The sequence below is a fragment of the Eleutherodactylus coqui genome, chromosome 7, assembly GCF_035609145.1.
Source record: "Eleutherodactylus coqui strain aEleCoq1 chromosome 7, aEleCoq1.hap1, whole genome shotgun sequence".
Taxonomy (NCBI): Eukaryota; Metazoa; Chordata; class Amphibia; order Anura; family Eleutherodactylidae; genus Eleutherodactylus; species Eleutherodactylus coqui.
Window position 1 is genome coordinate 51,463,255 of NC_089843.1, and position 60,948 is coordinate 51,524,202.

The window sequence follows — 60,948 nt, forward strand, 5'->3', positions numbered from 1 at the left end:
TTTGCAGAATGCAGTCCTCCTCGCTATCAGATATCACAATTTGCATCTTTCTGATGCCAGCACCGACGTCAAGTTGTTGTGCGTTTTGGCACCAGAACAGGAGAGATTTGTGCCGTTGTATTCAGCTTACTGATGATTATCTCTAGACTGGATAACAATTATAGCAAGCCTATAAGTATTATGTGTGCACGTTTCAGCCAATTGATGTAACCAAAAGTGTTGTCATTCACTGACAGCCAACGGAGATCTTGAAAATGGTGAAAAACAAAATATATTACGGAGCTAAAAAAACTTTTGATTAAATGATAATGATTATACTTTAGTTACATAAAAACTAGAGATGAGCGAGCACCAAAATGCTCGGGTGCTAGTTACTCGAGTCGAACTTTCCGCGATGCTCGAGAGTTCGTTTCGAGTAGCGAACCCCATTGAAGTCAATGGGCGACCCGAGCATTTTTGTATATGACCGATGCTCGCTAAGGTTTTCATTTGTGAAAATCTGGGCAATTCAAGAAAGTGATGGGAACGACACAGCAACGAATAGGGCACGCGAGGGGCTACATGTTGGGCTGCATCTCAAGTTCCCAGGTCCCACTATTAAGCCACAATAGCGGCAAGAGTGCCTCCCCCCCTCCCAACAACTTTTACTTCTGAAAAGCCCTCATTAGCAATGCATACCTTAGCTAAGCACCACACTACCTCCAACAAAGCACAATCACTGCCTGCATGACACTCCACTGCCACTTTTCCTGGGTTACATGCTGCCCAACCCCCCCCCCCCCCCCTGCACGACCCAGTGTCCACAGCGCACACCAAATTGTCCCTGCGCAGCCTTCAGCTGCCCTCATGCCACACCACCCTCATGTCTATTTATAAGTGCGTCTGCCATGAGGAGGAACCGCAGGCACACACTGCAGAGGGTTGGCACGGCTAGGCAGCGACCCTCTTTAAAAGGGGCGGGGCGATAGCCCACGATGCTGTACAGAAGCAATGAGAAATATAATCCTGTGCCACCGCCATCAGGAGCTGCACACGTGGGCATAGCAATGGGGAATCTATGTGCCACACACTATTAATTCTGTCAAGGTGTCTGCATGCCCCAGTCAGACCGTGGTTTTTTATAAATAGTCACAGGCAGGTACAAATCCGCAATGGGAATTCCGTGTGCACCCACAGCATGGGTGGCTCCCTGGAACCCACCGGCTGTACATAAATGTATCCCATTGCAGTGCCCTGGACAGCAGAGCTAACGTCAGATTAAATGCAGGTGGGCTTCGGCCCACACTGCATGCCCCAACCTGACCGGGGTTTTTAATTCATAGATACAGGCAGGTACAACTCCCTATTGTGAAGTCCCTGAGGACCCACACCATGGGTGGCTCCCTGGAACCCACCGGCGGTACATAAATATATCCCATTGCAGTGCCCAGCACAGCTGAGGTAACGTCAGCTTTAATGCAGGTGGGCTTCGGCCCACACTGCATGCCCCAGTCAGACTGTGGTTCTTTAGAAGTGGACACATGCAGTTACAACTCTGTGTGGACCGACAGCATGGGTGGCTCCCTGGAACCCACCGGCGGTACATAAATATATCCCATTGCATTGCCCATCACAGCTGAGGTAATGTCATGTTTAATGCAGGTGGGCTTCGGCCCACACTGCATGCCCAGTCAGACTGGGGTTCTTTAGAAGTGGACACATGCAGTTACAACTCTGTGTGGACCCACAGCATTGGTGGGTGCCAGGAAGCCACCGGCGGTACATAAATATATCCCATTGCAGTGCCCAGCACAGCTGATGTAACGTCAGCTTTAATGCAGGTGGGCAAAAAATTACTAGGATTACACTGTAGGCGAGGGCCCCAAAAAATTGGTGTACCAACAGTACTAATGTACCTCAGAAAAATTGCCCATGCCCAACCAAGAGGGCAGGTGAAACCCATTAATCGCTTTGGTTAATGTGGCTTAATTTGTAACTAGGCCTGGAGGCAGCCCAGTTAAAATAAAAATTGGTTCAGGTGCAAGTTTCAACGCTTTAATGAACATTGAAACGTATAAAAATTGTTTACAAAAATTATATGACTGAGCCTTGTGGGCCTAAGAAAAATTGCCCGTTCGGCGTGATTACGTGAGGTTTCAGGAGGAGGAGCAGGAGGAGGAGGATGAATATAATACACAGATTGATGAAGCTAAAAGGTCCCCGTTTTTTATGGTAATAGAGAACGATTCTTCCATCTGCGGGTGTAGCCTACGTATTGCTTAGGTACCGCTGCTGTCCACTGGTGGAGAAGAGAAGTCTGGGGAAATCCAGGCTTTGTTCATCTTGATGAGTGTAAGCCTGTCGGCATTGTCGGTTGACAGGCGGGTACGCTTATCCGTGATGATTCCCCCAGCCGCACTAAACACACTCTCTGACAAGACGCTAGCCGCAGGACAAGCAAGCACCTCCAGGGCATACAGCGCGAGTTCAGGCCACGTGTCCAGCTTCGACACCCAGTAGTTGTAGGGGGCAGAGGCGTCACGGAGGACGGTCGTGCGATCGGCTACGTACTCCCTCACCATCCTTTTACAGTGCTCCCGCCGACTCAGCCTTAACTGGGGAGCGGTGATACAGTCTTGCTGGGGAGCCAGAAAGCTGTCAAAGGCCTTAGAGAGTGTTCCCTTGCCTGTGCTGTACATGCTGCCTGATCTCCGCGCCTCCCCTGCTACCTGGCCCTCAGAACTGCGCCTTCTGCCACTAGCGCTGTCGGATGGGAAGTTTACCATCAACTTGTCCGCCAGGGTCCTGTTGTATAGCATCACTCTCGAACCCCTTTCCTCTTTGGGTATGAGAGTGGAAAGGTTCTCCTTATACCGTGGGTCGAGCAGTGTGTACACCCAGTAATCCGTAGTGGCCAGAATGCGTGTAACGCGAGGGTCACGAGAAAGGCATCCTAACATGAAGTCAGCCATGTGTGCTAGGGTACCTGTACGCAACACATGGCTGTCCTCACTAGAAAGATCACTTTCAGGATCCTCATCCTCCTCCTCCTCAGGCCATACACGCTGAAAGGATGACAGGCAAGCAGCATGGGTACCCTCAGCAGTGGGCCAAGCTGTCTCTTCCCCCTCCTCCTCATGCTCCTTAACCTCCTCCTCCTCCTCCTCAACGCGCTGAGATATAGACAGGAGGGTGCTCTGACTATCCAGCGACATACTGTCTTCCCCCACCTCCGTTTCCGAGCGCAAAGCGTCTGCCTTTATGCTTTGCAGGGAACTTCTCAAGAGGCATAGCAGAGGAATGGTGACGCTAATGATTGCAGCATCGCCGCTCACCATCTGGGTAGACTCCTCAAAGTTTCCGAGGACCTGGCAGATGTCTGCCAACCAGGCCCACTCTTCTGTAAAGAATTGAGGAGGCTGACTCCCACTACGCCGCCCATGTTGGAGTTGGTATTCCAGTATAGCTCTACGCTGCTCATAGAGCCTGGCCAACATGTGGAGCGTAGAGTTCCACCGTGTGGGCACGTCGCACAGCAGTCGGTGCACTGGCAAATTAAACCGATGTTGCAGGGTGTGCAGGGTGGCAGCGTCTGTGTGGGACTTGCGGAAATGTGCGCTGAGCCGGCGCACCTTTCCGAGCAGGTCTGACAAGCGTGGGTAGCTTTTCAGAAAGCGCTGAACCACCAAATTAAAGACGTGGGCCAGGCATGGCACGTGCGTGAGGCTGCCGAGCTGCAGAGCCGCCACCAGGTTACTGCCGTTGTCACACATGACCATGCCGGTTGGAGGCTCAGCGGCACAAGCCAGCGGTCGGTCTGCTCTGTCAGACCCTGCAGCAGTTCGTGGGCCGTGTGCCTCTTCTCTCCTCAGCTGAGTGGTTTCAGCACGGCCTGCTGACGCTTGCCCACCGCTGTGCTGCCACGCCGCGCGACACCGACTGCTGGCGACGTGCTGCTGCTGACACATCTTGATTGCGAGACAGAGGTTGCGTAGGAGGAGGAGGGGGAGGAGGAGGAGGGTGGTTTAGTGGAGGAAGCATACACCGCCGCAGATACCACCACCGAGCTGGGGCCCGCAATTCTGGGGTGGGTAGGACGTGAGCGGTCCCAGGCTCTGACTCGGTCCCAGCCTCCACTAAATTCACCCAATGTGCCGTCAGGGAGATATAGTGGCTCTGCCCGCCTGTGCTTGTCCACGTGTCCGTTGTTAAATGGACCTTGGCAGTAACCGCGTTGGTGAGGGCGCGTACAATGTTGCGGGAGACGTGGTCGTGCAGGGCTGGGACGGCACATCGGCAAAAGTAGTGGCGACTGGGAACCGAGTAGCGCGGGGCCGCTGCCGCCATCATGCTTTTGAAAGCCTCCGTTTCCACAAGCCTATACGGCAGCATCTCCAGACTGATCAATTTGGCTATGTGCACGTTTAACGCTTGAGCGTGCGGGTGCATGGCGGCGTATTGCGCTTGCGCTCAAACACTTGCGCTAGCGACGGCTGGACGGTGCGCTGAGAGACATTGCTGGATGGGGCCGAGGACAGCGGAGGTGAGGGTGTGGGTGCAGGCCAGGAGACGGTAGTGCCTGTGTCCTGAGAGGGGTGTTGGATCTCAGTGGCAGGTTGGGGCACAGGGGGAGAGGCAGTGGTGCAAACCGGAGGCGCTGAACGGCCTTCGTCCCACCTTGTGGGGTGCTTGGCCATCATATGTCTGCGCATGCTGGTGGTGGTGAGGCTGGTGGTGGTGGCTCCCCGGCTGATCTTGGCGCAACAAAGGTTGCACACCACTGTTCGTCGGTCGTCTGCACTCTCAGTGAAAAACTGCCAGACCTTTGAGCACCTCGGCCTCTGCAGGGTGGCATGGCGCGAGGGGGCGCTTTGGGAAACAGTTGGTGAATTATTCGGTCTGGCCCTGCCTCTACCCCTGGCCACCGCACTGCCTCTTCCAACCTGCCCTGCTGCTGCACTTGCCTCCCCCTCTGAAGACCTGTCCTCAGTAGGCTTAGCAAACCAGGTGGGGTCAGTCACCTAATCGTCCTGCTGCTCTTCCTCCGAATCCTCTGTGCGCTCCACCCTCGGACTTACTCCAATTACTACTACCTGAGTGATAGACAACTGTATCTCATCGTCATCGTCCTCCTCACCTACTGAAAGCTCTTGAGACAGTTGCCGGAAGTCCCCAGCCTCATCCCCCGGACCCCGGGAACTTTCCAAAGGTTGGGCATCGGTCACGACAAACTCCTCCGGTGGGATAGGAACCATTGCTGCCCTTTCTGGACAGGGGCCCGAGAACAGTTCCTGGGAGTCTGCCTGCTCCTCAGAATGTGTCATTGTAATGGAGTGAGGAGGCTGGGAGGAAGGAGGAGCAGCAGCCAGAGGATTCAGAGTTGCAGCAGTGGACGGCGCAGAACTCTGGGTGGTCGATAGATTGCTGGATGCACTTTCTGCCATCCACGACAGGACCTGCTCACACTGCTCATTTTCTAATAAAGGTCTACCACGTGGACCCATTAATTCTGAGATTAATCTTGGGACGCCAGAAACGTGCCTCTCTCCTAATCCCGCAGCAGTCGGCTGCGATACACCTGGATCAGGAGCTCGGCCTGTGCCCACACCCTGACTTGGGCCTCCGCGTCCTCGCCTGCGTCCACGTCCTCTAGGCCTACCCCTACCCCTCAGCATGGTGTATTACCAGTAGTGCAGAAACAACAGAACGCTGTAATTAAATGTGCCGCTTATTGGCCTGTGGTTGGAGGCTGACTTCGCTTACGGAACGCACAGCAGAGCCAGGAAAGAATTTTGGGCAAGCCTGCTGTAACACTTAGCTGCGTATTAATTAGGACTACTACCCCCAGCAGAGACGCAGTACACTGAGGACGGTCACAGGCAGCCCAAATAGATTTTTTTTTCCCAAATTTTTTTGGAAAAGCCCACTGCCTATATAGACAGTATATCTCTTTCACCTTTCCCACTGTCCCTGCCTCACCACTACTGGCCCTATACTATGTAAAATTACTGCAGACTGTTTCCCTCTGGACAGGATGACGGCGGTGATGTAACGGGCAACGCAGAGCCAGGAAACACTTTTGCGCAAGCCTGCTGTAACACTTAGCTGCATATTAATTAGGACTACTACCCCCAGCAGAGATGCAGTACACTGAGGACGGTCACAGGCAGCCCAAATAGATTTTTTTTTCCCAAATTTTTTTGAAAAAGCCCACTGCCTATATAGACAGTATATCTCTTTCACCTTTCCCACTGTCCCTGCCTCACCACTACTGGCCCTATACTATGTAAAATTACTGCAGACTGAGGACGCAATGCTCTGCACAGCCGATATACAAAAAAACCAAAAAAAAGTGCAACACTGCTCACAGCAGCCTCAACAGTACTGCACACGGTCAGATGTGGCCCTAAGAAGGACCGTTGGGGTTCTTGAAGCCTAAAATAACTCCTAACACTCTCCCTATAGCAGCTCCAGCATCAGCAGCACTTTCCCTGATCTCTGTCAGAATGCATCTGTGGCGAGCCGCGGGAGGGGCCGATTTAAATACTCGGGTTACACCTGATCTCGCCAGCCACTCACTGCAGGGGGGTGGTATAGGGCTTGAACGTCGCAGGGGGAAGTTGTAATGCCTTCCCTGTCTTTCTATTGGCCAGAAAAGCGCACTAACGTCTCAGAGATGAAAGTGAAAGTAACTCTAACATCGCGTGGTGCTCGCCTCGAGTAACGAGCATCTCGAACACACTAATAGTCGAACGAGTATCAAGCTCGGACGAGTACATTCGCTCATTTCTAATAAAAACTCTTTGTACAAGAGTATGTAAAATTACATAAAAACTCTTTAAAAGTGAAGACGGAGCTCGGTCATCATTTGTCTCTAGCAGGAGAGAATGTGCTGGTTTTATGGGAATAAGGAAGATGGAATAATACCTCCACAGTGCCACCTGTTGGAAGGCAGCATTCCTTCAAGCCAAAGTTAGACTCTTTATACAAGCCTTGTTACAATGACTGGGAATTAAAAGCAAAGCCAGACTCCTTGCACAGACAGCTGTTTCAGGGCATTTGCCCTTCATCAGTGTTATGGGAGGCACAGCTCAGCATCCTTCCAGACATCTTCTGTTCCCTTGTGGAATCAATACCATGTCAAGTTGCTGCAGTTCACTGGGCTACAGGAGCTCTTACATGATAGCAGTTCCTGTCCCGTGACTTTTTAGCATGTCAGTGTAATTAATCTATATATATAAAGACGAAAGCCCTCACTGACTCATTCACTGACTCATTCACTGACTGACTCGCCACTAATTCTCCAACTTCCCGATGTCGTAGAATCATGAAATTTGGCATAAGCATAGATTATGTCCAAAATAGGAAAAGTAATTGGGTCCCAACTCAATTATTCAATTCCAGCGCAAAAAATAAGCGCCACATTTTATGTACTTAATCTAATTCTCCAACTTCCCGATGTCGTAGAAACTTGAAATTTAGCAAGAGCATTGATTATGTCATAAATAGGAAAACCTAATGGGTCCCAACTTGATTATTCAATTCTAAGCGCAAAAGAATTAGCAGCCAAATTTTAAGTATGGAATCAAATTCTCTCCCTTCCCGATGTCATATAAACTTGAAATTTGGCATGAGCATTGATTATGCCATAAATAGGAAAAGTTAATGCGTCCCAACTCGATTATTCAATTCTAAGCGCAAAAGACTTAGCGTCCAAATTTTACGTACGTAATCTAATTCTCTCACTTCCTGATGTCATAAAAACTTGAAATTTGGCATGAGCTTTGATTATTATGTCAACAATAGGAAAAGTTAATGGGTCCTAACTTGATTATTCAATTTTAAGTGCAAAAAAATTAGCGTCCAAATTTTACGTACGTAATCTAATTCTCTCACTTCCTGATGTCATAGAAACTTGAAATTTGGCACAGGCATTGATTATGTCATATATAGGAAAAGCTAATGCGTCCCAACTTGATTATTCAATTTTAAGCGCAAAAGACTTAGCGTCCAAATTTTACGTACGTAATCTAATTCTCTCACTTCCTGATGTCATTTTATACAGGGTGGAGCGCGGTAATTTGCTAATTTGGGAGTGAAATAACAAAATAATGAACTTGTAAAAACTTTATTTTATATTTTATTTACATTGAACAGTAGTGGAATTTACAAATTATTTGGTTTTAAATATTGTATCTGGCAAATGTTGACCTTCGCTACGAACATCGAACGAGTTAGAGCAGCAGTATTGCAATCTCCGAAACGCTCTGCTCAGAAGCAAGCACTTGCTCTTGGCATTTCAAGACGTTCTCTCCACCGGATTCTTCATAGTGAACTGAATTTTCACCCGTATAAAATGTGCGTGGTCCAACAATTGTCAGCACGGGATTATGTTACACGACGAACATCTGTATTGCAACCGTCCCAACACCCTGGAAGACCTAAGGAACAATATTGACGCTGAGATTGCCAGAATACCAGTCGACATGCTTGAAAGAGTGCATGAGAACTTCAGAAAACGTATGCAGCAGTGTGTGGATAGCGAAGGTCAACATTTGCCAGATACAAGATTTAAAACCAAATAATTTGTAAATTCCACTACTGTTCAATGTAAATAAAATATAAAATAAAGTTTTTACAAGTTCATTATTTTTTTATTTCACTCCCAAATTAGCAAATTACCGCGCTCCACCCTGTATAAAGGAAACGTCGCATGGTTACCTCCACGTGGTGTTTCCTGGGTAACGCAAAGAACAATGCAAAATTGTGAACATATTTTTTTCCTCTGTATCTCTAAAGTAACCACGACTTCATAAGATTTTCCATGTGAACACCAGATAAACACCAGTACCAAATTAACTCGGGCGAAGCCGGGTATATCAGCTAGTTTATTATATAATCAATGTGTTTATAAATAGAAATACTTGTAATGAAATGCGCTTTGTGCACCTATGAAAAGCTACAAATCGGTTGAGCATAATGTCAAATGCTGGTATATTTTTCTTTATAGACAGCTCGACTCAGTTTCATTTCTCCAGCCAGCCTAATAAATAATGGAGGAAAGAGTCCCTCCAGCAAAGCCCAGAGTGCGAATAATACGAACTAGCGAGGAGAAAATCTAACACATTCCATTCTTTCACCTTTGTCTTGCACAAGATATGTTTCCTTTGTATATAGTTACCCCGATTTAATAGTCTGGGGTCAGCTCAGCCAGCTTCACAGTGAATAAACATGTTGTAGAGTTTTCCTAAATGAAAGAAAGAGACCCGAAACGCGTCTCTCTCTCCCCCCGGAGAGAAAAAAGTTCCAGTTAGTTTATTTTGTCATAGAAGAAATAGTGCTCTGTGAATGATACGTGTCGTTAGAGCAGGAGTTTAATAATGTTTAACACAAGGCGGCTCTCAGAACAGGAAACATGGCACCTAACACATGGCCAAATAGGAGCCACTGACTGAAAATTGGTCCCCTGTGCCAGTTTTTTTGAGAAAGAACACTCTGTTACGTCTCCACCCTTGCGTGCCTTTGACCCGGACTACAGATATTTGACATGAAGTCTACATTACTGCTCGCCCGTAGATTGTTAATAAGGAGACAAAATAGCCAAAAATGACAAATAAAGAAATGTTATTGTGCCCAAACAAATAAAAGTAGCGGTCACGGCGAATCTGAACTTCACAGAAGTTCTATAATGCAGACCAGGTGGAACATTTGTCTCCCTCCGATCACATGTAGTTCCCCTGACCGGTCGGTTGCGAGTGAATTATGGAGTCTGACAGCAGTCACGGATGAATTTAGAAATAGTACTTGAAATGTTTTGGGGTTATTGCCTGGGGATTTAGGTTTCAAAGGTTGTCATGAATAGCGAGGGTCTTGGATTAAAGAGAAGGTCTAATATTATTATTAGACCTTCTAAGGTCTAATATGTAATATTATTACATATATTCATAGATGTGTATTCTTAGAAAACTTGCACTGGAGTGGCTGCTGTTATCTCAGGTGGCACCCTAGTTGGTTGATTGGGATATGTGAAGAGGAGCATGTCTGGTGATATCTTTAGGAAGGGGTCTTCTCCGTGAGGCAGAAATGTTTGGTCAGTGCCGCTATGAGTTTAGATGGCCCCCTGTGCAGAATTTATTTTGGCTCTCAAATCCCCGTCATAAGAAAAACATGATATATATAATGCACTGACAGATAGTCTGCTTGTGCATAAAGCAGAAAGATAGCATTATGTCCACAATATGGCAGCTCACTGAATAAATACAACAGCAGAACCAAGCTTATAACATAAATAATGTCCCAGAACTAAGCTCAGTGCATAAATACAGCACCAGTACAGCTCAGTGAATAAATACTGTGCCAGAACCAAGCTTATAGAATCAATCAACACCAGAACCAAGCTTATAACATAAATAATGTCCCAGAACTAAGCTCAGTGAACAAATACTGTGCCAGAACCAAGCTTATAGAATCAATCAACACCAGAACCAAGCTTGTAACATAAATATTGCACAAACCAGCCACATTATATAAATACAGCACCAGAAGCAAACTCATAACATAAATACAGTACCAGAACTAAGCTTGTAATATAAATACAGTACTACAAGCAAGCTCAAAACATAGAAACTGCAGCAACCCAAGCTCAGAACACAAGTACAGCACAAGAACCAAGCTTAATAATAACTATCACCTTTATTTACATAGCGCATATGTATTATGCAATACGTTGCATCACTTGATATTATGGGTCCTGTCCCCATTTGGCCTCACAATGTTTAGACTAACCTATCAGTATGTTTTTGGAGTACATAGATACAGCACCAGCAGGTATGGAGGCTCTAATACCATGTAGGGCTGCTAATAGTTTGGATACTAGATGTGATACAGGTAGAAATGGAGGCTCTAGTACCCTGATGGGCTTTCTCTAGCTTGGATACAAAATGTGACACAGGCAGGCATGAAGGCTCCAGTACCCTGTAGGGCCGCATCTGGCTTTGATGTAAGAAGTGATATGGGCAGGCATGGAGGCTCTAGTACCCTGTTGTACCGCCTCTAGCTTGGATACAAGATGAGATACGAATGGGCATAGAGGTTCTAGTACCCTGTTGTACCGCCTCTAGCTTGGATACAAGATGTCATACGGGCAGGCATGAAGGTTTTAGTACACTGTTGTACCTGCCTCTAGCTTGGATACAAGATGTGATACGGACAGGCATGAAGGTTTTAGTACCCTGTTGTACCCGCCTCTAGCTTGGATTTTAGATGTGATACAGGCAGGCATGGAGGCTCTAGTACCCTGTTGGGTTGCCTCTAGCTTGGATACAAGATGTCATACGGGCAGGCATGAAGGTTTTAGTACACTGTTGTACCTGCCTCTAGCTTGGATACAAGATGTGATACGGACAGGCATGAAGGTTTTAGTACCCTGTTGTACCCGCCTCTAGCTTGGATTTTAGATGTGATACAGGCAGATATGGAGGCTCTAGTACCCTGTTGGGTTGCCTCTAGCTTGGATTGATACAGGCGATCACAGAGGCTCTAGCACTCTGTTGGGCTGCCTCTAGTTTGCATCATGAAATTGATGGAGAAGTTTGTAAATTTGTAATTGTTTAAATCTCTAAAAAACCATTTCAAATTTTCATCTATAAGTCCTGATTTTCCAGAGTTTTAGACTACTTGGACTGACCCGTAAAAATCTCAGAAAGGTTGCAATATCAGAGCACGGCCTCTTTAAACTGGTTGGAAACACCAGTCTGCTTTCTAATCTGCGACTCCTGGTGACAATGATACGCTGTTAGTGGACGGAAGGCTGCAGACTTGTATAAATACATTCCCCACATTTCCAAACACTGAGGCTTTTCGACTTTTAATAGGTTGTGAAAAACACGAAGAAAGGAGACCTGGAGCTTTTAATAAAGTCAGCTCCTTGTAATAAGTCTGGGCATGTAGACGACAATGGATGAAATATTCTAGGTCGTCCCGACTGGTGACAACATGTCAGCTGCACCATGGTGTCAGGGCTTGGATAATGCTCTGCTGTAACTGAGAAGATGATCTTTCATATATCACGGTTACATTATTACATTACATCATTGCACTGACATTCACTATTATCTTTCCTTCCTCCGTTGCAGACATTCTAGGCCCAGGAGAGGTTGCAGTGTCCTTCAGTGGGATTAGCGGATAGACAATACTCTGGGCAGGTATCTTTACCATAACAGGCAAATATTACATAGTTGCCATCCTGATTTGCTCCTGAAAGGTCTTAAAAATAGTTTCATACAGATGTAGTGCAATCTGATTAAACTCATGGCTCTGTATCGAGATGTATTGATCTGAGGATATTGCCCATCACCTTACTAGTCTCAGTTCCTTACCAAGTCTGCATGGTCATCACCTTACTAGTCTCAGTTCCTTACCAAGTCTGCATGGCCTAAAGGTGACCTTACACCTTCAATAGCTTTCTACTGAATGCTTGTTTGGCCATCAGCTATACCTCCTAACTTCCTAATATGCATGTACATATGGTTCTCAATGGAGAGAGAGGAATAGGCTGCTGACAGGCAATTCTGGTAACGGCTTATCTCTTGGAAGAACAAAGTCATTGGGTACGTTGTCTTACTTGCTGAATGCTTCTTTCCCACAACAGCTTTGGACACTCCGAAACATATTAGCTGGTTGGCCGATGTTTGTGTAATGAGTATGGCCACCTTAAGGGTTCATGCATACAACAGGGCTATGTACAAGAATCTTGTAGGGGGACACATTAAGTGCCTAGTGGGAACTGTAGGCCAGAGAAATGCACAAACTTTCATTTACCTGTTGTAAAAGTTCACTTTGCTGCTCTCACCCCATATACTGAAATACGAATACCGTGGATAATGCAGAGTCTTGTTGGTGTCCCCTTGGCACCCAGCACCTGGGACACATGTTCTGGTAATACCCTCACTAGCTATGTCCCTGCTGTAGGCACTTCATGTGCTTCCATATAGTGACACTGTGCTCTTCCTATTGCACCTTATTAAGGAGATTTTGAAGCAATTCCACAGGATGTCTTTGCATTACTGCTGTGGCATAAGGCCAGAGTACATCGGGACTCACACTCAGGGGCAGAAAAACTGGTGGCATAATTGACTAGACGTTCAGGACCTACAGTGGGTTCAGTACCTGCTGGAAAGTATGGCGGTCTACCAGCTATTTTAGTCCCAATGTCAACGCCTGGCTGACTTTGGTAAAACACTCTTCAATTCCTCCTTGATGCACTGAAGTTCTCGGACCTCACCTCTAACAACAGGCTCTGCACCAGTGAAGGTTGAACAGTTTGGTGTAACTAGAGGGGATGTAGGGGATGTAGTTGCACCCGGGCCCAGGAGTGTTAGGGGCACCATAAGGCCTCTTTTCTTCAAATAGGGAGCCCAGTACTATTAATAAAGCATTAGAATTGGGGGCCCTGTTACAGGTTTTGCATTTGGGCCCAGGAGCTTCAAGTTACGCCTCTGGATCAGTCCATAACACAACATCTGATGGAGCATACTCCACTTTTTCAATTAGATTCCATAATGGATGCAAAAAAAAAAACAACTTTATATGACTTCATATGAAACTGGACAAATATGGATGTACAGTAGGGACTCCATGTACTTGCAAACTCCATGGGAAAACCAATGCAGATATTTTTGTTTGCCTGATTGTCTCCTAGAAAAAGCAGAAATTATACTTAAGATTTCCAGGCAGCTCCAGACTTGCAAAAAGAAACATATATATATGCCATGAGCAATAACACGTTAGTTTACAATATGCCACAATTGGTTGTGATACATGCAGTGATATGCAGCATAGGATATAGAGCCAGCTAAAATACCATCTGTCAATCAGACAAAGGTAGATTCGCCTTGTCAAATACCAGTTTGTCTTTGGACTATCTGAGGTGGCAGCACTTGGGAAATCCTGTTTTTCATGGTAAAGCCCTCCAACCAGGATACTGACTTTGCTGTGGGGTCCCCAAGCCATTACACGCACAGTCCTGATGCTGTGTGGCTGCAGTGTGCCGAGGTACAGTACCTGCAGGTCTGAACAGGTACATAGTGGAGAGACAGGCGTGAGTCTGGGCAGGCAGGACAGGTGTGGAAATGAGGTCCAAGGTGTGTGTCCTTTAAGAAAGGTGAAGCTAACGCATGCATGTGTCCTATAGGTAGAGGCCTGCAAACGAGAAAAGGAATGTTGTGCTCTACGGTGGCGTCCAATCTCAAGCCTGGGAGCAGGTGAGCCATGATGACGGGCCTTGACACCTATTCAGTTGATACAAAACCATAATTATGAATTATGAAAGCACATTACCAATTCATATGATCCAGACAACACAAAACTAGTGTTAAATTCCTAGGAAGAAATAAAAAAATTATGTTATCTACAGTTATGGGGCAAATATGGAGGGAAAAAAGGGGGGAGGAAGAAGAGAGCAGGAAATAGTCTTTATGTGCAAGTGGGTGATTGGGTGACTAAAAGATACAACTCTATAGCCATGAAAATGGCCGGCTAAGAAAAAGATGAGCATCCACGAACCCCCAACACTTGGGGCACATGCCCCACCTGCACAGCATACCTATGCCCCTACCAAACAGATGGAGCAACCAGCATAGGGCCGCCTCACTCCTCACATAAAGCTTCATTGTACCAAGAGGAGAATCATCTAAAGCCATAACCTCGTCACCTATTCATAAAATTCAAAAATAACACAAGCTGAATGAGATTATTCCTGATGCCAAGCATTATGTATGAATAATTCCCACGTATAGAAGGTTAAGATCTGATCCAATTTTCTATTCCTCCTTATTTACAGAGTTGGCATTTGGAAAATGAACCAAATAGAGCCGGAGCTTGTGTGCCAGGACCCTTAAAACAACTCTTGTGCGTTGCCAATAAAATAAGACTTTCTTTTCAGCCTGAATACATTTACATATGGATGCTGCGCTTAATGAAGTCAAACATTCCAGGCAAACTGTGTGCAACAAACTGTTTAAAAGGCAAATTTCAGGAGTTGCCAATGTTCTAAAATAGTTCCCCCCGGCCTCTGAAGGAAATGGACTGCTCAGTGATTCTCATTAGAATTTACATTTTGCAGTTACAAATACATAGAAATGATTAAAGGGACATTGCAGGGTTCTTCATTTCCTATTATTGCTTATAGGGGGCAGTATCACAATAGCATATGTGACATATTCAGCTTAGTTGTTCAGACCAGTGGCTTAAAAATGTGACACCTAAAGACCAGAGAAATATGTGCTGGACATTGTGACTTCCCTTCCTCTGCTCAGAACTAGCATAATCAGAGTGGCTCATGAGATTATTTATTTGGTGTGTTTTAGTTTGCGCTAATATCTTTTAGCTGGCAATACCAGTCACCCCTTAGCAGCACAAAAAGAACAACCCCGAAGCACAAATTCTCTCCACCTTCGTAGCCATATAGCAGTTTTAGGCCTGCCTCTGATTGGTCACAATGCTCAGCCAATCAGAGGCAGTGCTTCCAGGAGGCGGGGTTTTTTAAATCCCTAGCCAGAAGAAAATGCTGAAGAGCAGTGCTGGGGAGCCAGAGAGAAGAAGGGTGGGGCCCCGACAGTGTTGCCAGGTGATGTATTATTTATTTATTTTTCAGCTAGGGATTATTTTTAGGGAAGGGCTTGTATTTCCCCGAAAATCACTACGGGGGTTGCCTGCATCCCATTGCCATTAAAGCAATGGAAGAACATCGCGATCCTCTGCCATAGCTGTCACAGCTGTGTCAGGGGATTCTTTCGTCCCCGCTGCAGTGCCCTCATCACTGAACACTGAGACAGTGCTTTCACAGTGTGCAGGGATGAGGGGACTCCCTGTACCATCACACGATGTTATAAGCAGCACGGACCTGTCTGTCCATGAGTGAGTGTGTTATATGCTCCGCCCCTGATCACATGATGGTGATGTCATCAAAGGTCCTTCATCCCGAGTCAGTGAGTTACATGCTCCACCCCTGATCACATGACAGTGAGGTCATCAAAGGTCCTATTCCATAACAACTGAGGCCGCGGGGAGTGCATATATTGTATTTCAGCCGCACTTAAGCACCGCTGGCGATTACAGCCACCTCATTGGTTGTTCTGCACCACGTGGATAGACATCGTGCACATGGATACACTTACACAGCAGTGCATGAGAATATCTTCTGTATATAATTATATATGTACAGCTGGTATAAGTTACACATCTCCTGTGTATAGTGATCTGTACCATGCTGGTATAACCTGTGTATCTCCTGTACATTATTATATATGTACAGCTGGTATAAATTATAAATCTCCTGTATATAGTGATATACCAGGGTATACCAGCATGGTTCATATCACTATATACAGGAGATGTACATCCCCTGTATATAATATGTAGTGATATGGTGCATGCTTGTATCCCAGCCATAGATGTCTCCTAGATTGCCTCAGCCAAAGATATCTCATAGAATGCCACAGCAATAGATGTCCCATGAAGTGCTTTAGCTGTACATGTCTCCTACAGTGCCTCAGCCATAGATGTCTCCTAGAGTGCCTCAGTCATAAATGTCTCCTAAAGTACCTCAGTCAAAGATGTCTCCTAGATTGCTTCAGGCATAGATGTCTCCTAAATTTCCTCAGCTGTGGATGTCTTCTAGATTGCTTCTGCCATAGATGTCTCCTAAATAGCTTCTGCCATAGATGTCTCCTAGATTGCTTCTGCCATAGATGTCTTCTAGATTGCTTCTGCCATAGATGTCTCCTAGATTGCCTTAGCCGTGGATGTCACCTAGACTGCCTCAGCCGTAGACATCTCCTAGATTGTCTCAGCTGGTAATGTCCTATAGAGTGCCTCAGCCATAGATGTCTCCTAGATTGCCTCAGATGTGGATGTCCATAAAGTGCTTCAGCCGTAGATGTTACCTAGAGTGCCTCAGTCATAGATGTCACCTTGATTGCTTCCTTCATAGATGTCTCCTAGATTGCCTCAGCTGTGGATGTCCCATAGGGTGCCTTAGCCGTAGATGTCTCCTAGATTGCCTCCACCGTAGATGTCTCCTAGATTGCCTCCATTGTGGATGTCACATAGAGTGCCTCAGCCATAGATGTCTCTTAGATTGCCTCAGCCGTGGATGTCACTTAGAGTGCTTCAGCCATAGATGTCTCCTAGAATGCCTCAACCATGGATGTTCCATAGAGTGCTTCAGCTGTAGATGTCTCCTAGAGTGCCTTGGCTGTAAATGTCTACTAGAGTGCCTCCGCCATAGATGTCTCCTAGATTGCCTCAGATGTGGATGTCCCATAAAGTGCTTCAGCCGTAGATGTTACCTAGAGTGCCTCAGTCATAGATGTGACCTTGATTGCTTCCTTCATAGATGTCTCCTAGATTGCCTCAGCTGTGGATGTCCCATAGAGTGCCTTAGCCGTAGATGTCTCCTAGATTGCCTCCACCGTAGATGTCTCCTAGATTGCCTCCACTGCGGATGTCACATAGAGTGCCTCAGCCATAGATGTCTCCTAGATTGCCTCAGCCGTGGATGTCACTTAGAGTGCTTCAGCCATAAATGTCTCCTAGAATGCCTCAACCATAGATGTCCCATCGAGTGCTTCAGCTGTAGATGTCTCCTAGAGTGCCTTGGCTGTAGATGTCTCCTAGAGTGCCTCCGCCGTAGATGTCTCCTAGATTGCCTCCGCCGTGGATGTCACATAGAGTGCTTCAGTCATAGATGTCCCCTAGATTGCCTCATCCGTGAATGTTACATAGAGTGCTTAAGCCATTGATGTCTCCTAGAATGCCTCAACCATAGATGTCCCATAGAGTGCTTCAGCTGTAGATGTCTCCTAGAGTGCCTCGACTGTAGATGTCTCCTAGAGTGCCTCGGCTGTAGAGGTCTCCTCAGCCTCTAAAGAACCCAGTTTGCACTAACCTCTTACCCATTAATGTTAGGCTCTCAGTTACAATCTCTGGACTAGTCATCAGTGCTCCCCTGGATTTTCCTCAACTTGGCTAATCAATTCAAAAAGTGATGCCAGGATATTTGGAAGTATCGATCAAAGATATTTGGTAGCATACCACCGAAATCACTGCACTTAGAGGGCATGAAGTGGATATTTAATAATTCTGCCAACAGCTGACTACAATTTTCAAATAATCCTCAATTGACTTCAAAGAAGCCCTTGGCACTGCTGTCTTCCCATAAATCCATCCCACAGGCTTCAATAAGAGGAGTTATTATCTGACGATTGGTGATCGGCTGCTTCAGACTACAAAAATGTCCCTCCCGTTCTCCTTACATGGAGACTTTGCTGCCTGCGAGCCGGCAGGTCACATTCTTATAATGCAAGAAACAAATAGCAGCTTTAATTATAAATACAGCCGCTTTGTAGTCTGTCCAAGGAGTCATTTCTGGAAGTGAGAAGGGGACAGCGGCGGTCAGATCCTTAGAAGATGCTTCATCTCTGTTCAGGAAGCCGGGGCGGCTATTAAACAAAGCTCTTTATAAATGGAGCTCAGGCGTGGCTAAAAATACATTGTAAAGAGGTCTAAGAGCACTAGATGTGCAGACGTATAAACATGAGCGGTTCTCCTGGTGGCATAAAGGAGACGACACAAGGCAGCAAAAGTAAGCAGAGCAGAAGAACGCTATGTGCAGCATAAACACCAACTCTGTCAGGAGTTGGAGAACAGTTACTCAAGTAAACGGGACTCACTGCCCACAGAAATGGGGCTCACACACATGATGGTATGACTAAAAAAGGTCAGCCATATTAGCCTATATTCTAAATCCAATGGGACAGTCACAGATTTACAGGAACTGTATCCCCTTCTCTTCTTGAATAGTGCCAATGGCTGAGATGAACTTGAGGGCTCACAAAGTTGGCAGCATGACCAGCCTTAGCTATGTGTAGTCAAACTGGGCGCCACCCACCAGCTTGTTGGGGGACACCAGTTCAATGTAAGCTGGTGGCGATCACCTCCCTTAGGTCTGCCTGGCAGATGATCTTCTTCCTTTGTGTGTCAGCATGTTAAGGAGCTACATGAATCCTCCTCCTTGTGGCTCTATTGACACCCCTCTGATGTTCCAAGGCACCGTTGTCATCCCATCAGCACCCCTAAAACACATTTGCTTAGTTCTGCTGTAGTATTTATGTTAGGAGCTTGGTTCTTGGGCTGTATCTATGCACTGAGGTTGGTTCCTGCTGTATTTATGTTAGTAGTGTGAGTCTGGTGCCAGGGGCAGAACTATAGGGGATGTGGTTGCACCTGGGCCCAGGAGCCTTAGGCGGCCCATAAGGCCTCTCTTCTCCATATAGGGAGCCCAGTACTGTGAATAAAGCATTATAGTTGGGGGCCCTGTTACAGATTTTGCCTGGGGGCCCAGAAGTTTTCACCTCTGTCTGGTGCAGTATGTATGTGCTGAACTTGGTTCTAGAGTTGTATGTATGTACTGGACTTAGTTCTGGTGCAGAATTTATTCACTGAGCTGTTCTGGAGTGGGGAGGACACAAAAAAATAATCAGGGTGCCATCTAACCTAAGGCCAGCACTACTTGGCAACAGTGCAGTGTCCGAGGAGCAGGCCCACAGCCGAGGAGATAGCGGGGCAGATAAGGCCTCATCACGTGGCTCTACCATCTCCTCCCCTGGCGGTAGTGTTGTGGCCCAGTACATGCTTTCCTGGCCCCCTCCATAATGTCATACATGTATGTCTTATGTAGATGCTCTGTGCAAAACTGTCTTGTCATTCTGTTATGTGTATTGCACAGCTGCAGCAAATGATGAGTTAATGTCTGCAAAGTGTGAGCTCACTGTCCGTATATGTATCAATTCATGTCCTGTCATGTGGTATGAGTGAGGCTATAAATGTGAGTGCTTGAGATCGGGAAAGGAGTTCCATCTTGGCTTCCATCCTGAGTTCCATCATGGAGGGTAAAGCACAGAGGCACATGGGGGCACCTTTAGACCTCAAGTGTTGAAGATGGAAGTGGAGGAGAGATTTCCTGCAAGGATCAGCATGATCAATGAGTGAGCCCCTAGAGAAAGAGCGTGAGCCAGTCCTTAGGCTTTCCTACACAAGGCCCAGTGCAGAGGTACTCTTCTTCTCTAAATTGTTCACACCCTAGTGTACTGAAGTCTGGGACTGCTGGGTGAAGGTATGGGTCTTCAATTGTCACACACACATGCATCCTGAAGTCTGGGATCGCTGTGTGTAGGTACTCATCTTCAAGTCTCTCTTTATATATCTATAATGCTACCTGCACTTGGAACACTGTCTAATTTTGCCTTGCATTGTTCGAGTATTTATTCAAGTAAAGTTATTCCAAGCCCTGACCGTTCCCGGGGTCCTGAGGTACTCTATGATTGTTTGTGGCTCAATTATTTCCCTGCTGGAGTTTATTCTGGTGTGTACCGGAATGGTGGCATCACCCGTGATAAACTCTTTCCCTGTTCTACTATCTATTGGGCATCCCTATCCTAGGGGTGTCCGGAAGAGGCCCAGTGCTGCCCTGGCCTTGGCCGCATGTGTCACTCCGGGATGAGCGTGGTAAGTGCCACCGTGACAAGCCAGCATCTTGCCATCCCAGCTCCTCAGGTTATGCCATGTGTGCGGGGTCACCAAAGATGTGGTTTACCTTTAGTCCTTGTTGTCACTCGTGACCCCACCATTCCATCCTCTGTGGTGAATTCTGACATTGCAAATAAAGAGTCTACACACGGGGGTAACGTTTTCTGAGCAGAACCGGGAATGGTCAGTTAAGCCCATTTACTTGTGTTAACATTCAACAGTCCAAACAACTTGATATACACATGTCATCAGGACACTAGTGCAAACACATTAGTGGTGTGACAGGGAGGAATCACAGGATGACAAACAAATCCACAGGCCAACTTATCTTTGTGGTTCTGTTCCAGGCCACTCTTCTTCTCTAACTCTCCAGCTCTCTACTGGTCAACATTCACGTTTAAAGAAGGGCACTCAGCGCTGCATGGTGGCTCCTCTCACTCTCTCAGTCCTCCAGGTCAATAGCAGGAAGGCCTGGGTGAATTGGGCCCAGGGCATACACAGGGCAATCGCTCAGCCTCTTCCATCACCACGCACAGACCGATCAGTGTCTGTGGGGTTCAATCAGCAGAACTTCTCTCTTCCTTGCACTTAGAAGTACTTGATAGACTAACTTGCATTCCACCTTGCAAACACATATATAAAACAAGGTCACATGACACACAACAAGATACATTTTCCAAACATAAACCAGACAGTAACCCATTCAGTGCTGCAGAGGTGCAATACACATCAAATTTATGCACATAGAAGACACTGACAACACATAGGCACAAGACAAATGCATTCATACTTATGGAGGGGCCCCATTAACTCTGGGCCACTGCAATAGTGCTTGAGCACTGGGCATTATTTGGCACAATGTGGACACTATATGACATTCTTTGGACCTTGCCTGGTTCTGTTCAGGCAGAGTATGGCTCTATGTCAGTACTGTTTGGCTTATAGTCAGCAGTGTATGACATAGCATGCCTGAGAAAAATATGGCTCTCTGGGAAATGTAATATGTACAATAAACTTGTGCAACGGTGTATGAAGTAAATATGGTAGGTTCTGAATGCCATTGTCTGAGCACCATATGTGCACAAGTTACGTATCACAGTGGTGGAGCCCCCTTTATGAGACAGAATTGAGGTCCACTGAAAAAGTGTGCCCAGCATTGCAGGACTTGGCACAACCATGGCAGACTATTAATTTGAATGGGCACCAGTAATGAAAATGTCCTATAGGATAAATAAGTGACCTTCCATAATAGGGACCCATGTGCAAAGGGACATCTATATCTTCACCTTGTATTTCAATAACTTACTCCAGGAGACTTGTTATATTAGCTGATTGGCAAACACCAATCTGTACTGGACTGAAGGACCATATCAGCACAGATTAGGGACTGATGGGCTTATCTAATACCTCAGAATTGTCTTAAGACTCCTTCTCCTCCAAATAGCATTTTGGAGAACATTGTCTTGCTTGTGGAGAGGATCTACTTGCACACTTCTTAAAGTAAAAAGTGCATCTGATAGAATTAAATAACCTAAGATAGTGTGGCTCACCTCTAGGGGGAGCTCTACATGTATACAAAAACTAAAAGGGACGATCTTGTTCAAATTCTTTTTTTTTTCTTCAAAATTCGGACAACCCTTTTTAACCGTTAATAACAGCTGGCCGTGCGGCGCTTCCAGTCTGTACTAACAGCAGAGGTCAGGTGACCTGGCCACTGTCTGCCAATCTAAGGTGCAGTATCACCTCCTGGCATTATGGTGCCTAGGGTGTGATTTCCGATGCCAGGAGAATGGCCTCTGATTGGCTTCAGTGGTCACCTGGCTTTTGCTGTCAGTACAGACCGGGAGTCATTTTGTTGTTTCCTGAGTGAGTATGGATTCTTTTGTCATTTTATGGCATGGCCAGACATTCCATTATTTCTCTTTATGTGCAACAACCCCTTTAAAGGCAAGGCCTAATTTGGGCCCTAAGGGCACAGGGTTTTCCTATTTTAGTTTTTTCATCACTGCATTTCTAAACTTTTTTTTAATTTTTCCATCAACATAGTAGCCTAAAGGCTTCTTTTTTTTGGTGGTGGTGGGGGGTGTGTGGCTTAATGGTGTCTAACGGGTGCAATAAACGATATATAAACTTTATTATGAGGGTCGTCATGATTACAGTGATACCCTGTAACTTTTTTATCATTTACTACTTTTGCATAATAAAAATGTATTCCGAGAGTCCTAACTTTTTGAATTCCCCATCCTTGGAGATGCGCGGAAGCTTGTTTTCTTTTTGTGGGACGAGTTATAGTTGTCATTGGAAGTATTTTGCTGTACATAGGTGCTGTGGATTAAAGGGGTTAACAATTAATAACTTATCTTCAAGATAGGTCATCAATAGTTGATCGTGGGGGACGCCGCACAGGACTCTGCCAGTCAACTGAACTAAGTAACAGCAGCACTGGGTGAGGGCTGTGGATCCTCCACTGTATACTAGACGCACATTGTATAGCAGCTGTGCCCATATAGCAACCTAAATCCATTCATTTGAATGGGACTGATCTGCTCTCAGGCCATATGACCGCTGAATGTGATGTCACATGCCTAAGAAGAGACCGCAGCACTCACTAGGGCACCCCGTACTCTTCACATAGTGGGGGTCCTGAGCGGCATACCCCCGTGGATCAACTATTGATCACCTTTCTGAGGATAACTCATCAGCAGTTTTGGTCCAGAAAACCCTGTTAACTTTCTCTCCTTTGCTTGGAATGGGAAAAATACAAAATGAAATTGTGCTTTTTTATGGCATCCACCAGTAACATAACATTCTATGTCCATGCAGTTAAGCCGGTTACTCCCACAATGTTGAGCCAGATGAAGGCAAAAAAGGCCCAATGAGGTAGAAGCCAATTTTCCTCATTTAAGGGGAAAAAATTCTTTTCCAACTCCAATCCTGTAATGAAAATAATCCCCGGATCACCGACCCTTCTGAAGTAATCAGTGACTATAACATGTAATGTTGTAACCCTCAAGAATGACATCCATGCCCCTCTTAAACTCTTTTAGTGAGTTCACCATCACCACGTACTCCGGCAGAGAGTTCCATAGTTTCGCTGCTCTTACCGTAAAGAACCCCTTTCTATGTCGGTGTAGAAACCCATTTTCCACTAGATGTAGAGGGCGACCCCTTGTTACATCACAGTCCTGGGTATAAATAGATGAGGTAGAGATCTCTGTATTGTCCCTTGATATATTTTACATAATTATTAGGTTGCCCCTCAGCCATTTTTTTTAAATAAATGAATAACCCCAATTTTGCTAACCTCTCTGGGTATTGTAGTTCATCCATTCCGTTTATTATTTTAGTTGCCTGCCTTTGCACCCACTCAAGAGCTTATATGGTGCGCAAAACTACACTATATTCCATGTGTGGTCTGACCAGTGACTGATAAAGAGAAAGAACATTTTGTGTTTTTTCTTTGTGTTTTTTCTTATATTAATTATTGAAGATTTTCTGTCACCTTTCTTTTTTCAGTTCTACTAGTTGACTTCGCTCTACAATCTGTATACTTGTGTCTAGAGCTCGCCAGCCTCCTATTAAGGCCCATGTAGACACGATTATCGCTCAAAATTCGCTCATCTTCCATCGATAATTGTGTGCACTACACGGCAAGATGATCACTCAAAATTCACTCAAACGGCAGTATGAGTGACAGTTTTGAGCATTAACTTTGCATAAGCTGTTGAGTAGCTAATTAGCTACTTAACAGCTTATTAGTGTGTAAATGAAGGTCACGCTGTATGCAGAAGACAAGCGGGGCTTGTTAAACAGCTGAGCACTCCGAGTGGGGTTCACAGAAGACAAGCGGGGCCGCTTGTCTTCTGTATGCAACTGTTTTCTTCTCGGAGCGCACAGCTGGTATGCAGCTGAGCGCTCCAAGCTGCGGGGTATGCAGAAGACAAGCGGGACCGCTTGTCTTCTGTATACAGCTGTTTTCTTCTTGGAGCACACAGCTGAGCACTCCGACCTGTGGGGTATGCAGAAGACAAGCGGGACCGCTTGTCTTCTGTATACAACTGTTTTCTTCTTGAAGCACACAGCTGGTATGCAGCTTAGCACACTGAGCTGCGGGTTATGGAGAAGAAAAGCTGGACTGCTTGTCTTCTGTATACAGCTGTTTTCTTCTCGGAGCGCACAGCTGGTATACAGCTGAGCGCTCCGAGTGGGGTATGCAGAAGAGAAGCTGGACCACTAGTCTTTTGCTTACCTGTGATTTGTTCTCCAAGTGGGATACCAGCTGAAACAATAATATCAGCGGTATCCCGCTGAGAACTCAGTGCTCGGCCCTGATAAGGCTGATCGTTGCTTTTTAGCAAGCTAAAAGTCAGCGACCAGCGAAAAGTGCACGAAAATTTCACGACACAATTATCGCTCAAAAGATGGAAGATGAGCGCATTTTGAGCGATAATCATTGTGTCTAAATGGGCCTTAGTCCCTGCCAGAGCCATAAACAAATGGAACACCATTGGCACCTCCTAATTACATCTCTGTGACTGCAGATGGGGTGACAGGAGCAGCGCCCCTTCTATCCAACCACTTAGATGCCACTACTGACCTCCACACCTGGGAGGTTAAGCTTTCACCATTCCCACACTGTATATGTACAACGCAGAGCACTAACTACATAGCGCCAGTGCTGTAAATGTATGGTAGATGTCAGGGGTAAGATATAAACAGAGTATTGTTATATGTTAGTATTACAGCCGGTTGTAAATTGCATTGCATTAGATTGTAGTGGGATTGGGGTGTATTTCCTTCCACAGAAAATCCGCACCAAAATCTGTGTTAAAAACTGCATCAACATCCACATCAAATGGGGCAAATTGTGACACAGATGCGGAGCAAACTTCACCTATTGAATTGAAGAAGTGAAATCAGCTGAAAATTTGGGTATGAAAAGTGTCAAAATCCACATCAAATGGTGCAGACTTCGATGCAGATCAGCACAAGAATTCGCAGTGCAAGATATGTTACGGGTTTTGGTGTGAATGTGCACCAACATCCACTACGTGTGAAGGTACTCTTATGTTGATTCGGATCTGTTTCACACGGGCCACACAATATCGTTGCAACAAAATCGCAGTGATAGCGCATCAGCTGTTCTGTGCGATATCAATGTGGTTTCTCGCGGCAATGCCGTAATTTTGTGGCACTACAAAGGTCACAGGTGGTGCTACAAAGTCGCACCACTTTGTAGCACCATATGCGAGGATTTCTGGGCGAGGGGAGAGCTTAAAATATAAGCCCTACCCCAAAAATAAGCCCTGGCTGCTGAAAAAAAAAAGAATACATCACCTAGAAGTGCTGTCATCTCCACTGCATCTTCTCCCAATCCCAATTTTCCAATCCCCGCCTCCAGGAAGCGCTGCCTCTGATTGGCTGAGCGCTGTGACGCTCAGTCAATCAGAGCCAGCGCTCCATGAACCAATCACAGCCATTCATTGGTTTTTGACTTGCAATGTCGCATGCTACAAAACATCACAAATGTGAAGGAACCCATAGGAAAGCATGGGCTTCACATACATGCGATTTGTCGTATGGCGAGAAAATCGCACAACTTTGTCGCCTGTGTGAAACATGCCTATAACTGAGCATGCTACGTCTCTTGGCCTCTCCACAGATAATGTAGAAGACAGCAAGAAAAGGATTCGGCATCCATACAATCACAGCTTTTTTGAGGCATATTAAAGAGCTGCTGTGACGGCTTGAAACGCGTAAGATACTCACATTATTGCATGTCCTTCCTGTTTAGATTTTAACATGTCTGAATAAAGCCGTGATTTTATGAATGCTGGATCCTTTTCTTGCTGTCTTCTGCTACTGATTCCAGTCCGTTCCTTCTCCCGGTGAGCTGGGTCACTTTCTCTACACAGATAATGTAGTCCAATCATAAGCATCCATCATCCAGCTGCCATACACCTCAATTCCCGTAGGTGCATCTTTGATAATACCGGTTCTGACCACCAGATGGCAACAAAGACCAGCAAAAATGGTACAAAAAATCTAAAACCTCCCCGAAAACAAAAGCATTGACACATTGTGTTACATCAATTATTATTATACAATTATACATTGTGTTTCATAAATTATTGCATCTTTAATAAGGGGTTAACTACATATTATCAGTAACTGTATCATGCGTTATAGCATCATTATAACACACAGTATATTATAGCCGTGTCGGCATTCTGTGTAGTATTACAATCATTTTTCATTTTCTTATTTATTTATTATATTGACACTCAGAGAAAAATGTAAAAAGGGATAAAAATAAAGAATTTCGAGTTTTCAGACGCCAGCGTGCATACATTGACACATTCGTTGACCTTCATAATCCTCATAATAAGTGAAACTCCATATGGGAAAAAAATAATTTCTGATATATTGGAAAAATGGGATCTCGAAGGATTTCAGATCTTAGATTCCACACAGTGTTATTTGTATGGCGTTATTATATGTAAACTGGGCATATAACGCGGGGTGTAATGTGACAGTTACCTTTATTAGAGGTTCTTACGCATTATACGGCCAGGAAGGCCTTGTGTTTGCTTTATTGTGTTCTGCATGATAAACCTCTATAAAGCGGTTATACTGTATATTATTAATAATGGAAGATTTACTATTGGCTTGTGGAACTTTGGTGCCATCTGCTGCATCGTTATGCAAACTACAGTCTAGGCAGCGGCAAGATTGATTATTTAGTACTAGTAGAATTATCCGACTTCGCACGGGTCTGTTTTGTACGACTGTTTGCCCTTTGTGTGTGCGGTTAAAAACTTTGCTTGCTACTGATATGAAGCCAACATAATAAACATAATAAAGTACAATCTGATCACGCTGAGTGAAGAAAAATGGCTGGGGTGTTATGCGCAAAAATGTGATGTCTCACCGAGGTTTTGAATATAGGGGTTATCTAGTTACTGGATGACCCAGTTTAAATAGGACCCCATGTATTAAAATAATATAGTGAACTATACTTGTCCACCTGGGATCCAGCACTACAGCCCCGCTGTGGTCCCAGTGATTGCTGTGACAGAAAATATCAAAGGAAATCAGGTGACGCTGCAGCCAATGAGAAGTTGTATTGTCACATTCCTGAACTCCTGGCATCAGTGCTCATATCCTGAATGTCATGAGGCCAGAAGTTCAGGAATGTGACAATATAGTCTTTTATTGGCCATAGGCTGCAGTGTCACCTGATGACATCATCTGTCACAACAATCACCGGGACCGCAGCACGGTCGCAGCACAAGATCCCGGCAATGCGAAGGGATACATAGAGTTCACTTTATTATTTTAATACAGGGCGTCCTATTGAAGCGGAGTTATTCAGTAACTAGATAACTCTTCAGTATTCGCATTTGTATCCCAGTTTTTTGTGAATATGTCAAGAACAGTAGGTGCTAGAGAGCTGAAACTCAGCCTAAAACCTTCGAAAGCGCTTGATTTACCTATGTGCCCAATTTGGTGCATATTGGTCCAGTCGTCTGGAGGTGCATAAAGAGCAGACAAAAGAAATGTATTTTCACATATTAAGAGATGTCGCACTAAAACCCCCAGCAGTAATGTGACTGCATGCTGGCCTCAGTTGTGATGGGTATAGATAGTACAATATTAGGCAGAACCCGTTTATGGAAGTCCCTGGACCTCAATAATGCATGGATTAGGTGTCAGCTTTAGTGCAGGCACCCTCTTATGTGGCATGTGGACCGTTGGGCACGTTAAGGCCCCGGTGTGACTCTGTAGCCCCTCCACCTGTAATAGTCACTCCTCTGACTTCACTTTTTGTTAATAGTGTTTATACATGAGATGCATCATATAATGAAATTAGGCCACTAGGAAGCGGACATTAATGTGGAAGATAATTCAGATCCACGCATTATTCCAATGACTGATAATGCTAGTGCAGCGGGGCAAAGACTTTTTATGAGCAAACCAGGGCTAACATATTATATACATGGGGGTGGGGGGTCTTTAGCAGGGGTGCCCCAAGTCTTTATCGTGCCTGAGGTGAAGTGTGAAGTGGTGCTTTCAGTAGTGGCCCCAATAATCATATTTTTCCCCTTAATTGTGCCAGTCGTTATAGTGACCCTGTTAGTGGTAGCAGTAGTCACAGTTCCCTCGTTAGTGGCTCAGTAGTAATAGTGACCCCCATAGTAGCTCTAGTAGTAATAGTGACCCCTTTAGTGGTCCCAGTAGTAATAGTGACTCCTATAGTGGTCGCAGTAGTAATAGTGACTCCTGCAGTGGCTCCAGTAGCAATAGTGACTCCCTTAGTAGCCCCAGTAGTACTAGTTAGTACTACTGTTAGTAGTCCCAGTAGTAAAAATGACTCCTATAGTGGTCGCAGTAGTAATAGTGACTCCTGCAGTGGCTCCAGTAGCAATAGTGACTCCCTTAGTAGCCCCAGTAGTACTAGTTAGTACTACTGTTAGTAGTCCCAGTAGTAAAAATGACTCCTATAGTGGTCGCAGTAGTAATAATGACCCCCATAGTGGCCCCAGTAGTACTAGTGATCCTGTTAGTAGTCCCAGTAGTAAAAGTGACTCCTATAGTGGTCGCAGTAGTAATAATGACTCCTGCAGTGGCTCCAGTAGCAATAGTGACTCCCTTAGTAGCCCCAGTAATAATAGTGACTCCTATAGTGGTCCCAGTAGTAATAGCGATTCCTGCAGTGGCTCCAGTATTAATAGCGACTCCCTTAGTAGCCCCAGTAGTAATAGTCACCCTGTTAGTGGTCCCATTAGTAATAGTGACCCCATAGTAGCCCGAGTAGTAATAGTGGCCCTCATAGTGGACCTCTGGCGAGGAAGCAACCACACAAGCAATTAAAGGAGATGTCCCGCGCCGAAACGGGTTTTTTTTTTTTTAACCCCCCCCCCCGTTCGGCGCGAGACAACCCCGATGCAGGGGTTAAAAAAACCACCCGCACAGCGCTTACCTGAATCCCGGCGGTCCGGTGACTTCAATACTTACCGCTGAAGATGGCCGCCGGGATCTTCTACCTTCGTGGACCGCAGCTCTTCTGTGCGGTCCACTGCCGATTCCAGCCTCCTGATTGGCTGGAATCGGCACGTGACGGGGCGGAGCTACACGGAGCCCCTCTCTGGCACGAGCGGCTCCATAGAAGAAAGCTGAAGACCCGGACTGCGCAAGCGCGGCTAATTTGGCCATCGGAGGCCAAAAATTAGTCGGCTCCATGGAGACGAGGACGCTAGCAACGGAGCAGGTAAGTATAAAACTTTTTATAACTTCTGTATGGCTCATAATTAATGCACAATGTACATTACAAAGTGCATTATTATGGCCATACAGAAGTGTATAGACCCACTTGCTGCCTCGGGACATCTCCTTTAACACACTTAGTTTGCAGCTTCGGTCAGACGTCTCTGCCTGGCGTCTGCGTGCAATGAGAATGAAGATGCTGTGGCACATGGGAGCATATAAATGACTCATGGCGCACAGTGGGGCCTATAAATGACCCAGGGTTCAACAGTTGGACCTATGAATGACTCAGGGGACACAGTGAGGTCTTTAAATGACTCAAGGGGTACAGCAGGGCTTATAAGTGACTCAAAAGGCACATTGGGGCCTCTAAAAACAACTCAAGGGGCACAGTAGGACGAATATGTGACATAGGGGACTCAGCAAGTCTAGAAATGTCTCAGGAGGCATAATGAGGCCTATAAATGACTAAAGGGGTTCTGCAGAACCTATAAATGACTAAGGCGCACTGTGGGGACAATAAATAAGGGGTCCTACTGTGACTGTCACCCTAGGGCCCACATGAATCTTGAACCAGCCCTAGACCTAAAGGCCCCTCCGCCACATACAAAAGCACTAGTAGTATAAAAGGCTCATGGTACATGGGTACCTTTTACAAGTTACACCATGGATGGGAATGGGGTCATAACCATATGTAGCATAAGCAGAAAGCAGGGGTCAGGCTTTACTTTGTACCCTGTGACATCTATGGGAATTACAGCTTGCTTATTAGAGCAGTGGGGAATTTCTGACAGCAGCCCAGAAGCTCAGTGTGAAAACCTACTGCCCACCATACAAGCATCACAGTGGTCCTAAAGGAGGCAAGAGGACCAACAGATGAGTTTCTTTTATGCGTCATGGGTCTGTACTGTTGTTTTATACACAAATAAGGGAGATGGAATAAATCCTCCACAGTGCCACCTACTGAAAGGCAGCATTCCTTCGAGTCAAATGCATGCTGATGTGGTAGAGCTGAGTTTGTCATTCGGCACAAAAGATCCAGATATCATATGTTGTCTAATGTATTCACAGAACTGCAGCTAAACCCAGCGACTGCCCTTCAGAGTTTGCCCACAGTTGTGCATCTATCCACCAATTTCCGGACTGAAGAATGAAAGTGGCACCGATCTTATTGGCATCAGTTTTTATTAATGCCTCTTATCGCATCCTACTGTATGTAGCACTCATCCTCAGACTTTCATAGATTACAACCCAGCTGTGTGTACTGGGCATATTTCTGCAGGAAGCAGACAGCTCGGCTCTCACTGTAGTGGCCAGGCTTGGTATTGCAGGCCAAGCTCCCATTAAAATGAATTGAACTTTTGCATGTAATACCAAGCCTGGCCACTGCAGTGAGAACAGAGCTGCCTGCTTCCTGCAAGAATTTGCTAAGTACACAAACACATCAACCCAGAGAATAGCTGATCAGTGGGGGTCCTGGGCAATGGGCTCCCTCCTAAGGATAGGCCATCAGCTGATCACTGTGGGACGCAATAGCAGGACACTTTCTGATTAGTTTTGTCAAGGAAACCTCCTAAGAAGTAGGGATTGTCTAATGCTGAAAACCCCTTTAAATGACACAGGCTGGATTGGTCATGTGACCTGAGAATTTTATTGGTCATGGTTTTGATAAATCTTACACAACTTTCTTGGCTATAAGGAAATCTTTAAAGTGTTTGATTTGCCAGATGCCCACAGTGGTGAGGATGACGGTCTGTACGATGGCCCACCACAAGACATTGCTGTTCATGTCTTCACTCTTCTGTCTGTAGTACTCCTCACGGTCCTGTGCCGGAAAGAAGAGAAGATTACTGTGATGTGTTACTTCTCAGCAGAACTCCATATGGAAATATTGTGTTACTCATAGAAGAAACAGATTGCTTCTACTACCAGCTCATAGGAAGAGTCGGCCCGAAATGGGAAATTACTTTAACCCCTTAAAGGGGTTGTCCCGCGCCGAAACGGGTTTTTTTTTTTTCAATAGCCCCCCCGTTCGGCGCGAGACAAACCCGATGCATGTTATAAAAAAAAAAAACGTCCAGTACTTACCCGAATCCCCACGCTCCGGCGACTTCTTACTTACCTTAGTAAGATGGCCGCCGGGATCTTCACCCATGATGCACCGCGGGTCTTCTCCCATGGTGCACCGTGGGCTCCGTGCGCTCCATTGCCGATTCCAGCCTCCTGATTGGCTGGAATCGGCACACGTGACGGGGCGGAGCTGCAAGGAGCAGCTCTCCGGCACGAGCGGCCCCATTCGGAAGGGAGAAGACCGGACTGCGCAAGCGCGTCTAATCGGGCGATTAGACGCTGAAAATTAGACGGCACCATGGAGACGAGGACGCCAGCAACGGAACAGGTAAGTGAATAACTTCTGTATGGCTCATATTCAATGCACGATGTATATTACAAAGTGCATTAATATGGCCATACAGAAGTGTATAACCCCACTTGCTTTCGCGGGACAACCCCTTTAAGGACCAGGCTGTTTTGTTCCTAAAGGCCCTGACGCGTTTTAGGAATATTACCCATATGGTGGTTTTTACTACCCTATTTTTTTTTCTTCAGCTACCAAAATTACTCTTGCAGCAATTTTTTCCATGATATATAGGGCTATTTTTATATACATTTTTTCACTACTTTTTGTTTTCTACTTTTTAGCTGTATTAGGGGTAAAAGGCTTAAAAAATATATATTTTTTAAAATTTATCATTTATTTTTAAAATTACTATATTTATTCTAAAATAAAGTACAGGAACGGGTTCCTCATTTTGTTTTGAATGTTTTGATATATAATTTGAATAGTCTGGGATTACAGGGCGCATACGGCAACGGTTTTGATTGGTGTCGGCGATGAGTCATTTTGTCTTTATGTATATTTTAATTTTAGGGCTCGGTCACAGGGGCGCATCGGCACCCGTACACCGGCGTCGATGCGCCCGTGTGACTGCAGCCAGCAGACGGACGTACCTGAAGACGGACGTCTCTCTGCAGCGCCGGGAGGAAGAACATGTGACCGGCTTCATTGCCGGTCATGTGTTCTATGATCAGCGCTGGAGAGAGACGGCCATCTTCAGGTACGGCCATCTTCTAACTGTCAGTCACACGGGCGCATCGACGCCGGTGTACGGGTGCCGATGCGCCCATGTGACTGAGCCCTTATTCTGTAATTTTTTTAAACTTATTTTTGTAACTTTTTTCAACATCTATGTCCCTTGTGATGTCATATAAGACCTCTGGGGGTCATTCACATTGTCTTTTATTTAATTTCACAGTTTTCCACTGTAGCTGGGTCAACCATAGGAGCAGCATCCATAGGAGCCCCAGTTAGAGGGAAAAACATCCCCCTGTAGTGACAATAGTCATTAACAGAGCAGATCAGGGACTGCTAGGACCCTGCAGCTCTGCCATGGCAGGGCACACCCTGTGATCACATGATTGCCTGGTTGAATAGCAGAACTGGCACTTCCACTTACTCTCTTCACTACATAACACTCATTGAGCGCTTTGTAGTCTGCAAGAGAGAGGGCAGAGGCAGTTAAAAGCTGCTTCTGCCTTCTTCTCCGATTCCTTGGCTGTGTCTGACAGTCAAGAACCTGACCTGCGCCTGCTAGATTGCAGGAGCAGGACCTTTAATCCCGTGCCATATTTTTACCCCTTCCACATCACCTGACCAGAGGAGTTCCAGGCAGCAGCGACAGTGCAAATACTTCACCGTTGAGGGGAGCAGTGTATCTTCTGAAATCAGATGCAGATATGTGCGTTTGTGCAGATTCTGACTGTTCTGGATGCAGAAATAATGTGTAATTTGGCGCAGAATTTTCTGCTGCAAAATTCCACAGCATTTCCGCTACGTGTAAACGTACTCTAAGTATTCACCCCCTGGAAGGCCATATGTTGTGGAGCAATTACAGATGTAAGTCTCTTGGGTCATGCGTCTATTAGCTCAGCACATCTAGGCACTGAGATTTTTGCCTATTCTTCCAAGGAAAACCGCTCCAACATCTTCAAGTCAAGACTGGCTTACACGAGCATATGCGTAAAATGCTGCGTGTATAATACAGCGTTTTACCACTGTGTGATTGTATCGCCACGTCGCGCAGCCATTTTGCACTGTGCATGACAGCGTACCTGTCTGACTTGTTTCTTTTTTTCTACACTCGTGTGAGCCTGCACTTACATGGTTGTATTGGTGCATGGCAGTCTTCAAGTCATTTCACAGATTCTCATTTAGGTCTTCTTCACACGGGCAACACGGCATTGCTGCGAGAAAATCACAGCGATATCGCATTGCTGGTCCATGAAGAAGAGAAACATTGCCGGGACTCGGGGAGAAGCTGCAGCGGCATCGGAGAGCGCTTCTAAGGTGATGTATGTGGTTTCTTTTAGTTTTTTCTGCAGCTAGGGCTTAGATTCGGCTTTGACAGTGCTCTATGAATGGCTGTGATTGGCTAAATGTCAGCCAATCACAGCCAGCGCTTCCAGGAGGCGGGGATTTTTCCATCCCCGGCCGGAAGATGAAGAAGAGAAAGCGTGCCGGGACCCGGGGACAAGCTGCAGCGGAAAGCGTTTTTAAGGTAATATATGCTAGGGCTTAGATTTGGCTTTGACAGTAGGATTTCAGTAGTTGCATCGCACCACACGAAAATCGCGTTTTTGTGCAATGCGATGCAACACAGAGGAAGGCTCCATAGGGAAACATGGGCTACAAAACCTCACGAGTTGTGGGCATATCGCAGGACCCGCGAGGTTTATGTGATGAGTTGTTGCATGCTACAAAACATTGCATGTGTGAAGGAACCCATAGGAAAGCATGGGCTTCACATACATGTGATTTGTAGCAACGCGACAAAATCGCACGACTTTGTCACCCATGTGAAGGAGGCCTTAGATTGAGGTCTGGGCTTGGATTAGACTATTCCAAGACTCCCACAGACCTCTCCAGTGTAGCTTTAGTACTATGTTTAGGGTTATTGTTCTCCTGGAAGGTGATTCTCCGTCCCGGTCTCACATCTCTGGTAGACTGACACAGGTTTTCCTTAAGAATTGCTCTGTATTTACTGCCATCCATCTTTCCTTCAATCCTGACCGATTTTCCCATTCCTGCAGTTTAAAAGCCTCCCCACATCATGATGCTGCCACCATACTTCACTGTGGGAATAGTGTTCTTGGAAACCACATAAATTTAAGTAGTTCTATATTGTTGATGTTGCTTGACAAATGCTTGAGAAAGGGAGTCGTGGGTACTCCAAAACATCTGATGGATCTCACCTTGTAATAAAGCTTTTAGGGTGGAGTCTTATCACTGTGTGATGGACCAGACTTTGTGATGGTAGATGCTTGGAGCTCCTGATAGCTGATAATTCCTTATAGTTTAAGTGAAGGGGGTATTGATGGTGCTACCCCCTCAGGGAAACAAGTCATTCGTAAGTTGCCTCTTCGATTTTGTTTTTTAATACTCCCCTTCTGTCCCCTGAATGCCATTTTTGTCTGGGTTTTCGTATGAAGCCCGAAAAGTTCAGTTTTAGTTTTGTCTGACCAAAGAACCTTCTTCCATGTGTCGGGGAGTTGGCCACATGTTGTTTTGTGAATAACAAATGTGTTTTCTTGTGTTTTTCTTTAAGCAATGTTTTTTTTCTGTCTGCTGTTCCATAAATCCCCATTCTGTAAAGTGTATGGCTTAGGGTGTTCTATGAGCAGATACTTCCATCTCTGCTGTGGATCTTTGGAGCTTCTTCAAGGCCCTCATTGCTTGGTCTGTGAGTTTTGGTAGGCTCGTTCTCCTTTCAGGTTTGTACTTATGCCATATTCTTGCCATTGTGTTATAATGGATGTAATGGCGCTCTGTGGGATATTCAAAGTCTAGGATATTATTTAGAACCCAATGTGATCTATAATTCTCTACCACTTTGTCTCTGATCTGTTTGGAGAAGTGCTTGGCCTTTATGTTGCTTGCTTAGTAGTGTTTCAGACTCAGGGGCTGTTCGGCACTGGTGCACTGCTATCATGTGACCAAACATGCGACACTTTGATTACACACAGGGGGACCATATTCAACAAATTATGTGACGTCTGAGATTAATTGGATTGGACCGAACGTTATTTCAGGATTTCTTAGCAAACAGGATGTAGGCAAATCTGTGCCTACAAGTAAAGAAGTATTACCTACCCTTTGATATTCTTGCTCTTTAATGATATGATCAACTTCTCCTCGAAGATGTTCAAGACCGTATGACACGTCCTTCACTTTGTCCTTTGGATCCACTCCAGCATAATCCAAGGGATGCTCCCCAACCTGAACATCCAGGTGTACCCTCTGAAGAGAGAGATCGGTGGTTAGTGTTTTGTTAGGCTCAATTGCTTCATAGGCATTGCAGCTATTCAACATGAACATTTGTTATCCACCACATTGGAGCTTTCCTTGAGAAATGGTGATGAGACAGGTTATTGCCGATAGAAGTAGGGAAGCCATGGAAAAAAATAATTTTTGGGGGGGGAACTCGAGCTCTAATGGCTGTTTGGCAAAGAAGAAAATGGTAGCTTGAGAGAGGCCAAACTAAAATCCCTTATTTCAGCCTACTATAGTTAAAGGGGTATTCTGACCTTTTACTATTGGTCATGAGTAGTGGATTGACAGGGTCCAACTCTCGGGATCCTCGCTGATCAGCTAATCGTCTGGCCCACTGTCAGTACAGCGGGGTTGGACGTAGTCATTGGTGGTCAGGGCCAGAAGTGTAACAGACAACTTCACACCCATTGAAATCAATAGAAGCGCTGCCTCCTATTACACTTTCAGTCCTGACCGTAATAAGAAGCTCGGGAGTCTAATAGAAGGCATCACTCCCATTGATTTCAATGGGAGTTAAGCGATCTATTACACTTCCGGCCATAACCACCGATGATGACATCTGACCCTGCCGCACTAACAGTGGACCAGAGGATCTGCTGATCAGCAGACATCCTGAGCGTCGGAACTCTGCTGATCAACTATTGATGACCTATCCTGAGGATAGATCATCAATAAATTGGCGCTATACAAATAAAGATTATTATTATTAGAGATGAGCGAGCACCAAAATGCTCGGGTGCTCGTTACTCGGGACGAAATTTTCGCGATGCTCGAGGGTTCGTTTCGAATAACGAACTCCATTGAAGTCAATGGGCGACCCGAGCATTTTTGTATATCGCAGATGCTCGCTAAGGTTTCCATTTGTGAAAATCTGGGCAATTCAAGAAAGTGATGGGAACGACACAGAAACGGATAGGGCAGGTGAGGGGCTACATGTTGGGCTGCATCTCAAGTTCCCAGGTCCCACTATTAAGCCACAATAGCGGCAAGAGTGCCCCCCCCCCAACAATTTTTACTTCTGAAAAGCCCTCATTAGCAATGCATACCTTAGCTAAGCACCACACACCAACAAAGCACAATCACTGCCTGCATGACACTCCGCTGCCACTTCTCCTGGGTTACATGCTGCCCAACCCCCCCCCCCCCCCCCGCACGACCCAGTGTCCACAGCGCACACCAAAGTGTCCCTGCGCAGCCTTCAGCTTCCCTCATGACACACCACCCTCATGTCTATTTATAAGTGCGTCTGCCATGAGGAGGAACCGCAGGCACACACTGCAGAGGGTTGGCACGGCTAGGCAGCGACCCTTTTTAAAAGGGGCGGGGCGATAGCCCACAATGCTGTACAGAAGCAATGAGAAATATAATCCTGTGCCCCCGCCATCAGGAGCTGCACACGTGGGCATAGCAATGGGGAACCTATGTGCCACACACTATTCATTCTGTCAAGCTGTCTGCATGCCCCAGTCAGACCGCGTTTTTTTATAAATAGTCACAGGCAGGTACAACTCCGCAATGGGAATTCCGTGTGCACCCACAGCATGGGTGGCTCCCTGGAACCCACCGGCTGTACATAAATGTATCCCATTGCAGTGCCCTGGACAGCAGAGCTAACGTCAGATTAAATGCAGGTGGGCTTTGGCCCACACTGCATGCCTCAACCTGACCGGGGTTTTTAATTCATAGACACAGGCAGGTACAACTCCCTATTGTGAAGTCCCTGTGGACCGACAGCATGGGTGGTTGCCAGGAAGCCACCGGCGGTACATAAATATATCCCATTGCATTGCCCATCACAGCTGAGGTAATGTCATGTTTAATGCAGGTGGGCTTCGGCCCACACTGCATGCCCCAGTCAGACTGGGGTTCTTTAGAAGTGGACACATGTAGTTACAACTCCGTGTGGACCGACAGCATGGGTGACTCCCTGGAACCCACCGGCTGTACATAAATGTATCCCATTGCAGTGCCCTGGACAGCAGAGCTAACGTCAGATTAAATGCAGGTGGGCTTCGGCCCACACTGCATGCCACAGTCAGACTGGGGTTCTTTATAAGTAGACATAGGCAGGTACAACTCCCTATTGTGAAGTCCGTGTGGACCGACAGCATGGGAGGGTCCCAGGAAGCCACCGGCGGTACATAAATAAATCCCATTGCATTGCCCAGCACAGCTGAGGTAATGTCATGTTTAATGCAGGTGGGCTTCGGCCTACATTGCATGCCCCAGTCAGACTGGGGTTCTTTATAAGTAGACACAGGCAGGTACAACTCCCTATTGTGAAGTCCGTGTGGACCGACAGCATGGGAGGGTCCCAGGAAGCCACCGGCGGTACATAAATAAATTCCATTGCATTGCCCAGCACAGCTGAGGTAATGTCATGTTTAATGCAGGTGGGCTTCGGCCCACACTGCATGCCCCAGTCAGACTGGGGTTCTTTAGAAGTGGACACATGCAGTTACAACTCCGTGTGGACCGACAGCATGGGTGGCTCCCTGGAACCCACCGACGGTACATAAATATATCCCATTGCAGTGCCCAGCACAGCTGAGGTAATGTCATGTTTAATGCAGGTGGGCTTCGGCCCACACTGCATGCCCCAGTCAGACTGGGGTTCTTTAGAAGTGGACACATGCAGTTACAACTCCTTGTGGACCGACAGCATGGGTGGGTGCCAGGAAGCCACCGGCAGTACATAAATATATCCCATTGCAGTGCCCAGCACAGCTGATGTAACGTCAGCTTTAATGCAGGTGGGCAAAAAATTAATTGGATTACACTGTAGGCGAGGGCCCCAAAAATTGGTGTACCAACAGTACTAATGTATGTCAGAAAAATTGCCCATGCCCAACCAAAAGGGCAGGTGAAACCCATTAATCGCTTTGGTTAATCTGGCTTAATTTGTAACTAGGCCTGGAGGCAGCCCAGTTAAAATAAAAATTGGTTCAGGTGAAAGTTTCAATGCTTTAATGATCATTGAAACGTATAAAAATTGTTTAGAAAAATTATATGACTGAGCCTTGTGGGCCTAAGAAAAATTGCCCGTTTGGCGTGATTATGTCAGGTTTCAGGAGGAGGAGCAGGAGGAGGAGGATGAATATTATACACAGATTGATGAAGCTAAAAGGTCCACATTTTTGATGGTGATAGAGAACAATGCTTCCATCCGCGGGTGCAGCCTACGTATTGTTTAGGTATCGCTGCTGTCCGCTGGTGGAGAAGAGAAGTCTGGGGAAATCCAGGCTTTGTTCATCTTGATGAGTGTAAGCCTGTCGGCACTGTTGGTTAACAGGCGGGTACGCTTATCTGTGATGATTCCCCCAGCCGCACTAAACACCCTCTCTGACAAGACGCTAGCCGCAGGACAAGCAAGCACCTCCAGGGCATACAGCGCGAGTTCAGGCCACGTGTCCAGCTTTGACACCCAGTAGTTGTAGGGGGCAGAGGCGTCACGGAGGACGGTCGTGCGATCGGCTACGTACTCTCTCACCATCCTTTTACAGTGCTCCCGCCGACTCAGCCTTGACTGGGGAGCGGTGACACAGTCTTGCTGGGGAGCCAGAAAGCTGTCAAAGGCCTTAGAGGGAGTTCCCCTGCCTGTGCTGTACATGCTGCCTGATCTCCGCGCCTCCCCTGCTACCTGGCCCTCGGAACTGCGCCTTCTGCCACTAGCGCTGTCAGATGGGAATTTTACCATCAGCTTGTCCGCCAGGGTCCTGTGGTACAGCATCACTCTCGAACCCCTTTCCTCTTCGGGTATGAGAGTGGAAAGGTTCTCCTTATACCGTGGGTCGAGCAGTGTGTACACCCAGTAATCCGTAGTGGCCAGAATGCGTGTAACGCGAGGGTCACTAGAAAGGCATCCTAACATGAATTCAGCCATGTGTGCCAGGGTACCTGTACGCAACACATGGCTGTCCTCACTAGGAAGATCACTTTCAGGATCCTCCTCCTCCTCCTCCTCAGGCCATACACGCTGAAAGGATGACAGGCAAGCAGCATGGGTACCCTCAGCAGTGGGCCAAGCTGTCTCTTCCCCCTCCTCCTCATGCTCCTCCTCCTCCTCAACGCGCTGAGATATAGACAGGAGGGTGCTCTGACTATCCAGCGACATACTGTCTTCCCCGCCTCTGTTTACGAGTGCAAAGCGTCTGCCTTTATGCTTTGCAGGGAACTTCTCAAGAGGCATAGCAGAGGAATGGTGACGCTAATGATTGCAGCATCGCCGCTCACCATCTGGGTAGACTCCTCAAAGTTTCCAAGGACCTGGCAGATGTCTGCCAACCAGGCCCACTCTTCTGTAAAGAATTGAGGAGGCTGACTCCCACTGCGCCGCCCATGTTGGAGTTGGTATTCCACTATAGCTCTACGCTGCTCATAGAGCCTGGCCAACATGTGGAACGTAGAGTTCCACCGTGTGGGCACGTCGCACAGCAGTCGGTGCACTGGCAGATGAAACCGATGTTGCAGGGTGCGCAGGGTGGCAGCGTCCGTGTGGGACTTGCGGAAATGTGCGCAGAGCCGGCGCACCTTTCCGAGCAGGTCTGACAAGTGTGGGTAGCTTTTCAGAAAGCGCTGAACCACCAAATTAAAGACATAGGCCAGGCATGGCACGTGCGTGAGGCTGCCGAGCTGCAGAGCCGCCACCAGGTTACGGCCGTTGTCACACACGACCATGCCTGGTTGGAGGCTCAGCGGCGCAAGCCAGCGGTCGGTCTGCTCTGTCAGACCCTGCAGCAGTTCGTGGGCCGTGTGCCTCTTCTCTCCTAAGCTGAGTAGTTTCAGCACGGCCTGCTGACGCTTGCCCACCGCTGTGCTGCCGTGCCGCGCGACACCGACTGCTGGCGACGTGCTGCTGCGGACACATCTTGATTGCGAGACAGAGGTTGCGTAGGAGGAGGAGGAGGAGGGTGGTTTAGTGGAGGAAGCATACACCGCCGCAAATACCACCACTGAGCTGGGGCCTGCAATTCTGGGGGTGGGTAGGACGTGAGCGGTCCCAGGCTCTGACTCTGTCCCAGCCTCCACTAAATTCACCCAATGTGCCGTCAGGGAGATATAGTGGCCCTTCCCGCCTGTGCTTGTCCACGTGTCTGTTGTTAAGTGGACCTTGGCAGTAACCGCGTTGGTGAGGGCTCGTACAATGTTGTGGGAGACGTGGTCGTGCAGGGCTGGTACGGCACATCGGGAAAAGTAGCGGCGACTGGGAACTGAGTAGCGCGGGGCCGCCGCCGCCATCATACCTTTGAAAGCCTCCGTTTCCACAACCCTATACGGCAGCATCTCCAGGCTGATAAATTTGGCTATATGCACGTTTAACGCTTGAGCGTGCGGGTGCGTGGCGGTGTACTTGTGCTTGTGCTCCAACACTTGCGCTAGCGACGGCTTGACGGTGCGCTGAGAGACATTGGTGGATGCTGCCGAGGACAGCGGAGGTGAGGGTGTGGGTGCAGGCCAGGAGACGGTAGTGCCTGTGTCTTGAGAGGGGGGGTTGGATCTCAGTGGCAGGTTGGGGCACAGGGGGAGAGGTAGCGGTAGAAACCGGAGGCGGTGAACGGCCTTCGTCCCACCTTGTGGGGTGCTTGGCCATCATATGTCTGCGCATGCTGGTGGTAGTGAGGCTGGTGGTGGTGGCTCCCCAGCTGATCTTGGCGCGACAAAGGTTGCACACCACTGTTCGTCGGTCGTCTGCATTCTCAGTGAAAAACTGCCAGACCTTTGAGCACCTCGGCCTCTGCAGGGTAGCATGGCGCGAGGGGGCGCTTTGGGAAACAGTTGGTGGATTATTCGGTCTGGCCCTGCCTCTACCCCTGGCCACCGCACTGCCTCTTCCAACCTGCCCTGCTGCTGCACTTGCCTCCCCCTCTGAAGACCTGTCCTCAGTAGGCGTAGCAAACCAGGTGGGGTCAGTCACCTCATCGTCCTGCTGCTCTTCCTCCGAATCCTCTGTGCGCTCCTCCCTCGGACTTACTCCAATTACTACTACCTGAGTGATGGACAACTGTGTCTCATCGTCATCGTCCTCCTCACCCACTGAAAGCTCTTGAGACAGTTGCCGGAAGTCCCCAGCCTCATCCCCCGGACCCCGGGAATTTTCCAAAGGTTGGGCATCGGTCACGACAAACTCCTTCAGTGGGAGAGGATTCAGAACCATTGCTGCCCATTCTGGGCAGGGGCCCGAGAACAGTTCCTGGGAGTCTGCCTGCTCCTCAGAATGTGTCATTGTAATGGAGTGAGGAGGCTGGGAGGAAGGAGGAGCAGCAGCCAGAGGATTCAGAGTTGCAGCAGTGGACGGCGCAGAAGTCTGGGTGGTCGATAGATTGCTGGATGCACTTTCTGCCATCCATGACAGGACCTGCTCACACTACTCATTTTCTAATAAAGGTCTACCGCGTGGACCCATTAATTGTGAGATGAATGTGGGGACGCCAGAAACGTGCCTCTCTCCTAATCCCGCAGCAGTCGGCTGCGATACACCTGGATCAGGAGCTCGGCGTGTGCCCACACCCTGAATTGGGCCTCCGCGTCCTCGCCCGCGTCCACGTCCTCTAGGCCTGCCCCTACCCCTCAGCATGCTGTTATACCAGTAGTGCAGAAACAGAACGCTGTAATTAAATGTGCCGCTTATTTATTGGCCTGTGGTTGGAGGCTGACTTCGCTTACGGAACGCACAGCAGAGGCAGGAAAGAATTTTGCGCAAGCCTGCTGTAACACTTAGCTGGCTGCGTATGAATTAGGACAACTACCCCCAGCAGAGACGCAGTACACTGAGGACGGTCACAGGCAGCCCAAATAGATTTTTTTTCCCAAATTTTTTTGGAAAAGCCCTCTGCCTATATAGACTGTATATGTCTTTCACTGTCCCTGCCTCACCACCACTACTGGCCCTGGACTATGTAAAATTACTGCAGACTGTTTCATTCTGGACAGGATGACAGCGGTGATGTAAGAGGCAACGCAGAGCCAGGAAAGAATTTTGCGCAAGCCTGCTGTAACACTTAGCTGGCTGCGTATGAATTAGGACAACTACCCCCAGCAGAGACGCAGTACACTGAGGACGGTCACAGGCAGGCCAAATAGATTTTTTTCCCCAAATTTTTTTGGAAAAGCCCACTGCCTATATAGACTGTATATGTCTTTCACTGTCCCTGCCTCACCACCACTACTGGCCCTGGACTATGTAAAATTACTGCAGACTGTTTCACTCTGGACAGGATGACAGCGGTGATGTAAGAGGCAACGCAGAGCCAGGAAAGAATTTTGCGCAAGCCTGCTGTAACACTTAGCTGGCTGCGTATGAATTAGGACAACTACCCCCAGCAGAGACGCAGTACAGTCAGGACGGTCACAGGCAGCCCAAATAGATTTTTTTTCCCACATTTTTTTGAAAAAGCCCACTACCTATATAGACTGTATATGTCTTTCACTGTCCCTGCCTCACCACCACTACTGGCCCTGGACTATGTAAAATTACTGCAGGACGCAATGCTCTGGACGCAATGCTCTGGACGCAATGCTCTGCACAAATTCCACAATAGTAGAGGAGGGACTGCAGCACTACCAAAACAGCTGAGGGAAAATAGGGGAAAAAAAACCCCAATGAGTGCATGCCTATCCGGACACTGGACCCAAGTGTCCATAAATGAACGCATGCAATAAGTATAAGAAAGGCAGCACACTGGAATAGATCCTCTTACCAGTAGATGTCCATAAAGAGGTTTTTATTCATGATCCACATATAAAAAAATGCGACGTTTCGATCATTCGCTGGGATCTTTCTCAGGCCTGAGAAAGATCACAGCGGATGATCGAAACGTCGCTTTTTTTTGTATGTGGATCATGAATAAAAACCTCTTTATGGACATCTACTGGTAAGAGGATCTATTCCAGTGTGCTGCCTTTCTTATACTTATTGCAATGCTCTGCACAGCCGATATACAAAAAAAAAAAAAAAAAAGGTGCAACACTGCAAAAAGCAGCCTCAACAGTACTGCACACTGTCAGATGTGGCCCTAAGAAGGAGCATTGGGGTTCTTGAAGCCTAAAATCAATCCTAACACTCTCCCTATAGCAGCTCCACCATCAGCAGCACTTTCCCTGAACTATGTCAGAATGCATCTGAGGCGAGCCGCGGGAGGGGCCGATTTATATACTCGGGTGACACCTGATCTCGCCAGCCACTCACTGCAGGGGGGTGGTATAGGGCTTGAACGTCACAGGGGGAAGTTGTAATGCCTTCCCTGTCTTTCTATTGGCCAGAAAAGCGCGCTAACGTCTCAGAGATGAAAGTGAAAGTAACTCGAACATCGCGTGGTACTCGTCACGAGTAACGAGCATCTCGAACACGCTAATACTCGAACGAGTATCAAGCTCGGACGAGTACGTTCGCTCATCTCTAATTATTATCAATAGTAAAAGCTCAGAATAGCCTTCTAAGGGTTTTTCCCACCATAATCATATCCCATTAGACAGGATTTACGCCATCCCTCTCAGAAGCCGTTATGGTTGGAGGGCTCTACAGCTTCATCTCCTTTCAGGATTGGTGAGTCCTATTGATGGAATATCTACTAATCAATTGAGTATTCCCACCTTATACATTTAAGAATATCCAAATGCCTGATGGATGTGGGTCACATCTGAGGGGCCCCACCTATCTCCAGAATACGGATTTCTTAACCTCTGTCCTGCCTTGGTTCTTCTGACCACCATCACCCCTTCTGCCTCCTCACACTTGGTGACATAAATTTTTGATCACCCTCCATCAACATATTTGTTCTCTGATTGTCACATATGTTTTTTTTCCAGAAAAAGAGTAAAATGATGAGGACTTGCACATCCATTCGCTCCTCTACATCATTTAATCCCACAGATGCTGCAGACATTGCTAACCGTGGCATCTAAGCATTTTTACGGGAAAAAAAACCTTTTTTTTTTCATTCCACTTCCATAGGGCTCCAAATATTGAAAAAATAAAAAGCAAAAAAAAACAACAACATATAATTGGTATCGCCACATCCATAACCCCCCATACTATAAAATATTATATAAACTATAAATTCAGTTTAAAAAAAAAAAAAAATAGCTGCTTTCTGATCATCTCACTTCCCCAAAACAGGAATAAAAATAATTAAATAATTGCATGTACTGCAAAATGATATCCTTTATCTACTCAAGTATAAGCCTAGTTTTTCAGCAAATTTTTTGTGCTGAAAAAGCCCCCCTCGGCTTATACTCGAGTCAGGGAAGGGTTTAAAAAAACCCTCCATACTCACCTCCCAGCCGGCGTCTGTGTCTCCGGTGGCGGTGCGTCAGGCTGCTTGAATTCTCTCCGCTGTCATCTCTCTGCTTGGCTTTTTAAATCCCCTGCCGTCAGTGCTGTGTAAGTAAGCGCTGTGATTGGATCGAGTGCCAGCTGTGATTGGCTGGCGCTCAATCCAATCACAGCGCTTACATACACAGCACTGACAGAGCCGAGCAGAGAGGATGGCAGGGGATGACAGCGGGGAGAATTCAAGCAGCTTGTTGCACAGACACAGACGCTGACTGGGAGGTGAGTATGGAGGTTTTTTCTTTACCTAGTATATACTCGAGTATAGCTCGGCTTATACTCGAGTCAATAAGTTTTACCAGTTTTTTATGGTGAAATTCATTGTCTCAGCTTATACTCGGGTCGGCTAATACTCGAGTATATACGGTAAATAAAAGCTAAAAGTTGTCCCACAAAAAACAAGCCCTCATACAGCTCTGCTGACTGAAGAATACCACAAAATACAAGGTGTCATACAGCTACATTGACAACACATAAAAAGGTTCTGATGACTGGAACACAAAAGGGGGTCCGATTTACTGGTTTTAAGGCTAAAATTTGTTATGTCACTCGGGGGTTAAAAATGCACCAAATATATTTACATGAGACTTAAATTCAAAATCTGCAATAAAAAAAAGTGATATTTTCGGAAAGGCTTTTGCAGAGAAAGCGTGACATTTGGGGGTTAAAGTTAGCAAAATGTGGAGGCATGATGGGACTTCCAGCATGTGACATCCTAACGATGCGTGCAGACGAGCTGATGGAGATGTTTTCGGATTGACATGGATGAGTGTAATGAAGAGATACACGGCGAGTTCCCTCGGCTGCACAGACACTGACCGGATAGATGGAGCGTTCTATGGGTCTGGATTGCCTTCTGCTACTGATGACTGTCCTCCTGCCTGAGCTGGTATTCCTCACATCAGTGAAGCAGAATAATCTGGCAGATAGTGTTCGGATCTCAACGCGTCTTGCGGAATTACTTCAATTTTACATTTCTGAAGCGTGATCACATCCACTTTAGCGCAGTCTCTCTGACGGACTCCTGGGAAAATGGAGTGTGAAATTGTCCAACTCCTAAGTGGATTGTTTGCTTGACTGTTTGAGTTTCAGTAGAATCGCGGTCTAAATATTTTATGTTCGTACGGAGACTGATTATACAAATTTCCTGACGGATTCCCTTTAATACGTCCTTATTTGATAATGGATGGTTAGCAGCTGCTACGGATTTCACTACATTTAATCATCTCTAAAACACAAATCTTCGACAGTGATGGAATGTTAACAGGAGCCAAATACACAGAGGAGGGAAGAAATCTGGGGCTGAGCTAATAGTCAGTAGATCTGGTGTGGTTGGTGAGGCGGGAGGCACGGGCTGCCTCACATCTCGCTAATATTCGTTATTTCTAGTATATTTATTATTTCTAGTTTACTTATTCAATCTGCGGAATATGTGCTGTAGCTCATAGCCATACAGTGACCAAAAGAGCACTAAGGCCGGCTGCACATGGGCGGATTTGCATTGCGGAATTCGGAGCGAGCACCTGCCTCCTAATTCCGCAGCAAATATCTGCCATAGCATGCTATGTAAAACCGCTTTTTTCTGCCCACGAGTGGAAATCCATTGCGATTTTCTGCTCACGTGGGAAAAAAAATTGCAGCATGCTCTATTGTAAGGCAGATTCCATGTGGACAGCTTTCATTGAAGTCAATAGAAGCCGTCCGACCCGTGTCCCTTCCGCAGTCATTATTGCGGAAAGGTCGTGGGATCTGTGTCATTGCCTTGCGACGGCGCTGGATTATCTGTACTGCGCATGTGCGACAGCGTGACGGCCAGTACATTCCGCAGTACAGAAAAGAAGAATGCGGAAAGCTAAGCAGGAGTCACTAGCTAGGCACCGGGTCAAATTCCTTTGCGGGATCCCAAATGTGGGATCCGACCCAGTTATGTGCAGGCGGCCTAAGTCTACATGATGAGAGGACAGTGTTTGGGTGCACATGCATGGCCACCCTTAACTATTTGTGTACCATGTGGTTGCACAGAGTACTGGCTGCCGTCTTGTAGGGAAGGGCATAGACTACACCGCTTAGGTTCACCCTGACAGATGATCTTCTTCCATGTGACAGTATCTTGTGGAGCTACATGTATCATCCTGCTCCTGGGTCTGTCTCCTCCCATCTAATGTATGGAGGCACTGCTCTCAGCCCATTGCTGCCCCATAACACAATTACCTTATTCTGCTACTGTATTTATGCTATGAGCTTGGTTCTGGGGTTGTATTTATGTTAGCTTGGTTCTGGTATTGCATCTATATACTGAGATTAGCCGATGCAGTAGTTTTGTTAGGAGCTTGGTTCTGGTGCTGTATATATGTTATGAGCTGGGTTCTGGTATATGTATTCACTGAGCTGTTCTGGTGTGAGTATGCTACTATATTGCTGCTTTCTGCACAAGCAGAATAGACAGGCTTCTTATCAGTGCAATACATTTAGTGATTGAAAAGTCAGGGCCACCAGAAATATTTTCTAAAAGAAAAGAGATACAAGTAGGGAACTTTGTAGAACTCGTAGATGAGTGGGGGGGGGGGGGGGGGGAGCTTTTGGCACTATGGTGGTGCCTGTCAGCTATCTTGGTGGAAGCCATCTGGGATTCAGTCCAAGAAACTTCAGTGGAAATGGGTCATGGGATACATGATTAAAGGGTAGAATTTGATCAGGAATTGATACATTAAGTTATTTTTTCAATACCTGCAACCATTTTTGAGTTATAGCTGATGTCATGTTGAGTATTAATAAAGTTATGTTGAATTATGTGGTATGCAAAACAATAGTTGCATGTCTTTTCAGGTAGCAGAAGATGCCATTAACAACCCAAAACAGAACTGAGATTATCCTAGTATGTAACAGAAGTTCACATGAGATGACCGAGGCCAGCCACTAAGTGCACGAACTGTCAGGAAACTGATTCGGAAGTTCAGGGAAACTGGTAGTGTTCAGGACAAATCAAGAACTGGTCATCTGGGAACTGGTCAAGAAAACTGTGATCTGGTGGTCCGAGCAGTGTTTGCAAATGGTGCATCTTATTCAAGCCTCTGAGCAGATTGGCTGTAAGGCATCTCGCTGCAGCAGAAGCCCTTCCCCATTGTTCTGCCTGTAATAATCCATATGGAATACTGAGCTCTTCCCCTTGAAGGGAATGTGGGTACTGGTGTCATATGTCGCCACCAGAATAATGGGTTCACACATGGTTTTGCAGTCCTGAGTATAAGGAAACACCCTCAGGTGTAGATGTGCCCTCCTGAGCTCGTCTCTTATGAACACATGCCGCTGGAAGCGGAAACGGCACTGAAGCTGTGGCTGCTGCTACTGCTGCTTGCTGCGCAGCTCCTCCAACAACCTTCCTGTCCCCCTCGAACACAAGCCGCTGAAAGCAGAGCCGTCACTCTGCTACTGCTGCTTGCCGCCCAGCTCCTCCAGCAACCCACCCGGCCTCCACCAACACATGCTGCTGTAAGCTGCACCAGCACTGAGGTTGCAGCCGCTACTGCTGCCCTGGCCAGCTCCTCCAACAACCCCTCAACCCTCATGGCCCCTACAAACACATGCCGCTGGAGGCGGCGCCAGCACTGAAGCTGTGGGCACTATTGCTGCTGCTTGCCCAGCTTCTCCAGCAACCCTTCAACCCTTCCGCCCAGCCCCCTTGAAGGCTGCATGTGTACTACTGCACTGCGGGAGCCAATCCACAGGTGGTGGCATGACCTGGCCATTCCTTGTCACTGAGCCTCGCCAACCCATGTCTCCATCCATTGTTCTGGTGGCGACATAATGCACCAGTAGCGGGAATATTTCATCAGAAAATGACCTAGTATATAAATGACATTTTTGTGTTAAACATTTTTAAAGAATTTTTGGTGAATTTTTTTTTTATTTTTAATCTATATGTTTTTTTTTTTAACAAATCCTAAATCTAGCATTTTTCACACTGAGCACTAGACTGTCACTTCCTGACCTGTCGAGAAAACCTTGCAGCAGTCATCTCACTAAGAGCACAGGCAGGATTACATTGAAGGTAACACCTATATGTAGGTAACACAGGATACACTATTCACTATAGGTATGAGCTGTTACTATCTACATCCCTCCCTGCAAAATGACCCCCCGCACAGGTCACAAAGCATGTCTAGAACAGTCTCCCATACAAGTCAGTGGGTCAACTACTGTCCATTGTGTGATTGGCTCCTGATGCTGTAAAGCATATCTCTAAGTGCTGTTAAATGCAGCTCAGGAAAGATGGCCGCCCCGATAGTCATGTACAGACAGCAGAATAAAAAGCTCTACAATCTTAGAAAAACAGAAAATGCTTTGCTATCTGGTTTTAATTAATAAAAATTTGTTTGTGATATAGTCCCTTTTACATAGTTCCATTACATTGGAACCCTATATAATTGTCCCTCATCAAATGCTGATGCTCAGGTCTTCATAGTCTGAAAAGTGGGGATGTAGAGCTTAAAACATATTTTGTTACTTGCCCCAAATTAAAGGATTTGTTGAATGACAAATTCCCGAATTTTTCTATATATCATCAGTCACCAGAAGTTCCATAAGTTGTGAAAACGTATCTTTTGATACCTACCAGTTTGCTTGAAGCAAATGCTATTAGATTTGTAGAGTTTGACTGTAGACAGATGTAATGGAGCCCAGCAGAATGTGTGGTGAACATAAATTTCCCATCTGGTCCATACAATTTTGATAGCAATATCTATAAATATACAAATCATAGTGTATTTATGATGTACACTCAATGATCACTGCATTAGGAACTTCTACTCAACAACAGGTTGTCCACCCTTTTTGGGTGATCACAACTTTCAGACATCGGGGAACAGATTCCACAAGGTGACCAACATCTTCCATACTCAACTTGATCCATGCGAGAAGTGGAAGCTAATCTCACAGCTCATTCCAGTATATCCCAAACATGTTCAATGGGGTTACAGTCTGGTGAATTTGGGGGCCAAGATAGTGTGAAGAATTAGTTGTTGTGTTCCTCCAACTACTACCTAGAGATCCGAGCTTGATGACACAGAGCATTGTCCTGTTGAAAGATGGCATTGTGGTCGCTGAATACTTCCTTAAGATATGCATGCAGATAGTCAGCTGAAAGGTCCCTGTAGCGTTCACCATTCAAGAATTGTGGTATGATGGCCAATGGTCCTAGGCCATGCCAAAAAAATAACACTCCCAAGGCCATGACATTGCCACCACCGGCCTGTTGAACCCCAACGGTACATCCAAAGAATACTACTTCATGCTGTTTACGTCAAATGTGGACTCAACCATCCAACAGTTCAGCAGGAATCGGGACTTGTCACTCCAGACGACCTTCTATGGTCTAGATCTGCCGCTCGATCTGTTTATCGCATGTCCTTCTACAATACGTCCAAGGTATTTTCATGGCCCATGTGAGACATTCTTGGTGATGATGCATGGTCATACAAGGCATCCTTGTTGGTCTTCAGTTATTGAACGCCAGTCGACATAAGGCACACTGCATAGTCATTGTGGAAATTTGGCTAATTTCCCTGCTGTTGTACTGCTGGGACAAGTGATGCACTGTGGCATGTTGCTTCTGACATACCAGAGGGGCCCCGATACTCGCCTCTATGATCAACTACACATGACCTGCCGCTGTATGATCTTGGATGTCTGCCGATGGCTCAACCAGGCTTAGGCTGTCTGCACACTGGCGGATTTGCATTGCAAAATCCGGAGTGGGAGCCTCCGGAATCCGCAGTAAATCCAGCCCATAGAGTGCAATAACAATCTACAATTTCCTGCCCACAAGTGGAAAATGATTGCGAATTTCCGCTCGCAGGTGAGAAATCACAGTATGCTGTGATTTTGTGCGGACTACGCACGTCCAGCTTCCACTGAAGTCAAAGGAAGACGTCCGTTCCGTAGCACTTCTGTAGTGAGCACTATGGATCGCAGGATCTGCGTCATCACAGAGCGCTGATGGCTACTGCGCATGCACAACGGAGTGCCGGCTGGCACATCCACAGCGCTGAACAGAAGACACCGGACAGGTACGCAAGGGTCACCGCCGGGCACCGGGTCGAACTCCACTGTGGGAATCCCGCATGTGGGGTCTGACCCGCCGGTGTGCAGGAGGCCTAAGTACACTCTGGATACTGTGCTTCAGGGACCTCCAACAAGTGTGACTGCTTCAGAAATACTGGTAACACACCCCCATGCACCAACAATCCGCCTGGCATCAAAGTCTCTCAAGTCACCATGTTTATCCATGGCTACCAAATGTTGTCAGCACAATATGAGAGCAAGATGTCACATGCCAGCTGTTCCTAATGCAGTGATTGTTCAGTATATATAAGATCTAAGCTATAAAACAATACACCCGATAACACTCTGAATACTGAAAATGCATTATTCCAAAACAGTGCCAATCTTGCCCACAGGCTGTGTCTGGTATTGCAGTATTCATTTGAATGGACATTCATTAACTTGCAGCACTCACCGGGTATGTAAGCCTTTTAATGCAACGTTAAGGACATAACAAAGCAGATGGATAAAGTGCACAGATAAGGCAACCGTTGTTTCGCGCACTCACGCACTTCCTCTGACCTCCCACCATTGATTGCAAACGGAGTGAGCAGCTATACCAGGCACAGCTTGTGGACATGGGTGGTATACAAATAATTAGGTTGATTTTTCCAACTTTTTGCTTTCCACGTTGGTCATAAAGGAAAGACCATGTGCTCTGGATACATTACAATACACTCATATTTACTTCTTCATTCGGTGCTCGGACAGTCACAACCATTCCCAGACCAGGAGCGGAGGGGGGGAAATCATGTTGACTCATGTCCCACTTCTGTATCTTGTAGCGGCCTTAACATATAAAAAACATGTTTTTCACCATTATGTCAAAAAAACAAGCAAGCACTAAAGGTAGATTCAGATTGCGCTAAACCCTGAAGCTGGGACTGATGACATCACTGCACCAGCATGTGATCTCACCTAAAGGATGTAGAAAACACATGTTCAAATACAGTACATTATTGAAGAATTAAGCATCTCTAGAGCAGTCAATAATTCAAGAACATTGTGTATTACCCAGAGCAGAGAGCGTGGCTACATAGAGGGTCTCTAACTCTGGAGGACCCAACATAGCCATGCTTTACGCCGACTGTCCATTGTTTTCAATACAAACTGTGTAATGCATGGTTTCTCCTGTGGTGGCGCTGCAGGGAAAATAAAACCTTGCAGCCAGGGTCCACCACAAATTGGAATGTACGTATAAGGGGATACATCTAAAACAAAATGACAGTCCAAAGTAGACAACCTTTATAGTGTTTTCCTCACCAAACCCCTGGACCAACAATGAGTAATGGAGAGGGGGTACTGCACAGGTTCTTATATGCCTCGTACCAATGGACATATGAGATTAATGCAGGACAAATGCAGTGCCCTGAGGCTTCATTCACCCTATCAAAGAGAGTATCAGTTTCCTTTAACTTTAAGAAAAGAGTAGATAGATGGGAGTGACACATCTAGAATCTTTCCATCTGGCCCTTTTTTGGTTTCAATGGCCATAGACATATAGCAAAAATAATGTCACTCATAAAAAGGGTAATTTTTGGGTTAATATGGATCGCTATGTAAAACAATGAGAAAACAATGTAAAAGGTAGAGAGAACTATGGTAAATACACCTTCACGATTGGCACTTCCCTGTATGGAAATTCTCTCCATTGCCCCGGAGTGCTGCATAAAATTATGGGATGAGTTTTCCGTGGATCAGTTTTGGTATGAATTCACATTACATAGGAAAATCCAGGAATCTGAGTGACTTCCAATGAGCCTGAAGTGGTCAAGGACAACCTCAAGAATCTCTTTGATGAAGAGGCAGGGCACAGTCAGGCAAATTGCAGCTGAATGCAAATCTGATGCTTAAACCAATTTGTCTGAATACACAACTCATTGTCCCCTAGTATGAACGGGTTATAACAGCAGAAGACATTGCTGACTAAGAAAAACAGAAATGTGGGCAAAAGAGCACACAAATTGTATGACTGAGCAGTGGAAAAACATCTCCTAGTTAGATGAATCCAGATTTCTGTTGCACCGTGTGGATGGGAGGTCAGAATGTGGCACAAGAAGCATGAATCGAAGACCCCTTCCTGTCAATTGATCAGAAAATATCAGTACCACCATCTAATTTGCAGGAACTACAATAAACTTCCTGTCTGCGTGTGCCAATATTCCTGCAGAACGATTTCATCACCTAGTGGACTCTGTATGATAATGAATTGCTGCGGTTCTGGAGGCCAAAGGAGGTCCAATGTGCAACTAGTTTGGGGTCTCTAATAGAGATGAGCGAGCATACTCGCTAAGGGCAATTACATGAACGAGCATTGCCCTTAGCAAGTACCTGCCCGCTCGGAAGAAAAGGTTCGGCTGCCGGCGGCGGGCAGGGAGCAGCGGGGGAGAGCAGGGAGGAACGGAGGGGAGATCTCTCTCCCCTCTCTCCCCTGCTCCCCCCTGCTCACTACCGCAACTCACCTCTCACCCGCGCCGGCAGCCGAACCTTTTCTTCCGAGCAGGCAGGTACTCGCTAAGGACAATGCTCGATCAAGTAATTGTCCTTAGTGAGTATGCTCGCTCATCTCGAGTCTCTAATAAAGTGGTCATTCCATCTTTTTCCTGTGATCTATATTAATTATAAAAAAGGAAATCATGAACTCCAAAGCAAATAAAACTATTCTTGGAGGTATGAGTAAACTCACACACTATTTGTACAGAGATATGTTTTAGCACATATCACATGACCGGCTAGAGGTATACAGTAATGCCGGACGCTTGAGCCCCTTGTTTACTTAACCCTCATCCTGACAATGAGTCTTCAAATCGGTCCAGGTTTACCTGATACTGACACCAATTTGCTACTTCCATAATATTTCAGAAAAAAAAAAAACTTTAAATAAAGTTTAGCTTTGATTTATAAGCTGTGATTGTTCTCAGTAAGAGAAACCAGGTAATCTTGTAGGTACGATCCCTCTTAATGGCTAACAAAAATACATGATGTTACAGCAAGCTTTCGAATGGTTCTATTATCCACCTTTCTGGCTAACATGAAGCTGGTTTGGATGCCACACAAATGCAGCAGGGAGGAGGGACAACCCTCTTGATCTAAATAAATGTTCACACACAGAAATTTGAGACCTAAAAAAAACACGACAGTCTGAGCAGAAAGACAAATACTAAATCAGTCCACTGAGCTGAGGAATGTGACAGTTTTATGATGCCTCTTATCTTTACCTGAACTGCACATGGAAAGATGGTAATACTAGCTCTGCTGCACCACCTAATGGATGGTAACATTCTTACAATCGATTTCTGAATTTTTATGAGAAAAACAGACAAGGGTTGGGAAGAGGACACCATTCTTGACTTCCTTCAGAACTTTCATATTCTCCACTTATACAAGAATCCCGGGGTGAGGTTCATTCCATTCTTGAGGGTATTAAACATGGCCATAAATTTAAATTTAGTCCAACAGGATGGAACAGAATCCCCATTGTGTTATCAATCTGTCATCTCACAACCTAAATCATAAAAATTGATTTAAGAATGTTGTCATCCATTAGGTGGTGCTGCAGAGCTAGTATTACCATCTTTCCATGTGCAGTTCAGGTAAAGATAAGAGACATCATAAAACTGTCACATTCCTCAGCTCAGTGGACTGATTTAGTATTTGTTTCTCTGCTCAGACTGTTGTGTTTTTTTTAAGTATCACATTTCTGCATGGGAATATTTACTTAGGACAGGAGGGGTGTTGTGCCCCTCCCCCTCCCTGTATTTGTGTGTTATAATTGTGTGGCATTCAAACCAACTTCATTTCAGCTTGATGAAGGGTGGATAACAGAACCATCTAAAAGCTTGCTGTAACATCATGTATTTTTGTTAGCCATTAAAAGGTATCATATCTACAAGATTAATTGGTCCCTCTTACTGAGAACAATCACACTTTACTCTACTGGCTAACACGGTACCAGACCTTTGATTTATAAGCTTACACATCTAACCACAAACTGTGCAGTCATAGCAACATATAAATACATACTGTATGTAATGATAGTCATGTGATAATATCACCCTACCTGAGACCAACATGTCAGATGGGAGCTCTTCTATGATACATTTCTCCTCTCTTTCAAAACAATGATAGTACATGGAATGTACCACTGACCATAAGCAAAAAATGACAGCTAGTCGAATCATGAGGTCCATGTCTATCGATAATGTGAATGTAAAAGAAGCAAGAGCACACGAGTTGATGAAGGCTGTCTTCTACAGAGATCAGTTCTCAGGTATTGATTCTCATGGGAAAATCCACCTGCTTCATCAAGTCCATATTAATGATTAATCTACTACCAGCACATGAAACAATATTGTGTTATGGGATTAATCATACTGATAATATGTTTATGTAGAACTATCTGGAATAATAGGATTAATGTGGATTAACCGGATTTAACCAAAACAATGGCTGAGCAAGTCAAGGAAGTGAATTAAGTTTCTTCAGAATTTTAATTCTTTATTATATCTAAATATGTTGTGCTTTGCGCATTAAAATGTGAATAACAGTAGGACAGACCTCTTCTCTTAAGACCCCCAGTAGTGAGCTGATTGCCAAGAGCTGGTGACTTTAACCAGAACAAGGAGTGAGCTGCCTGTTGATTGGTTGATGAGCTGGGTATAAAAGGCAGGTCCTGGGTGACCTAGCAGTTTTTGCAGAGAGCCTTTTGAGAGTGAGCTGACCCAGTCCTACTGCAGAGCTGGGTTTTCCTGTACCTGAGAGAGAACGAAACTCAGATTTCTGGAGTGGTGCTACCCAGCTGTTGCAATACCAGTGCCAAAGAGAAGTCTGCAAATCGTACAGGAAAACATCAGCTGCAGTTACTGACCGCAAATGCCAAGCTATCACTAGGAGAGAGACCACTGGCAAGACCAGCTAAACTGACAGCCAGTATCAAGCTTCATTTGTGTGTAATCGTGAGTACCATTACCCAGACTCATTACCAGTAAAACAGATTGGTTTGATTTCATTTGTGTACAGCCTCCCCAAAGGTCCTGTGCTAATCAGGGGACAGTGTCTGCAGATTTCAGTTAGCAAATTTAGTCATTTGATTAACCAAAGTCCCTGCAAGACTAAGTTAATTCAGAGTAGACTTCTATTTTAACCCGTATTTACGGTAACCCATTTATTGACTGTGATAATTCTATTTTGCGCACCCAATATTAAGACAATAATATAACACTCCATTCATAGGGAACAGACAGTGTTATAGCATTAATTGAATGTTATCAAACTGCATTGTATTCAAATAATGCTATTATACATTATTGTCATATTGTTCTTCATTGTACATCCAGTAAGGCATTGTTTGCTCAACTGAACTGGTACAAAACCTCTCCATCATATTCTACACTTGTGGATAGATAGATAGATAGATAGATAGATAGATAGATAGATAGATAGATAGATAGATAGATAGATATGAGATAGATAGATAGATAGATAGATATGAGATAGATAGGTAGATAGATAGATAGATAGATAGATAGATAGATAGATAGATAGATAGATAGATATGAGATAGAAAGATAGATAGATATGAGATAGATAGATATAAGATAGATAGGAGATAGAAAGATAGATAAATAGGAGATAGATAGATAGATATATAGATAGATATGAGATAGATAGATAGATAGATAGATAGATATGAGATAGATAGATAGATAGATAGGAGATAGATAGATAGATAGATAGGAGATAGATAGATATATATGAGATAGATAGATAGATAGATAGATAGATAGATAGATAGATAGATAGGAGATAGATAGAGAGATCGAGAGATAGATATGAGATAGATAGATAGATAGATAGATAGATAGATAGATAGATATGAGATAGATAGATAGATATAGATGGATGGATAGATAGATAGATAGATAGATAGATAGATAGATAGATAGATATGAGATAGATAGATAGATAGATAGATAGATAGATAGATAGATAGATAGATAGATATGAGATAGATAGATAGGAGATAGATAGATAGGAGATAGATAGATAAATAGATAGATAGGAGATAGATAGATATATATGAGATAGATAGATAGATAGATAGATAGATAGAGAGATCGAGAGATAGATATGAGATAGATAGATAGATAGATAGATATGAGATAGATAGATAGATAGATAGATAGATAGATAGATAGATAGATATAGATGGATGGATAGATAGATAGATAGATATGAGATAGATAGATAGATAGATATAGATGGATAGATAGATATATAGATAGATAGATAGATAAGAGATAGATAGATAGATAGATAGATAGATAGATAGATAGATAGATAGATAGATAGATATAGATGGATAGATAGATAGATAGATAGATAGATGTGAAATAGATAGATAGATAGATCTGTCAAACAGACTATATTACAGTTCAGGCTCTATTGTCTCACCTTCTCCCAAGTACAAGAGCAATAGATTTATGAAACTAAACACTTGGTAAAGCCCACAGTGGGAGTCCTAAAGGAGCAGTCATGAGCTGAATTGGAAAATCTGATATAAAATCCATATTACAGTCTTGTAAGTGTTGAATGGAATGGATACCAGGTATCACATCACGCCTTATCACGTGTAGGCGGCATCTCGTGATGAGAACTGCAGCTACTTCCAGCTGCACACAAGTATGCAAAATACATCCACACATACCAAAATTTATGTTTTTCATTCATTATGAAATCCTGTCATAAACTGTGAAAATGGAAGAACCATATTGTGTATTTAGAATTACTGGTGAAGCAGAACATTTGGAGGTGTTAAATAACAGGCTAAAATCTATTAAACATGAGGATTGGGGGAGAATATTATTTAGTCTTTATAGTTTTCAGTTCTATAAGACTGTTTCTAGGATATAGAAAATTACTTCTTACATACTATATAGGACATGACACTTCTTAGCTCGGATCTTCATGGAATCGTGCTGGAAATTTTGCATGCACATTTTGTCTGTTGGCAGGGCTAAATTGCTGAATAGCTTTTGATCCATCTTCCTTATTTGCATAAATTACCCAGAGGAACATGCAATGCCTTATAAGTCTCCCAACTATCCTCTCAGGTGTCATCTGACACCCCTTTGGGAGCTTTCCTTGGTGAGGGACGATGCCCTCCTGACCCACTCACCTCTTAGGTGTCTCCACACACTTTTTGGGTGCTCTCTTTAAAGAGAGATGGTACCCCTCCTGACCCACGTTACAGCCCTCTCACCAGCCAAGCCAGCATCCTACTGCACGCTGATGAGGGTTTAGCACCCCGAAACAGCTGTCTGTGTATGGTTTTCTGGCTTGGTTTCCTATAACCAATCATTGTTTCATAGACTTGGTAAAAAGTGGTACATTGATTTGCAGGAATGCTGCCATCCAATAGGTGGCGCTGCAGAGGTATTGTTCCATCTTCCTTATTTCCACAGAAAGATACAGATCAGAAATTTATGGCTAAAATTGAAGAAATTTCTGTCATGGTTTTTAGGGGCAGAATCTGCATAGCAAAATTTGTTGCAAATTCTGTCGTGTGAACGTATTGTTCGACTATGTTTACACAAGGCGAATTTGCCAGGGATTTTATGTGCAAGCACTCCTCATGGAAAATTTGGGCCATTTATATTAGCAACACAGTGAGTGAAACTTTTGTAATCTCGTCCAGACGCTGCGGAAAAATTCTGCTTAAAACCTGTCCGGAAGTTTACATTCTGTACGGATTTTAAATCCGCAGCATGCCACTTATAGCAGTGGATTTTTGGTGCGGATTCCACCTCTTCAAATGAGGGGGTGAATTTGGCACCAAAATCCACTTTAACATGAAAATGGAGTAAGTCCCTCCTCTCCCTTCTCTCCCCTTGCTAACATATATGAAGGTTTCCATCATAGCCACTCTGTCCCTTCTCTCTTCCTGGTGACACATATAAAGGTTTCCGCCATGTCCCAGTCCCATCATTTATTCCAGGCTATACTAATTAAGTCCTTAACGTCTCTTCTGATAAGTTTTGTTCTTGAGACCTCCCACCATGTTTTACTCCATCTTTAGACTTATTCTATTGAGTGCCCCCGTCAAAAAAGACATTAGATTCCTCAGAAGGCAAATATTATCCAATGCTTACATACTACAAACCAATAGACACTAGAATACTTATCCTATCTACGATATAAGAATTCTCAAAGGGAAAATAAGAAGCCTATTATCATGGAAACCTAAAACTAGAATGCTCACACTATTTAAAACCCAAGAATGCTCACATTACATAGAACTAGATTGTTGGCAATAGACATAAATAGAATGTTCATATTATATTGAATTAGAATGCCCACTGTATATAGAATTAACATGCTCATACTATGTAAAACTCAAGAATACTCACACTACATAGAACTGGAATGCTCACACTATATAGAACTTTAGAATGCTCACAATACATGGAACAAGAAGCTCACAGCATATAGAACTTTATGCTCACACTGCATAAAGCTCAAAAATGCTCACACAACATACAACTAGAATACTCATGCTATATAAGACTCAAAAATGCTTACACTACACATCATTAGAATGCTCACACTATATAGAACTTTAGAATGTTCACACTATATAAACCACAAGAGTGCCCACACTGCATGGAGTTAGAATGCTCACACTATACAGAATTTAAAATGCTAGCACTATATAGATTATAGAACTTACAATGCTTACTTAGAATGCTTACAATTAGAGATGAGCGAACGTACTCGTTTCGAGTAATTACTCGATCGAGTACCGCCATTTTCGAGTACTTCAGTACTCGAGTGAAAAGTACTTGGGGTGGCCGGGGGGCGGGGGGTGCCGTGGGTGAGTGGGGGTAGCAGCAGGGAACAGGGGGGAGCCCTCTCTCTCTCCCTCTCCCCCCCCACTCCCCGCTGCAATCCCCCACTCACCCACGGCGCCACCCAAATTTTTTCGCCCGAGTACGGAAGTACTCGAAAATCACGGTACTCGGGTGAAAAAGGGGCGTGGCCGAGTACGTTCGCTCATCTCTACTTACAATACATTGAACAAGAATTTCACAGCATACAGAACTTAAATGCTCACTATATAAAACTCAACCATGCGCAAACTGTATAAAACATAAGAATGCTCACACTACATAGAACTAAAATTCTCGCAATACATAAAATTAGAATGCTCTCATGACAAAACAGAAGAATGCTCACACTACATAGATATCTCACAATCTCACACAACACATCATTAGAATGCTCACACTACATAGATATCTCA

General features: G+C 45.5%; 1 protein-coding gene across 1 annotated transcript; it reads right to left on the reverse strand.

Moving 5' to 3' along the window:
- Positions 1-31,507: 31,507 nt before the first annotated feature.
- Positions 31,508-55,889, reverse strand: LOC136573319 (transmembrane emp24 domain-containing protein 11-like). The gene is made up of 5 exons (XM_066574610.1): positions 55,708-55,889; positions 52,336-52,436; positions 50,161-50,286; positions 36,041-36,187; positions 31,508-31,657 (listed from the first exon to the last, which is right to left on the reverse strand). The coding sequence occupies exons 1-5, from the start codon at positions 55,835-55,837 to the stop codon at positions 31,508-31,510; spliced, it is 654 nt and encodes a 217-aa protein (XP_066430707.1). The 5' UTR covers positions 55,838-55,889.
- Between the last annotated feature and the right edge of the window lie 5,059 nt (positions 55,890-60,948).

Bases quoted from the DNA above. Each gene is read 5' to 3' on its own strand.
- LOC136573319 (XM_066574610.1), bottom strand. From the start codon at position 55,837: ATGGACCTCATGATTCGACTAGCTGTCATTTTTTGCTTATGGTCAGTG. The intron at 52,437-55,707 runs GTAGGGTGATAT...TTATATGTTAAG, and splicing joins ATCTGACATGTTGGTCTCAG to GCCGCTACAAGATACAGAAG. The intron at 50,287-52,335 runs GTAAATATGAGT...GTATATTTATAG, and splicing joins TCCGAGCACCGAATGAAGAA to ATATTGCTATCAAAATTGTA.